The sequence below is a fragment of the Plutella xylostella genome, chromosome 7 (assembly GCF_932276165.1).
Source record: "Plutella xylostella chromosome 7, ilPluXylo3.1, whole genome shotgun sequence".
Classification (NCBI taxonomy): Eukaryota; Metazoa; Arthropoda; class Insecta; order Lepidoptera; family Plutellidae; genus Plutella; species Plutella xylostella.
In genome coordinates, this window is record NC_063987.1 from 6,411,430 (window position 1) to 6,483,518 (window position 72,089).

The 72,089-nt window shown below is 36.4% G+C and overlaps 1 protein-coding gene across 3 annotated transcripts; it reads right to left on the bottom strand.

The window, feature by feature from the left end:
* Positions 1-9,038: 9,038 nt before the first annotated feature.
* Positions 9,039-51,664, bottom strand: LOC105389013 (dopamine receptor 2). 3 transcript variants are annotated; one of them, XR_007266461.1, is made up of 4 exons: positions 50,252-51,664; positions 11,614-11,698; positions 10,717-10,955; positions 9,442-9,516 (listed from the first exon to the last, which is right to left on the bottom strand). XR_007266461.1 is itself a non-coding variant. In XM_048622116.1 (3 exons), the coding sequence occupies exons 1-3, from the start codon at positions 51,484-51,486 to the stop codon at positions 9,457-9,459; spliced, it is 1,341 nt and encodes a 446-aa protein (XP_048478073.1). In that variant the 5' UTR covers positions 51,487-51,664; the 3' UTR covers positions 9,039-9,456. The 3 variants fall into 3 exon arrangements, 2 of the variants coding, with proteins under 2 accessions (XP_048478073.1, XP_048478072.1); XM_048622116.1 differs by lacking the exon at positions 10,717-10,955 and having other exon boundaries at positions 9,039-9,477; XM_048622115.1 differs by lacking the exon at positions 10,717-10,955 and having other exon boundaries at positions 9,039-9,516.
* Positions 51,665-72,089: the final 20,425 nt, after the last annotated feature.

Here is a 72,089-nt window from a genome sequence, read left to right on the forward strand (position 1 = left end):
TAAATGTAATCAAAAGATTGGGTTGGATATGGAAAGCCGACGACAGAGTGTGGTGTGGAGCTCCTGGGGAGAGGCCTATGTTCAGTGTCTTAGAGCGAGCGTCAGTGACAAACAAAGGACAAGAGATTGAGCGTCTAGGTTGTGTCACCGTGATGAAAGTCGCTGACTGCCCATGCCCAGGGTGCGCCGGTCTATATAGCTCAGTTGATAGGTCGGAGAGTCTCCTTTCATGCACCGGCTCCCGGCTGTCTGTATGTTGTGTATCAGTATACATAATACATGATAGAATATAGTTACATACTACACTTCAATACCAACTACCAACATTATAGCTATAATAATGTACATAGTTTACAACACCATTAAAGTGTAATTGCTACCTGGGCACTGCAATTGGATAGCTGATATGAAGTTCTGAGAACTTGTCACGAACTAATTATTATAAAGGTCTATTTACAACAGGAGAGCAGATACTCGGAATATTCCTACTATTCCCTACTAAGTATATCATAAAAATACTGGGCCCACTCGAGGCGAGGGCCCAGTATGTTTGTTCTTAACCTTTAGGTTACACTAAAAGATTACGAAATAATGCTCTAGCTTTGTTCGTCTGATGTAAAAGACCTTAAAGGTACGAGTATGTTTGTTGTAGTGACACAGTTATCAGCTATGGTCATGTTGGGTTGTCTAGCTTAATTGTAGTATCTTTTACCTTTGAACTAAAAACACTGTATCACCATGCATATTTGCATAATCAGAGCCTCTAGGACGGGTTTTTCCATTCACGAAAAAGAAAAAAGTTTGGTTTTCTTCTGTCATCTGCATAAACTATACGTAAACTTCCATAGCTTTTGATGAACAATCAAACCTGTACTAGACGTACAGCCATTGACTTACCTACATATTACTAACGAGGGCCTCTCCCAAGAAGCGCCACATCAAAATACGAAATAACCCGGTCCTCACCTGAGCCTGATAAAAAGACTGAAGTGGCCACCATTCGCTCGTCCCGTGGCTCTCATCAGGCGCCGAGACTCAGGAACATTACAATGCACCGACACGAAAATCCAGTTTCCACAGCGCCCAAGTGCTTGTTAAAATCTGGAGAAGAAAAACAATTGGTGTCGAAAGAAAGCGGAAAAATTGTTCCACTTGAAAGTTCTCCGCGTTTTAAGGATATCATTTTGAGCGAAGGTGATATTTTTTCGGCTGAGAAATAATCCATTGTGATCCGTCAAGTTTCATGGTAAATTGGAGTGTAAACAGGCTGAGGGCGACATAAAAGTGGGCTTTCCGAAGCTTTAAGCTTGAGATACGACGGCGTTACCCATGTAGACATTAATATTTACTTTAGGTATGGAATTTAAAAAAATGTTTTTTATTAATTTTATATTTTCTTCTTTTATGGGGGATCCGTTCTTTTGTTGGTCGCCTTATCTTTGGAACTGTAATGTTGTTTATTTGCTTCATTAGAAATCTACTATAGAAGTTTTTAACTTCTGCAGTTGTGTTTTTTAAAGTACTTACTTTATTATATTAGCTAAGTACCTAGGTAGGTTATTAATAAAATACTAGATACGTAAGTAATCGGTATGTGAAATTTGTATTTACAGATGTACTTACAAAAAAAAGACGTATTTGTTTTCAATATGAGAGCTTTGTACTTATACAATATACATGTATCTCAATTAATATAATTATTATACACACACTTGCAAGGATACTTTTAACACTATAATCTTTAGCCTACGGGTTCTTATTGCTACATCACGTAGGCCAACTATCGAAACACGTTCTAATTACAACCAAAAAGACGAAACGAAGCCCTATGTAAATGTACCGACGGTCCATTGTTAGAAAACCACCAATCATTGAGCCCTGCAATTCCGTATGAATCCCTTGCAGTTCCATTGTCATCAATGGCCGAAGGGGGGGCCGGAGGTCAAGATACACTGGACGACTACCGTCTGGTCTCAAAAGCAATCTAAAGCTGATCTGTCCTGGATAAGTGTCGAGATTAGAGAGAACTGAGTTGTTAGATCGCGCCGAATGGACTTAGTGCAGTTTCATTTGACAGGTTTAGTTTTCGATGGTGCATTGCAGCCTTTTGTCTAGATCTGGATGTAAAACTTATAATAAGTACATATATTATGAAAAAATAAGTTTTTAAGTAAGTATGTGGCTAAAATTATCAGAAAAAAAGTATGCTACCCCAGCAGCATACCTTTTTTTCTGACTGTACATTAATGTTTTGCTGACAATACCTAATATGTACCTACCTATTTTGTTTATCTATTTTGTTATATAGCAGTCCCAGTATCTACTGAATCCAGTACTGAACAGAATTAAATCAATAAAGATCCAAATAGAATTCGCTTCTGTCAGATAAAACATTTTATAACACTTTCATTACTTTCCTTTCTGAGTTTGAAGACTAGAGAACTTGTTGAATTCTTTTCCGACTTTAAAATCATTCGATTTAACCCGTACCGCTGCTGGTGACTTGTGTATTTTAGTTATTTACTTTTGTGAAGTCGGTAAATGAAAATGTAATCTATGCTTGGACACAAGGTGTCAGTTCTAAAACTCAGTATCTATATGCAGCTATGGTTTACATTTACAATTCTCATAAGCATGGTGAGTTTGTTCCCTACTTGAAGCTATTCACATAAAAACGGAAACTGGAACGAAGCTTGGAGTTGGGGTTATTTTTGAAAATTATAATTAAAAAAAAGATAGATCGCTCAAATACCTCTAGTGTTTGTATCATACTACTTATGTCCTGAGTGAAAATTATGTTAGACTGTGGACTCTACCAAAAAGTATCATTTCATTGACCTAGTACTCATCCATGTAGAACTAAAGGAAATTAAATATAATAATAATAATATAAACTCTCACACCTTGTACTAATGTACTGCCTTGCGTGGTATTAGGCAGAGGTGCATTGCTGCACCCACTTTTCGCCAGTGTTATATTAGTCCCAATGTAATAGGGGGCGGGCCTATTGCCATTTTACGGGCACATCCAAGACCCGAGAACAAATATCTGTGTTTAACAAATATCTGCCCCAGCCGGGAATCGAACCCGGGACCATCGGCTCAGTAGTCAGGGTCACTAACCACTACGCCATCCAGTCGTCTTAAAGGAAATGAAACGGAAAATTTTATCAAAAAAATATTATTTTAGGTATTTATGACACTAACACATTTTGTCTCACTTTACGTAGCTATATTTACTTAAAACAGGCATTTCTCAAGAGCCCGCTCCGAGGGCATCTCATGCTACTTTTATAATTAACCGAGTGACCGCTTTCACCATCTATTTAATCACTATTTAACCCACCCAATTAAAACATTACTTACAGCGAATATTTATTCTTGATCTTTTGTTCTACGCACCGACCGTAATGAATCTAGCTTCGTTCGGATTATCTATGCTCGGAGTGGTTTAGTATGGATCTAGTGTTGTTGGGTTAGCGCCAAGAAATCAGCCTGATTTAATACGCGGTCTAATGGGCGGTTGGCAAAATAATGAATGGTTTAGAGGTCAATGCCTATACCGAATATGTTTAAACAAATAGTCATATAATTTCGCCTGGAAGGCTACTCTAGCTTTCAAAAAAACGAACTTGATAATCTCTATGTTCTAAAATAAAACAATCAATATGCTGGAAAATCATTTTTTATAAATATTATACGACAACCTTTTACAAATTACCAACTAATTTGTTTAATAATAATATCGACTTATCTCCTTATATTTTTATTTATAAATATACAGAATATATATTATGATATATTTAATTGAAGTACATTTAAAGATTTGATACATTATTAATATTATATCACCACATTCTGGGTACTACAGACTTAAAATATATTTTTACAATATTATAATACAATTTAGTAGGTTTAGATATATTAAGATAGGCACACCGGCGTAATGATATCAGAAATTTATTCCATTTAGTATTTATATTTTAACATTGGAAACAATATTAAATGCGTGTTCCTCCAATAACTAGATAAAGTCTATCCTCAATGTCATAGAATGTCACCGACATAACATGCTTTTTATCTCACAGATATTAGTTTATGTAGGAATTGTGAAACAGGCTTTTAGTGTAAATTATTATGTATGACTCTAAAAACGTTATAATATTTAGATAATAATATTATGATGAAAGGTAAAACCTAAGCAATTACAATTAAGGAATTAACTAATGACGTTATAAGTTATAAATTATAAAGTCTATAAAATATAGAGATCATGAGATTCTCACATTAAGTACAATGTGAGGTAAGGTGGGTATTGGTAACTAGTTAAGTCCTAAACTAAGTAAACAATTAACTAACAATAACATAAATAATTATAATACTAATGAACACAATGCTAATATCGACTAGATTACAGTTAATAAAACTAGAAAACATAATACTGATTTATTAAAATAAGTATTAACATTATTATTATACACATAATTACATAACATAACCATTTTCAGGGTGGAACTTTATAATTGAAACACACATTTCGCTAAACAGCCTTTTTTAAATAGGGGGCTCTAGTTAGCGATAGTAACAGCCTTAAGTTTAAGATAAAAAATAAAAACGGACGAAGGATAGAAGCTATATATTTTTAACCGACTTCGAAAAAGGAGGAGGTTCTCAATTCGTCTGTATGTATGTTTTTTTTTTTTTTTTATGTATGTTCATCGATTACTCAGCCATTTATGGACCGATTTTGAAAATTCTTTTTTTGATGTATTGGGTTGAGCTCAGGGGTGGTCCCATTTTTTTTTCAGAATTTTATTCCACCCCCAAGGGTGGGTAAAGGGGTAAAAACAGGGGTATAAATTTCCATTTTGGGCACTTATCAACCGATTCTTATGAAATTTATAACGTAAATATTGTTATTATAACAAAAAGATATGATGGTGACCTTGAGCTGATCTGATGATGGAAACGGAAGGCAGTCAAGGGAACTCCTCAACGGTATATAGCAACTACCTCGTGTTTGGGCTCGAATGATTCGTATTAACGAGTAGGACATATTGGTATCATTTGCATCTTACTTTTGATTGATAATTATTGCAAATAAACTAAAAATAACAAAATAAAATAATAATTTTAAAAAAATTAAAAACCGACTTCAAAAAACCACTAAAACGTAAGAAATAATTTAAGGTTTAGACCAATCCTAGGTCACAGTATAAATATACCTAAGCAGGTACTGTTCTTTTTTGAAGTTGGTGCCATATTTCTTCAGATTAACTGCTTTGTCACTGCACCAACATCAAAAAAGAACAGTACCTGCTTAGGTATATTTATACTGTGACCTAGGATTGGTCTAAACCTTAAATTATTTCTTACGTTTTAGTGGTTTTTTGAAGTCGGTTTTTAATTTTATCATCATCACATCCCCACTGCTGGTGTAGTCCACCACGCTGGCCTAGTGCGGGTTGGTGGACCCCAACACCAGCAAGCTTGTGCTGAGAGGATTGTCGGGCAAGCGGGCAACCCGACTGTCAGATGTTTTCAAGCTATAGATCGCTTAACGAACCCTCCCGTCCGAGGCACTCAATCACACAGAATACAAACACTTGAAATCGGTACCATGTGTGTCTTAACTTCAATGATCAGTGACGATCACTGAAGCAAGCTAGACAACGGACCAATTTTTAATAATGCTTGAAATAATAACATAAAACTGCCGGGCGGAAAATTTGTTTATTGTTTTGACTTAATAATTTCCCAAATGATCCTGAAGCAATATTCGGAGGTATTGTATTATAGCATTTGGATTCTAATATAATGTTTAGAAAGGCTTAAAAGTAGGTAATAACGCGCAAGCAATGAAAAAGTTCCAGGAAAAGGTTGTGTTAAAAAAAAACATGTTTAAAAAATTTGGGTCATTGTTGTTGGCATTTTGTGGGGGGAACTTTTTTATTGCGAGTAGGGGTTGACAGTACTTATACTTCATTAGCAATAAAAATACACTTGACATAGTTTTTTACTATTATATGATTTTCTCAAACATCCAAAAAATACAAAAACTTTTTTTTTGTGGCCTTTAGAGCTAAATCTCGAAATGGTTTTCGATTTATAGCAGCTTTAGTTTTTCGAAATGTTGTCCAATTCTAAATGCTCATGAAAGTAAAATAAGTTTTTGATTGTAATTTTATATTTTTCTGTGTCATAATTTCTATTAAGTGCTATTATGTTTGTAACCTAATGATGTTATATTTTTACGTCTGATACATATATATACATACATAATATGCACTCACGACTGTAATCCCCGAAGGGGTAGTCAGAGGTGGCTCACAAGTGAGCCACCCACTTTTCGCAGCACATTTGTACTTACGTGATAGGTTGCGAACCATATCGCCGTTTTGAATAAGTACAATGCTCTTAGGATACACATCTAGAATCTAGATATGCAGGTTTCCTCACGATGTTTTCCATCACCGTAAGAGCTCGTGGTATTATTGTACTTAAACTCCTTAATTGAAAACACAGTTGAAAGAATTCATTGGTACAGGCCAGGATTTGAACCCACGGCCTCTCGATTGAGAGGACGAGGCCTTATCCATTACGCCACCACCGCTCTGATATACTATACATTTACATCCAAAATTATTAAAATTATTCAATTGGGAAAGAACGTAATAAACAATTTTTTTCACACCTTTCCTATGCTTACTTATAAAATTACGAATTTTGTAACACTAACACAAAACTACATTATATGTTTATTATATTTATCTAACATGATAATAATTTTATATTAAATTCACAGTAAAAAAGCATTAAATGCATTGAAATTTATAGGTACTTACACATATTTACATTTTTTTAAACTAAATATTATTTACAAATCTAATCAGTAAATCACAGCTCCTGATTGAGTGCTATATTTTCTTTATTATTTATATTTTTTATTTAACTGCTAATACTTATAATTAGGAAGAAATCATAATAAAAACACATGGATGTCAAATAAAAATCTTCTATCTGAGCATTTTCAAGTAGTCTAGACTTACAAAATAACTTCACATTATTTTAGGATATTATATATGTTAGAGATAATCAAGATGCACTGTTTGCTATTTAAATAACAAAGGTAAAAAAACGAACCAGTTGATTGGTAGACCACCATAGTTTTATAAACTGTTTAATTAATTTACTGTATCTCGGAAGTGAAACTCCGTGTATTCACTGCGATTGTATTGACACTTCTCGATAGGTTATTCGATAATTAATTCACGGTTCTATGTGAGACCTTGATATAAGCTCTCCTATCATTCAAATTCCGAGTAATCAAAACTGATCAGGATGGCGATGACGCGGCAGGGTAGGAATTTTCATGACAAAATAATTATACTTACTCATTATAATGTTACTATTTAGCGATTGCACGAGCACAGTGTGCTTAGTTCCTTCATAATTTGAGATTCAATTTATAAAATATTGTAATATCCCAACTAACATCGTAGCGTTAAAAAAACTCTCATATAACTTGTATAATGGTTCCATTCGAAAATTAAAGTGTTAAGACATAGCTGTATAAGAGTGTAGGAGAGTGCTCTAACTCACTTATAACCACGAAAGAGGCCCACGATTTTGAGAGTAAAGGCTTTAGAAAGTCTGTAAAACGGTGTCATTGAAGTGTTTAAGTTATAGAAAGCCTGTAGTACGGTGTCATTGAAGTGCTAAAGTTACTATAGAAGAGCGTTTAATCACTCTCAGGTAGAACTTTTACCGGTATAGTTATAGTTGTAGAATGGTTATTTGACTCCCTGACTCTTATTTGTTTGGTAAAAAAGGGTTAAGTGAGTATGTTACCGTTTTTCGAATACACTTTTACCATACAAGTTGTATGTGTTTGAAAATAATAGTGTCAACAGCAATCATACGTATTAAAGTGACAGTATTGATTAATACTAAATAACAGTAAATAAATAAATATTAACTTGACTTAACATGTTTTGTGAATTGAAAATAATATGCCATTGTAATTTTACTGTAATGTATACCATATTTCCCACCTCAATTTTAATGCGCTCCGAATTTATTAAGGATTTCAAATGAAACATAAGTAAATATTAAATAGACGACTCAATTTTGTTTTTTTTGTATCCTTGCTGTATGTCCATTAGTTTTTATAAATCGATTGGCATGACTGGAATGACATAATTCACATAAATAGGTAAGTATTTTAAAGCAAAATATTGTTTATCCCAGCAATTTATAGGTTAGGTCGCCAATGCAAATGGCGAACTTACATTTAAGACATATAGACTCACCTAAGTCATCTATTACACTTTTTGAAATAAAACACCCTTAGCCAAGGGTATTATGCGGTCTTCGTCGATCCGCACAGTCTTGCTTAACACCGTTACTTTTACAGTCTACTTGCCTAACGCAATAAGCGTAAGTTAAGTTAACCTTAAAGATTAAAACTGCATTGTTGAGTTTTCCAACACTGTAAGAATCTTGTCTTACTGCACTCTTGACAAAATCTCTTTTATAACCAATTCCTGCAGTCTAAATTCAATATGACACCTAAAGCTTTATATGAGTATTAAAGGAAACCACTTAACAACCATAAGTGTTAACAGGTGTCAGTGAGCACTCTTGTATAGCTTTAGGTTCTAGAAACAGTTTAAACCTATAACATCTTAATTATAATTGCTTTGACTAATACCATTTTAACACTTAAACCTGCTGTTAACACTAATTTCATTTTTTAACTCATCTTTATCGCTTTATGTTACAACTGAGATAATTATAACACAGTTATACAGGTTAAAGTTATAAAAATAGCTGTAACTGAGGGTAAAATGTTTGTTGGGATCTTAGTCACCAGGTTATTACGTAGTATTTGCCATTCGGGCGGGACGACCTGGACAGATTTTTGCCGGATTGGCGTCAGGTGGTCGACAATAGAGACGTGTGGAGTGAACATGGGGAGGCCTTTGCCCAGCAGTGGGACACTGAAATGGCTACATAAAAAAAAAAAAAAAATTGCCATTCGGAGTTAGACTAAACTTGACAATAAAATTGATAATTTTAGTTATACAAAGATACTCTTAATACCCCAGCCATTCCAGAGGATACCACTAAGCACCTGTTAAACTACAGGACAGTCCCCGACCACAGCCCTACGACACGACTAGAAGCACACACACGTCACACACTAACTATTTACAACATCCGCCTTAGTCTGGTACGTCACTCTCTTCTTATTACTACTCTTGACCGACGGCGGTCTACTGTCCCCCTCTAGGCTCACTACCTCGGACTCAGAGTCGGGGCAGTATGGGGCGGCTTCCTGGTGGGCTTCTTCGAAGCTGTGGGGGCTGCGGCGGGGGCGGCGGGGGCGGCCGGGGGCCTCCCTGCATCAGGAGCAGCAGGCGCGCGGGCGGCACGTCCCCGCGCGCGCCTGACGTCACAACCGGCACATCTCGTGCTGCGACACCGAAGAGTACATCATTGTTGTGACTGGATACTGAAAGGTGAAGTGGGGTTGAGAGCTTGCTGGGGTTGCTACAGTAACACCACCACCACCCTTGTTACAGCTACCGAGTAGAGTGGCGAGACAGTGTACTCGGCCGAGCACTCGGTCAATTGCTACCCGTTCAATGGTAGACGGTCGAGGATACTGTCTCGCCATTCTACTTTATAGGTGTAATGAGGATATTAGCGAGAAAAGGTCATGTCACACATAGTTTGGTATTTTTGTCGCATGTTAGCATCGCTATTTCAATAACTTGCGGCTACAATCATGTTGGTATTAGCTGTGACATACTACAAGTTATGGTGGTACGATTGCTGGTCATATTGGAAAGTGTTGGAGTGGGCGGGATATTGTTACTTGTATTAGTGTTAGTATGGGGAACGAATGTGCAATGTGTATATTCGGACCCATCACTTCAAGCCTTAGCGTAATTCTGTTTCAATATGATAAAGGGAATCAAAACTTCAACCAACACCTCAATAGTAAAAGTTCTTCTTATAAATGGAGCAATCTTGAACTGGGAAATATAGAAAATATTAAACATAAAAATTAAGCTTTGCTCCTTTTAGAATACATTTTAAGGAACGTTAAAAGGCCTATCAAGAAATTTACTTGTATCATCAATAGGTCACAAGGCTGGTGTGTATTGATACACGTTCCTGCCATTATCATATCGATAAGACCGCCTATTGTTCATTATGGCCTTGTCGCTATAAGTGATCTCTTACAGACAACCTTTTCATAACATATGTGTATAAATTGCATACTTTAATTGAAGTAGGAGCTACACTCGCTGACAATACACGTTTTAATTCAATATAAAAAAATGAAGTGATTGATTTGAATGTTAAAAATAAACATGCACACACGGCCTACAAAATACACACATCGTATCATTACAGTAAGTATGTTAGTGAATAAATGCAATCGAAAGAAGAACAATATTGGAGGGACCAACCAACCGACATAATATGGCTCAATAAATACGGAAACAGAGATACAGATACGAATTGTATCATCGACGGAAACATGCGAGAGGCAAGTAAGTTCGGGAATTTCAAAAATACAACGGAGAAATTACGAAATACTATTATGGAAGTGCACACACAAGAAATTTCCGGACAGAACAGGGGCTTACAGGGGAATAGATACGCCAGTGCATAATGGATGATTTCAACAACCACAACATACCTCCAACTTACTCATCCACTCAAATCTTTTAGATTTTGAGCGCATCCATTTTCTTATAACAAACATGGCACAAGAGTTTTGATAAACAGGGCACATTTGGAAATGTAAACTTCTGAAGGACGCTTTGTTTTAAGGGATTGGTTGAGCCGCTATATGTAAGTTTGTTCGCAGGAATTTTGCCTGATCTGCTGAATGCCCTGCAGTTCACTGGACGAGTAATAACGACGTGTTGAACGGAACTGTAAAGTAAAAGATAAAATTCAAAATCAAGCAATAACAAAAGCATGAAAGAAAACGCTGCAAATATAAAAAAAAAAATTGTGTGTGAGGTCAAATAATGTATGAAGTACCAGCAGAAAGAAATGCTTTTTTAATTTAAAGTACATTTAATTTTGTCATTATGTAAATACTATCTAAGAATATAGCAAGAATTGTATGGAGACTTGACTTGAAACACGTTCCTTTCCGATCTCATCGCTTACTTGCGTCGACGACGAAAGAAGTAAAAAGGCGGGGGGATCCTGAGAGAAGCGTGATGCCAGGCTAAGGGTGCCTTTCCACCAGAGATGAGCTATGCAGCTATGCTACGATGACGTGAAAGAAATCCGTTATTACCATTGCTACTCTATGTAGAGTAATTGATATGATTGGTGGATATGAAACGCATCCATAGCAACGTAGCACAGCATACCTCTGGTAGAAAAGCACCCTAAGGCCTACAGAAAAAAAGCTGGCTAAAGCTAAAGATTACCTGCGCCTCGCCTGACTAAATATAAACTGACAGATCGTCACAGACCGTAAGTACCAGATAAAGGCAACCAACTTTAGTCAGCTTTCTTTTTGTATAGGGCCTAATTCTCAAGTGAACTCTTGCGGTATATAAAGCAGGTAACACACCTGCGACTGCTTGGAGCGGAGTTGCGGCTGGTACTTCCGTCGCAGCTTCCTCGGACAGCACACGCAGAGTATCCGGAGAAACGCCCTGTAACAAGAAAAACTATACTGAATAACGTAACTCGTAGGCCTTAACGAATTTTTCATGAAATTTTGTAGGTATTGGTTTGGGTAGGGCAATAAATAGAGGTAGATTATACAGTTTGAGCTAAATACAGAGTAGCTCAATTTTTTCAGTTGGAATACTTTTTTGTGTTTTTATTCTCATGTCGTATAAACCTATAAATAATAAAAAAAATGCGATATTAATCCCGGTCTAATCTAATCTTATCATATAAGTAGTCATTTAATATTATACCTACTTATTTGGTGCTTGTCATTATTTCTAGCTGTTCCCGCGAGCTTCGCTTCGCCTTAAAAAGTTTTCCCGTGGGAATTCCGGGATAAAAAGTAGCCTTTGTACTTTCTCAGGGTCTAGATCGTATGTATACCAAATTTCATTCAAATCCGTACAGTAGTTTTGGTGTGAAAGAGTAACAGTCAGGCAGACAGACAGACAGATAGACACAGTTACTTTCGCATTTATAATATTAGTTATGATTATGATTAATACATAATGATCCTATTTATAACTTGAAAACGTTTAGAAATATAAACCAATCGTTGAACACCGTCAAATAAGTCTTAGAAAGTCACACATTATTTCAGCGAACATGTAATCCAGGGTGATTAGTTCATTAGTCCACTCTCCAGTGATGGCATTATGACGTGGGGCGAAGTGGCGGCTTGCGGTTTGTGGCGAGACTCCCAGCGCTTGTGTAATATACTCTGAATAAGCTCAATTCATACTGTGGCCGTGGTAAGTTAGCGTGGATCTGCTGGTAAGGCATTCGCTTCCCAAAAATAACAGTGAACAAAAATAGGCTTACGGGTTTTCATAAAATATATAAGAGAGTTAAGAATTGTTCATCAGGCGTTTGAAGTGAGTCGTCTCATTAGGCAAGTGGACCAACACATTTAGCACGACTGGCTGTAAAAAAATTTACTCGCCATGGTAAAAAATCACGTACTGACCCAATTTCAAAAGTTGTAGAAAAAAAAGTTCAACAGTCTGGCCCCTAGGCAAGCCCCTTTTCCGCTTAATATACCCATTTTCATTACCCCGTAAAGTGCATTGTGAAAAATTTACTCAGAAGTCGTAAAACCAAGTTGTTTGGCTAGCGGAGAGGCTGCCAATATTTTGAAGTCACTAATTGGCAGACGCAGTGAAGTGTGATGTGAGATCGAATATGAGCAATAGAGAAATATGAGCATTCTACATACGAAATTATACCCCATTACTACCAAACATCTTTCTTATAACTATTGAATATACGCAGTATACGCTAGGCTGCAAAAATAAGTAGCACTAATTAAAATCGCAATAAATAAATACACGATATAGTACCTATCTACCTATGCTTACCAAATATCAAAGTCTTGAAAAGCTCTTTGAAGTTAGAACACAACATTGTAAACGTCACACACCAGTTTAGTTTAGAAAAAAGGGGTTTATTTAGATATTTTTGCAGGCCATTATACAGGTAGATAAATCATAACTTAATCTGAATCTATAAAAGGCGGAAATCTGAATTGTTACGAAAGCTATAATTAAAATTAAATCACGTGAATAAGCATTTAACACTCTCTGTATTAGCAACTAAACTTATTAAACCTCACCTCTGCCGAGCTATTTAAAACACTCAAAATATCTCTGGTTAAATGGAACTAGATTAAACTGTTATGTTTTATATCAAAGGCGCCAGCGAGCGTGCCATTTAGTTCTTGTGCAAAATATTAGCAAAACACCAAACAAAGGAAAGCTATGCTCGCAAAATGGAATAACCCAATTTGAAACTCGCGTTGCAGGATATTTTTATAAAAGTGGCTGTTTGGGGGCTACCACGTATGAGCCAAGTGCGACCAACGCCGATGGCCTTTAATTTTGTAAGCTGCATGCATTGCATTACTGGTACTTTCATGTATGACTTATGACTATAAAGAATTATATCAATACAGTAATACTAAGTTAATTTCCAGTATACCACAAAACACTCAGAGAAGATAACTATATAGTAAGAAATATCAACATTGCAACTTATAAAAAATTTAACTTTTAAAAGCCTGCTAACCAATTCGCAACAATGCGACTTTCGAGTCGAGTGTTAGATTTCACTGCAAAATGGTCTGTATTTTTATAGAGTTATGACGTGCCAGCCCCACTGAAAGGCGATTTTCAAAGCGGATGGTAGAGAATTTCCCCGCAGTATAGCCGGTGACGACGCAAGACCTTAGATTCAATTTACGAAGAAGATGGTGGTCACATACAAAAAAAATGTAAAAAATCTGACGGCATTTTATTTACTGTCACTGTCAAACCGTTTTAAGTTCAACCTAACGTTAACCATTGTACCAACAAATAAAGTCACAAATCATCTAACCGAACTAATTTAAAATAAGAGAGATATTATTATACGGTAGACTTCTACCGTATAAAAAAAATAGGGTGTTATTTGTAAAGACGTTTCTTTTGCAATTACACTCCATCTATTTCGTATGAAAATATCGTTGCGCAAGACAGTAGCTGTGCGAACACTGCGGAATACTGTTAAGCCATTGTTACCTTTAATACAGCGCGGTGTTTTTAATCTTTAGCGAATGGCCTTGGAGCTTGGAGCTTCCATTTCAGCTAAAGTGTGCCCCTAGATACCATTGCGCATTGCCACACAAAGCGTTATTGAATGAGGAACTCTCTAATTTCACTTTCTATGCAACAGAATGTTTCAGTTTGTGAAAGGTTCACGTGTCAAAGTGGATATGAAACGTATGCAAAAACCAGGAATCGATATGTTATTTTTTTCCATATTTTTTGTTTTTGTGAACTTCTTCTCGTGTGAGCTAATAATGCAATTTACACTCACGACCAACAAAAAAGTTCCTCTTGCAAAATGTGGACTCAAAATGACAACGCCAAATGACCTAACTTTTTTCCAAATTCAATTTAGATTTTAATCAAAATATTTACGTTTGTAGTTGCTAATATTCTGATGCCATGTTAAAATGTACTTCAATATTGCAAACGACGTTCTAGTATTTTCGGTTTAAGTGTAATTTGGTGCTATTAATAGTGACATTTGACACTGAAACCTTTTCATTGCTCGCGAGAGTATGATTCTACTTTTTTTTAAGGTGATACTTACTCACTACTATTTAGCTTGTAATATAAAACATAATGATTACTACTGTAGTCATATAGTAGCCGCCTCTGTGCCATTCTGCATTGTGTATACTAAACTGCACGTTGCAATTAAGACGAATGTGTAAATTGTAATGGCGTTCCGAACATTCCCAAGTCTCATTAGTGAGTGTCGCGTGGGGGCACAAATTCGCAAATGCACTTACTTTATGTCTACGACATTTTAAAACGAACTAGATGGAGTGTCTGTGCAAAATAAACCTCTCGAAGAATAACATCCCGCTTCTACCATTCAGCTCTTATTTTAAATTAGTTTGGTTAGAATATTGGTGGCTTTATTTATTACTACCATGGTTGTCATTAGGTTAAACTTAGTGACAATTTCTCCATTGTCGGTTATCTAACCGAGAGGGATTGATTTATAAATTAAACGTTATCTCCATATAAAATTCATGACAGATGTGTCAAAAGTTAATCACTACTCCCTGGTTATGCTCTAACCGAGAATGGAGAAATTGGCACTTAAACTTAAAACCGTTTGACAGAAAAAATAAAATGCGGTCAGTTTTTTGCTTTGTTTTGTATGTGACAAACCATCTTGTCCGTATATCGTTAATCTTAGCCTCAAAGCAAGTCGGAAAATCTTTCCTGCAATAAACTTTGCACAAGATTTTGGCACCTGCTGTATGATAAACTTAGTTACTTTGTTGTTAATAAATTGCACTATAGTGGGTGTCCTACGGGCCATGCCACATGAAGGAGAAGTACCTATTCAATTAATACTGAAGATAGTACATTTTACTGAGAGGATATATATTATATTATTTTTATTTTAAAAACAATAGGTACACACGGAATTAAAGCAGTTGACGTAAAATTTAAACCCGCTAAGCTACGAAAAATAAGTTGTGATTTTACTGTGCCTTTCAAAAGGGTCCAATCATGAGAATTTTTCTCGAAGTAGGTATATCTTTTGAAGTTCAATTTATTAATCTATGTACCTACTTAATAATGATACGTAAAAAACAAGCATATAAACAAACCAGGTTTACTTTTAGTGAACTGTAGCCGTTTTGCGAAGGCGCCTTTAAAAAGACCTCTGTATAGAGATTCGGCTGGAGCGCTGCCAACATGACAAAGTGCGCTCATTACTACCAACATACCAAACTAAAATCTGCCTTTTTGTTGGTAGTGTTCCGTACCGAATTTTGTGAACGGAGCCACTTTAGCTCTTAGCCCGTGGCGTGTGTGACGAAAACTAATGGGTGAGAACTTTTCAAAGCGATGTCGGTAAAACAGAGGAACATAATGTATACTGAGTGACACGGCTTTGGTGAATATTCTTTGGAAAAGAGCTTTCTATGCACCCACTGTTTCATGTCTTAACTTAAATTCATAAATAAAACATTAACGAACGCGTGGAATCTATAATATTCTGTTGACATTAAAATTTACGTGAAAAGTCAGCAAAAGAGACACCGCTTTTATAGTTTTTGACGAACTATCAAACCTGTACCAGACGTATAATAACATTACATAAATTAATATACAGCTCATCTATCAAGAAGAAAGATCATCATAATTATTTGCACTATAAAGTTACTTATATTATGTATAGTTTACTAGCTATTTCCGAGAGCTTCGCTTCGCCTTAAAAAGATTTCCCGTGGGAATTCCGGGATAAAAAGTAGCCTACCTATGTTCTATCTCAAGGTCTAGACCATATCTATACCAAATTTCATTCAAATCCGTTCAGTAGTTTTGGCGTGAAAGAGTAACACACAGACAGACAGACACAGTTACTTTCGCATTTATAATATTAGTTAGGATCCATGATATTGGGGTAAGTTAACTAGTCTGTTTAAATATAGTCGGAGGTACGATTTATATAATGTAATACTGAATACTACTACCGGTTTGTATCAAACAGAGAAAAGTATTTTTGTTCGATGGATTGTATTATAATATAGGTAATAGTATTGAAAGCTTTTCAAATAGTTGTGGGCTGTAGTGAGTGGGCGATCGTCTTGTTTGTAGTTTATTTAATCAATTTGTTGGAGGTTTATTTTCAACAATAACTTATCTGATAAGTGTATGTAATAGAAAAAAAGAACCACTATAAAAAATCAATGCATTCAATACATGTGTGTGTGTGTGTGCATTCAAATCTCTCAAGTCATTCGGGTCGGGAGTTACGATGACAATAAGGCGGTTCACACACCGCCCCGCATTACACTGCGTGTTACGTGAATCTTATACTTACACGCGTAGATTGGTTTTCATTGTATTACACTGTGCGTGTTTTTAATACCAACGCTGATACTGGCAAGTAACGTTCGCACAACATATCAACATGATGCATTCACACAACATTGTAGCGTGACGCGTGGAAGTATAAGAACCGCCTTAATACCAAATACATGATACCAATACGATACGTAGTCACTAATAGTTGTTACTACTCCATAATATGCAAATAAATAAAGCTTATAACACCTTATACTTATGTGGGGTGGGATTAATTTGTAGTCTCAAGTGAAATGTCAATTTCCTATCGTCGCTTTTTTATCTCTTCAGAAATTGCACGTCTGCAGTAGAAGTGAAGCGGAGATTGCTTGGATTAAATAAATTCTTGATGGGGGATATTTAAAAATAAGCTAATTAAGCCAATAAAATGCTGGGAAATTAACATCAACTATGTCAAATGCAGCAGGGGTTAAAGGAAACAGGACTTAACCCAGAGTTTATAAATCTTAATCATATTTTCCGACACTCACGATTGTCCTCAATATGCATAGCTACTATAATCACAAAATCGTAACAACTAAGTAGAATAACCCAGGCAAATGCCAAAAATAAAGCCAACAAAATGCGAACGAACCACTTAGGCTCAAAAACTTGGCGTGGCAATAAAAACAAGAATAGATCTTTTGTCGAAACGGCCCAACTGGCTGCCCTGTTTGTCTTTTACGGCCACATAAGCTCCTTATCCAAGTGGGTACATACTTACACACATACCCATGTAAATATATACTTTGTTTTAAATCTATCTCACTTTTATTTAAGCCGTACAATACAAGTACGCATGAGATTTCTCGTATGAGACTCAGACCCCTTAGCATGAATTTTCATCGTCAACGTGACGTGAAATTACTCGATGATTTTGTAGGGAAATTTTAGTTCTGCTACCAACCGCCAGGGGCGCTGTTCATATTTTCATACAAAATTACTCGATGAATTGTACGTCACGTTCACGATGAAAATTCATGCTAAGGGGTCTGGAAGAAACAGCTAGTGGTATGAAAAAAATGTTTTATATCCTGTACTTACATGATAAGCCAACTTTCTACTGTAGTCTACTTTACTCCTAAACAACAAGCTTAGGACTAAAGTGGAAAGTTGTTCATTATGTATAATCGTAGTACCTACCTATAAGTACCTAATAAGTAGAAACATGGACTCTAACTACATACCTACCTCTATTTATTAAATTACTAACTATAATGTACACGCTCAAAAAAGCATGCATTTGCTTTTTCTTTTTTCATTTATTAAAACAATAAATTTAAATTTCTCTTCTTTCACTCGCTAGGTTGCTAAAAAATATATATAATATTTTCACGTTACCTATAGATAATTTGCCTAAAGTTCTATGATATAATTATAAATGATATAATAATAATAAATTCATTTATTTCAGGTAATTTTTCATAATTACAAAAATAACCCATAGTTGTTGTTAGTAACAATAGCCCTAATTTCTATGTTAGTAGACAGAATACACAACAATATAAATTAATAAAAACACACAAATGAGACTGGTCCTATGCGGGTGGCCTCTGCCAGGTGGGGACGCTAGCATGCAGCAGGGAACAGCGACCCACATAGGGACAGTCGAGCCTGGCCGCAATGGTGGTCAGGAGGGTGTTGGGGCTGGCCTGCACGCGTCGCACCAGCGAGGCGGCTCGCTTTCGCATAGTTGCATAGAAGCAATCTGTAGTAATAAAGTCTAGATAGTAAAATAATCAAAGTCCAAAACGTTCCCCAATAGGGAATATGCACGTATTTTTTTATATTCTTATTCGATAGTTTTACATCGCTTTATTATAGTAAAAAAAAATCAACGCCAAAAAAGTAATTTAAGGTATTTTAAAGAAAGTTAAAAATGTATAACCGACTCGTCCACTAAAACGCCCAAAACTTTGTGTGAAGAGGTGTGACGTCATCACGTTCGTTTCACAGCTCAGAATAATGACTCGTTTGTCGCGCCGACGCTCAGTTCTATGGGCATAGATTATTATGAGATTGACATATCGTCACATGCGCTCTAAGAAAATTCGTCACGTTTCAAAGATTTAAAGTTACCGAAGTTTTTTTTGTACTTTTCAACAATTATTTACCCACTCAAAAATGAATCATAATATTCATAATCAAAAATATTGATACAGGCATAATTCTGAAATAACAAAGTTTATTAAAAATAATATTTAACCTTTATTTGATTCACGAGCATATTCCCTATTTTTGTTTTTTTTTATTAAGAACTTAGGTACTCTACTTTTTTCTTTAGAAAGTACGTAACTGTCAAAGTTTTATAAAACAACTCGATTAAAATGGAGGTGCCCGCTCAGTATTTCTTTGGGTCTTATTCCTCCAACCCACATCTGGCAAGCCCTGATTAGCAGGACAAGTCCACAATTACAGTCGCCAGTGAGACGTAAAATTATCCATAACTCTCTTCTGGAGGGTCACTCTATCTAGGACTCTAGAACTATCGAGAGCTACTGACGTTTAAAACAACGAGATAGAGTTGGTAATTTACGCAGCATACATACAAATACATATACATATGCACTCACGACTGTAATCCCCGATGGGGTAGTCAGAGGTGGGTCACAAGTGACCCACCCACTTTTCGCAGCACATTTGTACTCACGTGATAGGTTGTGAACCATATCGCCGTTTTGGAATAAGTACAATGCACTTAGGATACTCATCTAGAATCTAGATGTGCAGAATTCCTCACGATATTTTCCATCACCGTAAGATCACGTGGTATTATTGTACTTAAACTCCTTAATTGAAAACACAATTGAATGAATTCATTGGTATAGGCCAGGATTTGAACCCACGACCTCTCGATTGAGAGGACGAGGCCTTATCCACCACCACTCTACGCAGCAGTGCTCCGAAACTTCGTATTTCGTTAGCTAGAATGACCTCCCTGGCTTAGTACGGCCGCGATTCTCTTTTGTTTAAGACGTAGTCGGATTTGCCCCGGCCGTGACCGGTTCAATGCAGCTGATGAAATTGAATTATGGCAGTCGCTTATTCCTTGCTATGGACAGTACCGAGTAAAGGTCAGCCTGCGAATGGATATTCAATGTTTTCTTCTATTACATATAAAAGTAAAAGTTCTTTATTTGGGGAAAATTGAAAATATTAAAATTGAGATGAAATTAGGGGTCGTTAAACCTAATAAACGCAATACTGATGTGCAATGTGCGGATGGAGCAACAGTGGATGAATCACGGCAAAACGGAAATTAATGTCAGCGCCTTGCCCGCCTTGACCCGCATTGGCCCGCCTGCGCGTTGAAAGGGCTATCAATTGACATACTGATTTAAATATTAAACTTTCAATACATAGAACAACGCGGACTCGGGTTTTCAATATCATTGAAGTTACTCGGTACCAAATTTCAATCAGATATAAGGAATCCTCTTCTACCAGAAAAAACTGATAATTTTTGATTGCTGTTCAGCAGTTTTTCTGAAAAGATTATCGTAAAACATAGGTCAGAACTCTTTACATAAAATTAACTATAACTCAAAAAAGCTAAAATCGGTTAAGCCGGTTGGGATAGCTCCCACAGATACAGATACGGCTGCTACGACAGACACAGATTCACGAACACGTTTAACTTATAACACCCATCTATTTTCGTTGGCTGTCAATAAAGTTACTAATACCTAAACAGACACACACATCCAGAGAAAGCCACAAAGATTTACTTAAGTATCTGCACTATAAATCAAGTCGGAATACCAACTAGAAACCGGATATAGTGAGCGTCCCCAAAAAGTGTATTAATTTCCCTTACTTATACAATTTCATGCCAAAGTTTATCGCGATGCTCTGGGGCACTGCGGAAATACAAATGTGAATAATGTCTTTGCCATGATGAACTACACTATGTTATGTACAAGTACATAATATATTATTTATTTATTTCATCCTTTATTGCACAAATATAAATTACACTTGAGTTACAGATTTATAGAAGAGTTGAGTTTCGCTTGGTATGTACTGCATTATATGTATATTGAGTTGGTAAATTTTTTTAAAAAAATTGGGGCCCTTTTAATGTCAGCATTTTGTGGGTAGAACTTTCTCATTGCTTGCGACTGTATTATTATCATAAGAGCATAATATCGGTCCACTTCTATCCCACTTTCTGACCGCGACTTGGGCATAAAAGAAAAATGCGTGACTGCTTTCTTAGTGTCAGAGGGCCCTTGTTTCATACAATGGCACTTAGGCCCGTGAGGGTCTGTGGCCTGGTAAGACTATCTCCAGAAACAATGCCTGAAGAGGTAGCAGCGGTTTAGCGCAAAGGACGTATCATCTAGCTTTCCCGAAGGTTAGGAACAAATTTTATTTTAGGATTTACTTTTAGGACCCAAGTTTTAGTTCAGTCATCAAAGCGCTACTGTACAAAGCTTAGTTGTGAAATAATAAGAAAGAGAACGTAACAAAACGAAATTTCCTTTTAATAAATCGGCGTACCCTGCATTAGCTAGTTCTATTGTTAGAGGGTCTACAGTTTTTATGCTGCCCCAATAGCCTCTATTGTTCTTCACATGCGCACTTTACGACACTTCATGGTACGAGCCTCCGTGCAATTGTGGCACCTGAAACGTTTCCGTTTCCGCCCGCGAACTAGGCACGTTATGTTACCGGAATTGGAAACTTTGTGCCAGCAGTGCTGCCAACCTAGCGGCGAGTTCCACCCAGTTTCGTTCTTAATTTGAAACTGGGAGTGCGAGCGTATTGTGCTTTACGTAAATTTTACAACTTATACCCACTCGGCCTCTGACTTTAGTACTTACCTATAGGTATTAAAAAGTTTGCCTTTAAGAGATCGATTTTAGTGATGAACACGTCAGTTTCAACTAGACTTGGTGCCCAAAACAATAAAAAACTATTGCGTATTTGTCCCAGTAATAACATTATATTAGTACATTCACGCAAGTAAGTAGGTAGGTACCTATTTTATTCATTTATTTATACTTTTATTACACATATTACAAAAGTAGATGTACAATCAGGTGGACTTAATCTAAGAGCATTCTCTACCAGTCAACCTGCAGGAGGTTCAGGACCTATAGTTTAGTTTAGAGTGAATGTACCACAAATAAATAAATTTTAACAATAAAGCGCACTGAAATAATAAAAGCACTTTTTAAATTTAATTCTCTATCATATATGTATCATATATGTATGTATATATATTTAGATAGTTATTAAGTGACGTTTTTAGTTCTTTCATTTTTATTATTTTTTTTTGCACATCTTTGTACCAGTTTTCCTGTACCTCCTGTAGGTTGGTTGGTAGAAAATGCTCTTAGTATTAAGCCCACCTTTTGGGCATTTATTATATATTTGTGCAATAAAGAATTAAATAATAATAATAATAATATTATCTAATCAACATAAAATCCTTGACATTTTACTCGTACTAGTGTTTGGCGAGTTCTTGCTTTATAATTGAAATGTGAATGTTATGGTTAATAGCCTTTTTACCAACATAGTCCTACTACTATTAACCCAGATAGATTTTATATAAACCGATTTTACCATCCAATTTAATGACAGATTTATTTGCTGATATAAAATGTAGATTATTCGTTTTATGGAGATTACACTCCCAGTAAGTATTTAGTAGCTTTCTGGAGTGTTTTACAAATATCTGGACTGTTACTAAGAGTCAAACCACAGTCAAACAATAATTTTGGGCTGCCTACACTGACAGGCAATTAAAAAATTTCATCTGCTATAGCCGTTCCATATGGAACTTTTTCATTGCTCGTTATTGTAATTGAATTATTTAAACAATCATCACCCAAGCCACGTTTCTTACGAATCCCATTTTCTCTATTTTTTAACGATTTGTTCCTAACATTCAATCGATTTCACTAACAAATTTACTGGGGAAGAAAAATACCATTCTGGGCAGTTAATTTTAATAAAGTGGTAAAGGAAAGAGCTATTTGGGTCACTTAACTTTCGTGCCGCCTTAATCGAAAATCGGGTGTGTAAAGTGTGTGTGTATGTAACCCATATGCATTTATTATTCAAATATAGAGATTTGTTCGTCGTCACGCGAGGTACAGTCGGACAACGGACAAAGTGAGAATTAAGCTTTTGTATGATGTACAGGGTATTGCAAAAGTGGTATAGTTAGTCGAAAGGGGGTGACTATAGAATATAATAGAATAGAAGAGGGTGACTAAAGAAGTCATTCTGAACAACTATTAAAAAAAATATTAAAAACACGAAAACCGACTAATTTGGAGAAAGACGTAATTTTAAAATTAAACTTATTGATTTATATTGAAATAAGTTTTTTTTCCTTTTTCTTAAGTAACAATACTATACCTTACTACTATAACTGACATACCTAGTTTTATGTACAATTAATCTATTTTTCCCTGTATGTTTATTATTTTTTTTAAGTTGAAAGTTTTGCTTATAAAGTAAGCAAATTAATGAAACACTATATATAATAACTTAAGCCTAATAATAAATGTTTATTCTTAGGACAATAATTAGTCATAACGATGTTTTTCTTCTCTTTGTTATCTAATTATTTTGGTATTGGAGTATTTTAACTCTAATTTAACACTTAGCAGTAATAAAAGTAACAATTCTAGTCCAAAATAAATCTCTCCAAACCACAGCCCAGAATAAATAATCTCAAAGTTGAATGCAGTGAGATGTGTGCTTAAGATACAGAAACCGGTCTTGCCCTCGGGTGGAATATGACAGCTCAAACTGGAAAACTTTGTCGGGAAGAGACGAGTTTCTCTAATGGAATCAGTTATTAGCATGTACTTAAAGTACTTTTACAGTGTACTCGTAGGTTATTACGCGGTTCATTGGAGCCGAGGCTCTGGTGTCACCGAAAATTTGAGTAGAGAAACCTCCGACAAGCTATTGAAATGAAATGTCGTGCTGAAACTAAGTAAAAAGAAAATTATAAGTTGAAAAAATATAACTCGTGTTCAATAAAATGATAAACTTCATTTGTTTTCATAAATTTCGCTTAAAGTGGGTGCAGCAATGCACCTCTGCCTACCCCGCAAGGGAGTACAGTAGTACAAGGCGTGAGTGCGTGTGTGTGTGTGTGTTCTTCCTTACTATGTATCAAACTTTCAACTAATTACAACGCAGGTACAAAACGCCGTAATTCCAGAGTTAAACAACAATATAATTATCGGAAACGTATTCATAAATCACTTGGCGAGCTTTATCCATTCACGCTAACGTCAATTTAACGGCGTTCCGTTAATTTAACGCAGTTCCGTTAATAGTATGACTAATTGGCTGATTGCATGCGCTCCTTCGTAACAGCCACCGCTTGGTTTTAATGTTATTTAATTCTTCATGTTTTTGCGGAAATATGATTTACAATCCAGATTAAAGTAGCTTATAAAGTGACCAAGCAACAGCGTATAAAATGTACATCGTAAACTACTTCAGACTGCCGTCAAAATATTATAGTAGAGATTCATACTGTACCAAAAAGACTGCTAAAATTTTATTGGTAAGTACGTAACTAATTATGAATCAGTTGAACCATAGAACACTAGAAAGGTTGGTTGGAAGAAATTGCTTCTTGGCAATAAGCCCGCCTTAGTAATACTTTTTAAGTCCATTTTTGTATTTAGTGTGTATACAATAAAGTGTTTATAAATAAATAAGCACTAACCACAAATCAACACTAACACGCATTGGTTGGTTGGTGCTACGTCGGCTACGCCGTAGATTGCTACGCCGTAGTCTGCTACGTCGTAGGCTGCTACGACGCGGCGTAGTCTGTCGCTACAATGTAGACAGTGTGTGGATAAGATAATCATAATCATGATATTCATGATCATGAAACGTCCACTCTTGTGCACTGCAATGCATCGAAATATCCAGTAAATAGCACCGATCTGCTTTGAAGCAAAAGACAATACTATTCCATATCCAATACTAAATCATTTATTGCATCCATAAGTAATACACAGTACCTATATTCAAATGTAGTATGTTATAGGGTGCAGTGAAAACTAAATTAAAATATATATTTTTTCACTCTCACTTGCTGTTACCAACACGTTATGTACCAAACATGCCAAAAGTGCATTTCACGTTCTTTTTCAGAACGTGGAAGTGTACTCTTATCTCAAACGTAGGAAGCTTTTTAAATCTCACTGTGCTTTATATTCGGGAACTCAAACAGGCGCCAAAAAGACCACCAAAAAAAAAAAAAAAATACAAAAACGTTTATTCATTTGCCAAAAAGTTTTTCAGTAAACTAAGCTTGACCCCTTCTTTTAAGTACATAAGCACCTGTGCCAGAAGAGGTCACTCTTTCTTAACAAAGTAATTTAGCCAAATTTTGACATAATTTAATTCTTATAAGTATTAAGTACAATGACACGGTTATACTATTTTAGTTTTTAATATTAAATTTAAAGCATAAATTATGTTATGTGAAGTATAATTCAAGTTTAGTTCAAGTATAATGTTTCAAGTCTAACATATTTCAGTAAGTATTGAACCAGTCATACACTGAAGGATAAGTATAAAACCAAAACTGTAATTAAGTATTTAATTGAGATATAAAAGTAAGAATTCAATTTATTTTATTTATCACCCAATACCTTAGTATAGGAAGATTACAAGTTATATTCAAGATTTTCAGTAAACATACTTTAATAAACAGTAATCAATTGACAGTTTGAGTTTCATTTCATTCCATTTAAGTTAAGGTAAGTGCTAGACAATAAAAAGATTTACATACTTAATCAATTCCAGTATCAATCACCTTTATGATCAACAGTATGAGATGTGCAGTGTGGTAGCTTCAAACAAAAATATTATCTACTATATCAGTAAATATCATTTTATTTAAGTTATGGTAAGTGCTAGACAATAAATAGATTTACATAATGAACTTTAGTAAATTACTTTTAATTACACATTCAAGAGTTAGGTACAGTATGAGATTTACAGTGTGGCAGCTTCAAACAAAAGAATATCATTGAAAGAAATTGGATTTAAGCAATTGAGATATACAAGTATTCAACACCTTAGAATAGGAAGATTACAAGTCATTGAAGATTTTTAGTAAGCAAAATTTATTAAATTGTGAGTATCAAGGCAGTCAGATGTTGAGTAGCTAATTGAAAAACTTAAAATGTGAATAATTACAGCTATACAAGCAAAAATCAAACAGTGTTATTGCCTTAGATACCCTTTTGAATGAGTAAGGGTTAAAAGTTCCAAAGATTTACAGTTTGAGTTAAATATTATTATATGTTATTATGCTAAAGTAAGAGATATACAATAAAAAGATTAACATAATTAAGTTTTATTTAGTATATATTACTTTCATTTATACAGTTTGAGATGAACAGTGTGGTAGCTTCAAACAAAAATATCATTTAATCTGAAGGCATTTCAAGGTTAGCAGGTATCTGTATCATGTCATAAAATAACACCAACTAAAATATAGCAAAAATAATAACAAAACAAATACAACACACCAGCAGTTGATCAGTAAAACAACACCCTAAGAGCTTCACAAGTAGACAAGTATTTAAAAGTAGATAACAAAATATTGGTATCGAGATGTTACTTTTCTATATTTATTGATTCTCTAAATCCAAAACCAAAACTACCACTTAAAATTTATTATATTCAAGAAGTTTTTCACATTCACAATATTCCAAGGATTTCAACCATTCAGTTAAAGACTTTTTACATTCATGATACGACATAAAGTATATTTCTAGTTCTTTATTTATAGTATTGAATAGATGAGATGATTGGTGAGGATATTGTATCTGTGCAAACAAAGTTCTAACTGGGAGGGACTTGGCCACAACATCCTTTCTTCTTTTATTTAATATGCTGATGTCAAATTTAAGTGTTGTGTGCTTTTTCAGTATAACATGTAATATATAAAGTTGTCTTATTGATAATAGGTTACTTGTAAGGTACAGCTCGCGAGTACTAAAGGTTCGTTTTTTAAAATACATGACTTTAAGAAGAATTCTTTGTGCACGTTCTACCTCTATGAACTTTGTTTTTAGCGCACCACCCCAGACAGTGATACAATATATTATTAATGATTGCGCGAGGGCTATGTATATTTTGTTGAGAAGATTTTTGTCAGTCACGTGCCGCAGTGTTTTAAATATCCATATTAGTTTCCTTAATCTCCCTGCGAGGGCCTCTATTTGCGAATGCCACGAAAGACGTTGGTCTATGATGACACCCAAATATTTTACGAAGCTAACTTTAGTAATAGCTGGGCAGGTACATTTTGACTGGGCTATGTTGGTACAGTTGTGAATTTTGATATTGTATGAACTATCAGGTTGGTTATTATTATAGATCGAAAAGCACATGAAATTGGTTTTAGCGGTGTTGAGTGTAAGTAAGTTTGATTCTAACCAGTTTGAAATAGAAGCCAATCCTTTTTCTGCTGCTATCTTAATAGTGTCCCAAGACTTACCAGTAAAGACCACTGCTGTGTCATCTGCATATGAGACCTGCACCAGTAATGAAGTACCTGAAAATACAGTGCCAAGCAAAACTAACCCTTATACCCAATAAGATAAGCGTGGGTTTTGTGCCTATTGTACTTACTCGTCTTTGCGTTTTAAGGTTTTAAGGTGTTAAGTAATAGGTGTGTCAAGTTAGTAAGGCATTATTATGTTTGTCAAGCATGAAACGATAGCCTTACAAAAGAAAAATAGTCTATCGTAGTAGAAAAGCTATTGGCAATTTGGTACAGAATAAATAATTTATTTCTTCATTCCTTCTTTTTTAATGTTTTATTTCATACGTTAGCGACGTTTTGTAGCCCAGAATTAAAATCAAGACAAGTCCACCGATATAGTTAAACTCACGGTTGTCGAATATTGTACATTGCTACGCTAGAGATCTTATCTATTCTTGGACCAACAGAGTGCCTATCTCAGCTATTGCAACACCCAGGCTTGCTGCTCCAGTTTACTCGGGAGCTAGGCTGGCTGAGCTGAAAGCTCAAGGGGATATGTACAAAGGTTCCACTCGAGAGAGCCACGTACTGGAACTTCACCCCCTCCCAGAATAGAATAGAATAGCTAGCGAACTTTAGTTTAACGATGGCAAATAACTGCATCAGAATTATTGGCCAGGGTGTTTATATCGCTTAACTGTATGTTTCAGTATTCAGGCGCCATCGTAAATAGGGCACCGGTGTTAACAGACGGACTGCCGAATCGTTTGTTAATTATTGACGGGAACATGCCGACTGCCGCTCTACTTTATTTATAGATACTGCCGAGTGATTGGGTATAAGCTGGTAGTTTTAAAAGAAAACATTGCTTGATACTTAACTGGTAAATATTGTCGCTCAGTTATAAAACTTAAGTGTCTGTTTATAATTACGTGATTATGTGACATTTATTTGTAAAGATTGTTTTAAAAGGCCGAAAGACTCCTTGTAAAAAGGGTATTGTAAAACTGGTGCAGTAAGCAGGTGACTTCTACTTATAGCTTATCATTTTATACAACAAAATACAATTACGTAGATACGACATTGGTTCTTAGTAACGGTTATATGTTATTTCTTCCTTTCTTTTACCTCACCCAAAGCATAGACTATTAATACACCCCAACGGGGAAACGCAGCCAGCATTATGGGTAGACGTACCTTTGGGTGGGGTGCAACAAAGGAGAACAACCTGTTAATATATATAGGTAATTTTTTTATAAATACTCATAAGTTTTTGTTATATTAATTTATTTAATTCAATTCAATTCGTTCCGTGCGCTCGCGCTAATGACCGGACGTATTTACGGTGACTCATGTCAAGAGCAATGGCCTCTAACGTGATAAAGTGTAAATCTTGTAATATAGTGATTTGTGAAGTACTTGCGTTCGTACAAAATCAAGTGCAAGTTATGGACGAGGAGAGCTTAGTGAGAGTGTGCACTACAGGCTTCGAGAAGAAAGACATTCAAGCTGCAAAAAAACTCCTTTTTGACTCCATTGCATCAACGCAGAGGAACATAGTACGAAAAGGAACTGGCAAATCTGAGCGTGAGCTGTATGATATTATATCAGTATTCAAGCGATTACATCATGATCTCGTTCCTATATTTGTAGCAAAAGATCTGTACAAACTTCCGCCGGTAACGTTTGACCATTTGGATGCGACGAGATTACTAAAGGATATCCTGGTACTGCAGAGCGAGATACGAAATATAAAGGATACATATGTGACTCAAGAACAGTTTAATGACGAGGTTAATCATCTGAAACAAGCATCGTATACAAATAATTTTGATCAGAATATAAATAAGAACAAAAGAGGAGGTAGCGGTAAAATGGACAGCTTTTGTTTCGACAGTGGACCGTTTGGTTTACCGCACATCGTAGAAAACACATCACCTACTCCTACAGGCTGTTCTGCATCTAACGACCTTGTAAATAAGAGCGATGTTTTAACCGGAACAGATGAATTATCCTGCTTGCAAAACGAATTATCGCCCAAATTGACTATGACACAACGTCCAGTTTCGCCGGCGCTAGACACAGTCGCGCAGCAAGCATGCGTCAGCGCGGGGAAAGAAATAGTAGCAATATCTAACACGGGTGCGAGTGAGACAGAGCAGCAACAACGAATACCAAATATTGACGTGCGGCCCAAGTCAAAAACGCTAGCGGACATCGTTAGTGACAGTAATACCAGAGAAGGGGACAAGAAAAACAATTCTGAATGGGAGCTAGTGCAGAGAAAGCGGCTGAGAAATCGCATTGAGGGATCCAAGGGCAAGGCTATTCCACAACCTGAAGGAAAATTCAAAGCTGCGGGTATTAAAGTCCCCCTTTATATCTACAATGTGGATAAAGAAACGAAAGATGAAGATATAATTGAATATATACAGGAAAAAACGGGTGTATCTGTGACCATGAAAAAGATTAATATGAAAAAACAGAAACGCTATGACGCTTATAAAGTGTTTGTACCACAAGCTAAGTTACCTCTGTTTCTCGATGACGATTTGTGGCCTGAGGACATACGATTCCGTCGATTTATTTATTTTAACAGGGAAACGTATGAAAATAAGGAGAAAATAAGGTCAAATGACGAGACTTGTAACTAATTCATTAATGGTTAAGATACAAGATAACATTAAATGCATTAGTTTTAATTGTAAGTCAGTGACCCGCTCAGTCGAATGCGTGAGATCCCTTTGTCAAACAGCTGATATCATAGCCCTGCAGGAGACGTGGCTGCTGCCACATGATGTCCCATTTCTAGGCAGCATTGATTCGGAGTTCGAGTACACGGGGAAATCGGCCGTTGATACGGGCGGTGGCATACTTCGTGGGAGACCGTATGGTGGTGTGGCTTTGCTCTGGAGGAAAAGCCTATTTAAATCGGTCTCCGTGATAAAGTGCGAAAGTGCGCGTATATCTGCTATAAAAATAGTGCTATCGAATCGTGTGCTCTTAGTGTTCTCTGTTTACATGCCGACGGACTCGGCCGAGAACCTACCTGTGTTTACGGAGTGTTTAGGTGAGATCGCAGCTATAGTGGATGAGTGTAACATAGACTCGGTAATTATACTCGGTGACTTAAATGCAAACTGTGGGGACCGGTTCGGTAACGAACTAATGGATTTTTGTTCGGAACAAAAGTGGCGCTGTGCAGATATAGAAGTGCTGGGACTCTCGTCAGGCACATATACGTACGTAAGTGACATTCATGGTACTAGAAGTTGGTTGGATCACTGCCTAGTGTCGGAGGCTATGTGGAAAACTGTAACGGACGCTAAGGTACATTATAATGTTTATTGGTCTGACCATTTCCCGTTAGAGATTACATGTAACATCAATGTACTAGTAAATAAGACTGAGTGTGGGAGGGGCTCGAAGTGTAACTCAGTTATTTGGGGTGAAAGAAGCCCGGAGCAAATAGAATTGTTTAAGAATTATTGTCATAACAAATTAAGAGATATAGATTTTCCAGTGGAATTTAGGTGCTGTGCTGGTAAACTTTGTAGTGACGTAAGTCATAAGGTTGTTATAGATAAAATGTATTCTAATATTGTTAGTATATTGTCTGATGCGGCTGTCCATAGTCATGGCAAAGTAGCTCCACATAAAAGGAATCATATAGTTGGGTGGAACAAACATGTGAGGCAGGTTCACTCGGAGGCTCGACTTAGGTTTTTAGACTGGGCTATGCACGGAAAACCTAAAACGGGACCTATCTATTCCGCTATGATAAGTACTAAAAAAGTTTTTAAACAAAAATTGAAATGGTGTCAAGATAATGCTGAACAGATTAAAATGGACATAATAGCTTCCCACCACGACAGCAAAAACTTTGGCCAATTCTGGAAGCAGACTAGTAAACTGAACCCTAGGTCGAGTCTCCCGGTGAGTGTAGGGGGCGTTAGTGAGCCTGAACAAATTACCGAGTTGTTTAAAAACCATTTTAGGGTAAAATCATCTCTGAACACGCCAGGTGACTCATCATTGTCCCGAGTGCCCACCACAGATACTCCCCATATCAGTTTTACCGCTAAAGAAGTGGCTTCGGTTATAAAGAGCATGACGCGTGGTAAATCGCCTGGGCACGACTCGCTCAGCATTGAACACTTGCAACATGCAGGTGTTCACTTGCCCAGAGTGCTCGCCATGCTTCTTTCTTTCTGTGTTGGCCACTCCTACATGCCTGAGGACATGATGAAGACCCTGGTAGTGCCAATAGTTAAAAACAGGACAGGGGATGCCTCAGATGTTAATAACTATAGGCCCATTTCGTTGGCCACCATAGTTGCAAAAGTGATGGACAGTATGCTAGACAAACAGCTAGACAAACACCTGCATCTTCATGATGCCCAGTTCGGATTCAGATCTGGGCTATCTACAGAGACAGCAATACTTTGTCTCAAGCATACTGTCCGTTACTATACGGACAGGAAAACACCCGTATACGCTTGTTTTCTTGACTTGTCCAAGGCCTTCGATCTGGTGTCCTATAGTAAGTTATGGCAAAAGCTGTACGAGGACTCAACGCTGCCTGGAGAGTTCATTGATATACTGAAATATTGGTATGGGCACCAAAATAACATGGTGAGATGGGCAGGCTCGCTATCCGAACCATACAGGCTGGAGTGCGGGGTGAGGCAGGGCGGATTGAGCTCTCCCAAACTTTTTTGCCTGTATGTGAATCGGCTGATCGAGGAGCTCAGCAATGCCATGGTCGGATGCTCAATTGGTGGGAAATTTGTAAATAATATTAGTTATGCAGATGACATGGTATTGCTGTGCCCCTCGATCAGCGCTCTCATGAAACTGCTGAGCATTTGTGAGTCGTATGCGGAGGCTCATGGCCTCAGGTACAACGCGAAAAAGAGTGAGTTGCTTGTTTTCAAGGCTGGTACTAAATATTACCCTGATATACCTGAAGTCACTCTGAGCGGCACTCCTCTTAAAGTCGTACCGCGATTTAAGTACCTGGGGCACTGGGTATCCGAGTCGCAATCAGATGATTGGGACATTGAGAGGGAGCGTAGGGCGTTGGCAGTCAGAAGTAACATGCTGATCCGTAGGTTTGCAAGATGTACACAGAGTGTAAAAGTAACATTATTTAGGGCCTATTGCCAATCCTTTTACACTTGCGCCCTGTGGATCAGCTTTACTCAAAAGGCTTACAACGCCCTACGCGTTCAATATAATAATGCGTTCAGGATGCTGTTGGGGCTGCCGCGGTTCTGCAGCGCGTCAGGGATGTTCGCCGAGGCACACACTGATGGATTTCATGCCATCATGAGGAAGCGAGTAGCCTCCCTGATGCAGCGGGTGCGCGCCAGCACCAACGGCCTCCTGACCACTATAGCAGAGAGAGTAGACAGTCCGCTGCTACGATCTTTGATGTGTGCACATGTTATGCCATGTAAATGGGCGGCTAAATAATTTACCAATTTAATTATTATATTTCATTTTAATTTAATTTAATACCATTACTAACATAATTTTTAAGTTCATTGTTACTAACAAAATATGGATCAATCCGAAATAAATGATTTATTTATATATATATATATATTATTTAAAGTTATTTATTTATTTCATTACCTAAAATATTAATTTATAATTCCCGGCATATAATTCACTAAGTTAAACTTAAAAAGGCCGAATAAATTCAGTCGTTGGAGTCGGAGCCCCGTACGTCGCACAAGTCACTCACATTTACACCGACCTCAAGACAAAAGATGTCATTATCCATCACACGGGCCACTTCGCGGCAATCTGAACCTTGCGCCCACTTACCACAGCCTGTATTCGCCTGTTAAATGCTAAATTGCATGCTATATATCTTCACTTCCAACAATTTCAAACCCGCGGAGTCGTAAGACGTTTTTATTACGCAGATTATGGGATGCAAAGTGATACTTCTTCTTTTAAAATAACAGTTGTAATCCTAAAGAATAGATAAAGAAGCGCATAGCGTTTTTACGTTACTTAGAATTACACAAAACACTGTGGTGCAAACACTGTTTTTGCACACTGCATGAGTTGATGGAAACACAGTTGCCAGTTAGTTAGTTTGGAGGAGAACACGACTACGTTAACCCAAGAACAACGTTGTATGTACGTACGTAAAATCGTTCTGAGCTAACGAAGAGCAGTATGTATGCGGTATTCATATTATAATGGCGGCTCGGGAGGTGCTAGCGGCTCGGTGTTGCGTGCTCATGTCGTAACAATGCATTATAGAAGCAATCTACGGGTTAAGTTTTTAAAAAACAAAGAAAATTTTAAAGTAATTATATAGTAAAATATTTATTGTTCAGCATATAGTTTAAAATAGTTTTTTTTACAGAAAAAAGAAGAGAACGACGATAGACCAATTTCAATGTGTTTTGCAGGAATTCGTTTTTATTTTTTAACTACGCCACATTTTTTATCCAAATGGATTGAACATTTGAATTGTCCACTCTGCAGTGCTTCCAATAGTTTTCATAATTGTTAATCCGATGGTAAGGTATTTTTTTTACCTCCTACGGAAAAGAAGGGGTGATAAGCAGCTCCCAAATGGCTGAACCGATTTAAATTTTTTGGTGTTATGGTTCATGTTTCCTCGAGTGTTCTTAGCCCCATTTTATAAAAATCAGCTAAGCCGTTCAAAAGTTATACAACTTTTTGTGTAGAATGCCGGGGCGGCTTTAGGTTAGAGCTATTTAAAGCGCTTTTCTACATAAAACATCATACCTACGTAAGTACTTTCTACGAAAAACTCCCTTAATTACTTTTGCCCGGACGTCCAGTTATACATCCGTACCGGTCAATTTAACATCAAACGGACCTAATAAGGAAACCGGGATTAAAGTGTAAAGGAGACCTTTTGGGATGAAAAGTAAGTAGGTACCTATGGTATTCAAGGTAGAATTTGGACAGTGCAACAACCATGTGAGTATGCTTACTAATTATTTTATTTTTATTTGCTAGAAGTATAATTTATACTCTACCATATAAACTCATAATATATCATATTTTTATATAAAATACGCTACATAAAAAACGCAAACCGCGCACTGCCTTAGATTTTGTATGAGGCCTAAGTAACAACATTTTATCTATTATTATGTTTTTTCCCTTAAGTATCACAGACACAGACATTTGAAATTGTAGTTAGATGTCCTCCTCATATATTATTATTCCTAGGTATTAATATCGTCAGCGGCCAATAGACTTGACGGTCGAATAATGTAGTGGTTAGTGGCCCTGATTGCTATGCCGAAGGTCCCGGGTTCGATTCCCGGCTGGGGCAGATATTTGTTTAAAAACAGATATTTGCACTCGGTTCTTGGGTGTTGATATTTATATTTAATATGTAGGGTAACGTAACGTACCTAGGGACATTTTCGACTACCCCAACTTTGAATGAAGCTATCGCAGCGTACAACTAAGATATTAATGTGAAATTTTCTTTATTCGGTAGGATATATAATCTATTATCACTAGTATTTGTGCTTAAGCTTTAGTGTGGCCAGATTTTATTAAATTAAGATAAAAGTAAAAATGCTTGTTTTGACCCAAGGTACGTTACACGTTTGTACCTTGGGACACTGTTTCCTATAGCTTTGTACTATGGAAAATGCAAACTTCTAAATAACGCCTTATATCTCTGTTCTTATTTATTTACTATATCTCTCTTCTGTCTAGTTTCACTCTGGCACTAATAAGATCAGAGATATAAGGCGTTATTTAGATGTTTGCATTTTCCATAGTACAAAGCCATAGGAAACAGTGTCCCAAGGTACAAATTTAATCGTGTCCCAAGGTACAAAAAGCAATATTTAACCAAAATTTAAATATCTTTATTTTTAATTAATAGGAATCTTTCAGATTATTGCCATGTCATAATATTAAATAACTGAAAAGTTATACGTGATATCCATGTCTTTATTTTGAGCATGCCTTAATGAGATAAAGCAACACAAAAAACTATACAAAAGCTACTTTTGACTCCAAAAAACTTCATGCTGTCTTCACCACACACTAGATGCTGGTATGATCACGAGACTCACTAGTTTTGCCAAGCGAGTAAGATACTATGCCTAGGGTAGAATTTTAATGTGTTTATTTAGCCGGTTTTTAAAATACAATCAATGTCCCGAGGTACAAGCGTCCCAAGGTACGTTACGTTACCCTATGTATCTATGTATTTGTGTAGATATATCAGCTGTCCGATACAAGCTCTGCCTAGCTTGGGGTCGGATAGCCCTGTGTGAGATCAGTGAGATGTCACCCCACATATTTATAGACTTGCTGCTATTACAAACGCATAGATAAAACTCCGCCCGGGCACAAACGGGATACAATTAGTATGAGGGCGCATTCTATGCAAATCCGATCATTGCCGGGAGCGGGACACTTAATCTTCTCAAACGCTCCAGGCTGTGACGTCATTTCAAAACCCTATTAAGTGTGCCTCGTTTACGTTGAATAATTATAATGTACCACCACCAAACATTAGCTATTAACGACCCATAAGTAGCGTCGCTCGCTTGTTAAATATGACTTTACTTGTATGATTCTGACAGATTTTTGACAGACAAGCGACGCTGCCGCTGCTTACTGCCAGTTTCTATAACTCTATCTACCGATGACATTTGATGGTAGTTACTTTCATACGATTTTGACAGGTTGTAATTTTTATTGTGTCAAAATAGTATATAAGCTACTACCAGTCGTCTGTAGATAGAGTTATAGAAACTGGCAGTTATAGAATCTTAATTGCCAATCTGTCGGTGGTGGTGTCAGTAGCAAATCAGCACAATCAATTACTACTGATTTTTTTCATTCGCGTGTATTTTAAAAACTATCCAACACTGACGCAGTTGCAGTGCAACATGTTGTTTTTAAATGTAGTAACTGAATACTACAATTAAAAAACAACATGAGGTTTTACCGTAGCTCGTTCGTAAATAACCTCTTTGTACCTAGGTATATTTGATGTCACATAAAAATACACATCTAACAACAGTTTCCAGTAGCTTGTTCCATGTGAACGAGGCCTGAAGTGAAGATTTCCTTCCCTTTCCCACTTTCTCAGATATAATATTTTCATATTTTTTTAACAATTTCTTGTCGTTGATTATGTACGATATAAATAAACAGTTTATGGAAAAAATCCTTTGATAGAGAAGTTTATTAATAAAACTAATTAGTTAAAGTAATAATGAATCTTATACGATAAAAATAACATCAACTTACCTATTTTGGTCAAAATCTATAGATAATGGTTCATTTAAGAATTAATGTTTGGTATATTATCTCTAGATTTATAAATCGCTGAAATTATGAGAAAATAAAAGCCATTATCGAGAAATGGTCGTATGCGTTTGGTAAACCCACAAATCTACATGTGACTTTAAGAGCGGCGGTAATACCCGGATTCCTGGGGGGTTCTCTGAATAGACGAACGAACGAACGAGAAGTGTCATGCAATCTGCACGTTTAATACAACGGGATAGAGTCGTGGTTACCACAGTAGTTTTGTATTTCCTAAGCTTCCAAGCTGCGCTAACCACAGCTTTCTGTCGTTGTATTAAGCGTGAAGTTTGCGTGACAATACATATTCGTTCGATCGTAGATTTAGAGAGTGACCCCCTGAATTAAGAAGGCATTATGTTAATAGTGTTCTCCGTTATAGACCACATTTAGATCGAGATGGTATGCTTATGTGAATTCCGTACATATTCAGCCTATCACATATTGCTTAAAATGTTTTATTTGAAGAATAGGTAAGAAAGTTTTTATACAGGAGGTTGCGAAAAGGCTCACAATTAATATCAATTGCTTTCATTCTTAAAATTTGGAAGCCATGCTTTTCTATTTAAGCTTAATTTGCCAATTTCACAATAATTGTCTGTAGTAATGAATTAAATTAATGAATTCACATAAAATATTTACTTAACTGCATAATTTATAGTTTTACAAGGGGTTTTCACATGTATTTCTTTGTATTTTTCTTAAAAAAGGCGTTTGATTATCAGTACAGTGTAGGTACTAGGTAGTGCCTATTTAACTATAAACCTTTAACGCCCATTGATAGGGTATTCTTTTTTATATCGTACCGGTAACAAACATTTAAGAGCTACACTAGGGTTTGTCGCCGTGAAAGGATAAACCAACGATTTTTCTTTTCTATTATAGAAAATTTATCAAACATTTTTTTAAAATAAAATGAATCTAAGATATCGGCTACGTGCTTACTTTTCATTATATTTTTTCAGTAAAGCAAAGTGGGAGTTTATTTGTAATGACTGTGTAGGAGGATGTCTACTGAGCAGCGGCTTACACAAACACCCCTGCGTGGGGAGAGGTGGGCGTGCTATCTCTATTGAAATATGTAAAAACAGTAGATGATGAATCAAACTGACAGAACCGTATGTACGACGTTAACAAAGTTTACATCATAAATGTTTAATGTTTGATAGTAGGCACCTATGTGTGCATTTATATTAAAAGATAGGTAATTATATCAAGTATTATTATTTATTATTATAACAAATAATACAAGATGTTATGCTTCTTCCATGATAAAGTAAATATTTTTTAGCGAATTTTCAAGAGTCCTAGAACAAAGGTTGTTTAGTATGACACCCTATGGCACACACTTTCGCCTCCCTTGCAATATCCTGTTCATGTAAGCTACTTTCAGTACGGGACCAACCCTCGAGAAAGAACATCTGTTTCATAATACATTTTAATACCAACGGAACTTCTCCGTACGTCTGTAAACACGTCAACTCTATTACAGCCAAACTTTTAGGTCGAGTCTAACCCAAATATTCACTCCGACAAAGTAATTTAAAAAAATATAAAGGAATATTATTTTGATAATAATAAAAAGGCGGAAGGCATGAATACCGAGTAGGTATGAGGCGAAATGCGAACTTTTTGTTTGGGACGTTTTTATCTTCATTCTTTCAGGACCGGATCTGTCCGTTGTTTTCTTTGTAATTACAAGTTTGGGGACGCCGTATCAGACGTATTATTTAAATATCAGTTTACATTTGTTTTTTAACACAAATAAGCATATTTTCTTTGGTTTTATTTATATAACCGACATAATATTTATATATTTTGTTTCGTTGTGGTAAATGGTTTTCAAAGTGAAAGATTTTTCCGGAAAGAAAAATAGTTATGCTTCACTTTTTATAATTAAGACAAGTGTAAAGTGTAAGTAAGTGTTAAAATTTCATAATAACGCACTTTAAGTATAAGTTAATAAGTAAACATCCAAATATCAGATCACTATGATGATTAAGATTTCATATTTTGTGCAATGTGTTTAACTTGGTTTCAGGAAAATCAGGAAAATCAGGTAAGCCATTCGCCATTTTGCATTTTCTTCTTTATCATTTTCGGCTAACCTCAAGTATGTAAATTGAATCAACATATCGATTAGTTGTATTTTCAAAAAAATACTAAAACTATACATAAACACAATAGGATATACAATTATACATATATACAAGTGAAATTAAAGGGTTTATAGATAGAAGGTACTTGTTCACTAAAAGGGGTCGGTTTTATACAGGCTTGAGGGACGGATCTTTTAAAGGTAAATTGATGTAGCCCGCACCACCGTTTATTGACCTTACCCTTTTCTCCATCACAAGTGCCCCAATTTGTTGTTAAAAACTTACTATACTTACTGAGAACTTTTACATTATTTTATTAATTATATTATCTGTATATATTATGTTTCTAATTCTTGGGCCTCTTCATGGCATTGATTGATTTATTTGTATACTGTGCTGAATATACTTACGTAATAAAATATTTAAACCAATAATTTTAATTATGTAAGTATTATACAACCAAGTGCGAGTTGGACTCGCTCACTGAGGGTTCCGTACAAGTCTACTTACATGAGATAGTTTTCTTTTTAATTTCGTCATAATAATATGTACCTACTACATACATCCGTGATTTTTTTTAAATATTTTTGGACCAACTATTTAGACAGTAGAGGAGGGGGGGGGCACTTGAGTCTAATAAAAATTTGCACTTTGAAGCTTAATATTTCGTAAACCAATCACTGAATCAAAAAATGGTTTGAGCATACCTATAATATTTTTGAAAGACCTATTCAAAGATATCCTATATCACCACTCCCACATCCAACATTCCTACTTAATTTGTATACGAGAAGTACCACAAAAAGTTTATTTTTCAATATTTTATTTTACTACTTTGTTGGGACCGTAAATTTGTATGTATGTATGTGAAATATCAGCTTGATATTTTTACCCGTTTCTGAGAAAAAGGGACAGACAGACAGAACGACAACAAAGTGATCCTATAAGGGTTTCTATTTTCCTCTTGAGGTATGGAACCCTTAAAACAACAATATCGAATATGCTTTCTTAAATAAGTCCTTACATTGTTTTATTAAACTCTCGCACATATAAAATATGTGTGAAAACATACAAGGCGTGCTCGAAAGAGTATTTTTTTAGAACGTGCCTGGAATATCCGATGCGAGGTGGAAGCGATTCGAAGATAATCTTGGAGAAATCCAATAGACATAAAGTCTGATATAGCTCGCGATCGACAAGGCAAAATCGCATTTTAAACAAGGACATGTATTATTTTGTTACAGCTACATAGTACATTATTGAACGCAATTGAGGTATTCATCTAAAAGCACCAAAGTACATACCTACATGTATTACATGTATACCTTACTCGTACCTTTCCATAAGGACTTTTTACAAATGTTATGTAGGTATTTTATATACAATTATATTCAATTGTTTACAATGGAGCGGAAACGTCATCAATTCATCGCAAAGAAAACAAACGTTTTGTATTTATTCAAAATGTCTGGGTTTATCTTGCCATTCCAAAATTGTAAAGTCAAATACTTAGAATGTTAAAATCATAAATCATTTACTGGTTCGTTAAATCTTCAACAGTTACCTACGTAAATAATTAGTTAGCGTTAGGAAGAAATTAAGTTTGTTTTGAATATATCTGGTTTTCCGAAAATTCAGTCTGAATTTATGAAATTCTTGTATCAAAAAATACTTTAAGCTTCATGCTTCGCTGGTCGAGGCTAAGTACACCCAGGCAATTTAATTTTTTTAAACTGTGCAAACCCTAACCCTTAAAATGTCCCACGTTGCTGAGATTAACGGTTGTATTTCCTGCCCAATAAAGCAATTTTTTCGCGCGGTAACGCCGTAAATGTGGCTTAAAATTACGTAATTTATGTCCGCTTACATTATTAATGTAACGGGTTAAATTAATTGGGCTCTGAGCACCGGGTTTGTTCCTGTGTGACCGCAACATTGGTTAACCACCGATATATGTATCTTGCCGTAAATATAACACTAGCGCTTGCTACTAGATTTTAGGACTTCCCTCACATTTTAAGTACATGTTATGTCACCTAGTCTAACGGTCTGTTGATCTTTTGACCCACAATTACTAAACGGATCAGAGTGAGAGCCCATCCGTTTCACAAACACACAAGTACCTACTAATATATACTAAACTAAATATACAAAATATTACACATATTGATCTTATACAATCTCTCTTTTTCGGCTGGGGTTAGAAATCACAGGATATATTCCAAGAATTTGTCAGTAGAACGATAAATCTAATTGTATAATTTAGGTATGATAAATTCATTAAAACTTCGTTTGTATTCCATGTGAGGATATGGAATTATGCAAATCTACACGTATAATATCTTCCCTTTGTTTTAAAATTTAAATATATTTGTGCACGTTGAATATATTTGGCAAAGTATCTCGCTAGTTTATTTAACTTTAATTGCTTGCTATTTTTGTTCTTTGAACTCATTAAGGAAAATCTATTACCTACAGTCTATTTTATAACTGCCGGGGCTGCAATTGACCTTTTGTGTGCTATTTGGGAAGCAATATGAATAGAATGAACAAAAATAACTCTACATAGTCGCATTAGGTAAGCGTCAATTCACACGTACCACAACCACACCACGTCGCAGCGACATAATGTGGTCAAGCTGTGGTTACGTGTGAATAGTGTGACAGCGACTTTTTGAAATTGCGTTGTGGCAGCGACAAAATGTCGATGTGGTTGCGTTGTCGCTGTCATTGCGATGTGGTAACCACGTCGTCGTGTGCAGCGATGTGATGTGGTCGCGTTGTGGTTGCGATGTGGTTGCGATGTGGTCGTATTACACAGGTGGTCGATAACAACGGCAAAATGTGGCACGTGTGAATTGGATTATTCGTTGTCAATACAAAATATACGCCCGACCACACGGCGTGGTTGTGGTGTGGTTGTGGCTGTGGTGTGGTTGTGGTACGTCTGAATTGACCCTAAATGTTACCGTTTCGTGAAGGGGGCTGACTCTAACATTAGTAAAACGAAGTTGCGGCGCACTGCAGTGCTAACAACAACTCTATATTGTTGCATTAAACGCACCAATAGCATGTCGTCGTTCGTTGTTTATTTTAAGGTAAAGCTAGAATGACCTCACATAGCCCGGCACCCACCACATCGACCTGTGGTTTTTGACGTTGACACCGCATTCTATCTAAATTTTTGCTTTCATTTGGTGTTAATACCCGACTGCCGAAGGAGGAGGGTAATTTTTTTCGATTGTATGTTTGTATGTATGTATGTATGTATGTTTCTTTGTTCCCTCCTGTAGCCTAAACGACTTGATATATTTTGAGGACAAAAAGTGATGATCGAAAAACAATAATTCCAACTATGCCGTATGGTGTATCAAATGAAAGGGCATGATTAGCACATTACAAAAATATGCATATTGTAGGTATTTAAATCACAATACCAAAATTATTGAAATAAAAAATGTTCATAAACTGAAACACGACTACTGACATGAAATTTCATAAAATAAAAACAACTAAAAAGTTACAAATAAAAAATATATTATAAATAAACAAAAAACCCGACTGCACGCTAAAAAGATGAAAACAAGCCCCAATGTTAATGGAAAGTATCGCAGGCGAGGACCAACTTGACCACAACACAAGGTATCAACCTATCTAGGTAACATTCAGCTAAATGGTGAACTCTCTGCTGGTCCCCGCCTGCGATACTTTCCATTAACATTGGGGCTTGTTTTCATCTTTTTAGCGTGCAGTCGGGTTTTTTGTTTATTTATAATAATTTTTCAATCTTATCATATTAAAAGGTGGTCTCGAATGTTCATACTGAATGGGTTTTATGGTACTTAGTACCCGATAATACTGAAGTTGTTGTTATTGTTTATTTATGAAGCTAGGAAAACCCACAGCATGGAATAATAAGTATATATAGTCATCGTGACATGCCAGCTAAAGGTTTTGAATAAGAAACCTTGTTGGTACTTTAGAAATATAATATGTGTGCATATAAGTTAATTTGTTTGTAAGTAATAAAAAAGAATAATTGGCATACTTAATTAGTTCACTAGCAAGTATATTGTAGTATAAGTACATTGTATTTTAGGTCTTTAGGTAGGATACTAATAATTTTCACCTAGATAGGTAGATAAGTAAGTACATTATAATACTTTGTAAACTGATATTTTATACCTCATGCAATGTAGTAAGGGGCTATAAATTAATTATAATGTTGCCCGTAGTTTCTAATTCACAACAATGTCACGACTATGAGCTACTTGTGCCAGTTAATAACAGCTGCAATATTCGAAGCAAATTAGAAATTTTATAGCGACGGTGAAATATGATTATTTATATACAGGTTGTTGCCGGGCTTAGATACAACATGCTGCACACATCGGTTTCGCAACATCCTGTATATTATAGAAAACAAAACGTCGCAATTTCCTGAAAAACACTTAGTTTGGTTTTCATACCATTCCACACAAATGTTTACATGGTAATGGAAATAACACTAATAACAGATGAATTTATTAACAGGACAGATTTATTATAACTATGATGACGCAATCTGAATGTAATATTTCATAATATATTTTTTTCATTATTTTAATATTTAACATTGAACACATAAATTCACAATTCACAGCGAAACCTACGTAAGTCCACCAAACAAAACTGCTAACTAACTGCGAATATTGAATGCAGTTTGAAAACCGTTCGAAGCTGCAACTGTATGACAAATTGTGACGGCGATTGAACTCGATATCGAGGTATTCCGCTGAGCTACACCTGTCAGTCAATGTACAGGGTGGTCCTATAGTCCAATATCGATAGTCTGTCCATAGTTTAAGGAATTTCGATGGTTTGATAGTATGCAATCGGTAAACAGCATCGATACTATCGATAGTATCTTGTTTCATTTTTTTTTATTTACAACAATATATGGATAGTATCGATAAGTACTGTGAATGTTTTGCAGAAAATGAGCTTAAGATGATCGAGAGGCCTTTCGATTGCGTAGGTATATGCTGATGGGATTTAAAAATATATTGTCCGTCGGTCAGTTTTACGAGTGTCACAAGTGGTTCGACTTTCAACAAACAATGTTAACTGAATAAAAAATCAGAGGATGCTACGTTTGACTCGAACTTGACTAATAACCGGATATTCACCTGACAACGGGAATTTTACTCAAACTCCCATCCTGTATAGTTTTGTCCATTAAAAATCGTTCAACACATGAAACTTTATCTATTGTTGGTTCAATACGGCATGACGGTTTGACAGCCCGCTGTTGTTCCATCGCAATCGGCTTATGGGTTTAGCTCGCGGACACTATTTCCTCGTTTAGAACCTAACATTTTTGAGCTTTTTGTGAAATTCAATACAGCATCGGTGCTCGCTACAAAATAGAAACGCGTGGAGGCGTAACGACTCAGTTTTGTAAAAAAATATTGACATACGTTTCTAACGAAGGCAGTAATAAGTTTGTGGTTTGTATCTTGTCTGTGGAAATAGATGTCCGGATTGTCTATTTTACCTCTACTTTAATTTATTAGTAGTAGGTATTTATCAATTGTTCATAAATAATCCTGATACATAATTATGTATGCTAACTAACTGTTATAGACGCCCATGCTGTTGGCTGATCACAATGGGATCGCAATAGTCAATGTAGAACCCAAAGTACATTATAAGTACATACCTATAGTACATACATACTCGAGTTTGTGAGTACCAGACAGTTGACAAAATTAATTAAATAAAAAAGGTGGATACAATAGATATAGGTAGATAAACAACAACCAGACACATAGCATCAGAGAAAAATTAGGTGCAGCTCAACTATGCACTTCTAGTTTATAGCGGAGGTAACACCTACTCCTCAAGGGAACAAAGCATGTTTATTTTATGAGAAGCGTGCGTGTTGTCCGCGTGTCAACGACTCATAATTAAATTCGGTAGCAGAATATTTATGGTTGTTGGGTTATTCCAAATAATGTTTAAATATAACAGTTATTTTATTATTGTTCCAAAAATGCTCCTAGTATTCACACCGAGATCAATTTTAAGTTCAACCTAATGACAACCATTGTATTTATCAATGAATGAAGTCACAAATCTTCTAAAGTAAGAACTCGCTTAAAGTGAGGTGTTATTCGTCGAGACGTATACTTTTTATCATTTGTAGCATTCATTATAAAATATTGTTTATCAAAGTCTACTTCATTATAAAAGTTTAAATAGCAAAAAAATAGTTATTGCCTAGTACGTGCATAATCTATACTGTATACGTAGGTAGTTCAAAGCTAACTCAATTCGATTAATTTTTAGTGTCGTGTGTAAAATTTTTAATTATTTTCAAGCCTAAATTGGTTTCTGCATTTTATACCCCGTAGCTGTATTTATTTTAAGTACGGTAGGCAATTGGTGCGAAATAAAATTAACATTATTCCAACGCGTGCTAGCACATGATTGCACTTGACGTTGCCACAATAATTGTTATAATTGTATGGAAATTTATTTTACAAATGTAATAATAATATAACTTGCGGCCATTTCGCTCGGCTAATAAAATTGTAGGCTAGCCCAGCGGTGGCGTGACCGAATAGCCATTAGCTCATAAAGTGATGAATGAAACACGATTCAATAAAACGATTTATAACTAACACACAATTCGGACCTTCCGTTTGAAAATGTGGAACACAAAATATTGCCACTAACAGAATTCATTTGATTTTAAAAGGACCGACATAAATTGCTCGCAAATTTCACATAACTGAGTTTAATTTTGTACCTGGCCGTCGCGACGGCGCGCTATTCCGAATTTGGGGAGAAGTCTGGAATTCCTTTCGCATTATCATTTTCTTTTATCGACTACGAAAGTCAGTAATAATATTTGAGTACGGAAATTTTAATCTATCAAGTGTTTAATCTTACTTTGCTCAGTGAACCAAGATAGGCTGATGATGATTATTTCTGCTTAGGTTTGCCTAATACCGGACCGTGTGGCCGTTTTCGAGCCAATTTATAATTTTGTGCAGTCAGTTATGTTTTTTTTGTATTCAAGATAAAAGAAACGACCTGTGTGTATTACGTAATAGTTAAAATCTGGTGGATATTTACTATCCTAAAAAGTACTAAAATTGTTTGCTACCAAACATATTTTGGTGAAGAGTTGAAGACGCCTCGCTCAAACTAAGACATCTAAAGCGAATAAAACCAGCATAATAAAGTCTAAATTAGAAACTCGGTGCAAAAGTTTGCCATTTTGCCAACAAAATGGGTTTGTTGTGATGATAAGGGAGTGGACGGACCAACTTCTGAGCTCGTCTTATTACGTTAGTCTGTGGCCCGCTTTCATTATCTATTAGATCTCATTTTAAAATGTTTAAATTGGAGATAAAAATCTTTAGTTCAGATTATTAATTTTGAAATATTGATTACATATAAAGAATACTCTTTATTTGTACACACACAAGAACATAAGTTACACAGCTTATACACAAACTGATTAATTACGTAACTAACACTTGGATTTGAACGTAGGAAGTAGTAGCTTACAAAGCCTAAGTATTTTTTTTTTATTATTTATAAAACTATCTACCTACTTATGTAGTTATTAAATAATTTAGATTGGAGAATATTAGACTATGCAAATAAAAATCGTTTTCAACTCAGCTTTCTTTAATAAAACAGCGAAGAGTGGCTCAGGGAAGGGCTCTCATCAAATCGAAGATTTTCCATTAGGACGGGATTCTGCGTTTTTTGTTCGCAGCAAACTTCTAGTTAAATTCTAAATTATATTGCCGTGGACGCGAACGAATTAATTGATATTGGTTTCTATAATTGAACGATTCCAATATAACGGTCTCTTTTGAAAACTTTTTGTAGTTTTATGATAGTTTTTATTAGGTAGGAAGTTTTTTTTATCTATAATTGAATGTACCAAACGGTTTAAAGTAAATAAGGCTTATTATATTTATATTATACTAGCTGTTTCCGCGCGCTTCGCCTTAAAAAGTTTTCCCGTGGGAATTCCGGCATAAAAAGTAGCCAACCCAGGGTCTAGACCGTATGTATACCAAATATCATTCAAAACCGTTCAGTAGTTTTGGCGTGAAAGCGTAACAAACAGACAGACAGACACAGTTACTTTCGAATTTATAATATTAGTTTAATTTGAGATAATTTTTCGGCGCAATCAGTTTGATGCTAAAAGTCACAGAGTATAAAGATGGGTTGAAGAATATTCTATCGATACTAAAAACAGCATTGTCCGTTCCACCTATCACTCTTCAGTACTTACATGATGCGACGGAGACGAAAGTGGCTTATTTATAAACACTTTATTGTATACTAAAATAAACAGTTACAAAAATCGACTTAAAAGTAGTGTATACAAAGGCGGGCTTATTGCCAAGAATCAATTTCTTCCAACCAACTTTGGCTTACTTATATCTCTTTTGTCGACTGTATCTTAATTAACATTTTAAATCCCCGTCTATCGATAAGCCGGTACAGTAACGAAAGAGGCGAGAAAACGCAATATTCGTGATTATTAATTTACTAACGCAATTTCTGTTACTCGCCCGCCGGAGCTTCGCGGCCGACAAGCGATTTTCTTTATAATTCGTTTATGGCCGCCTTTTAGCACAACTGATCATCGCTTCTTCTTAAGTGATCAGATGGGAAATGATTTGTGAAAGAATCGTTACATTCAAATTAAAAACGTTAGAGTGATTAACCCTAGACAGACAGTGTTTATTGTCGAGAAGACTATTTTATAGCAATTATACCCGAGGCATTTCTAATCGATAAAAACGCGTAATGCATAAAAGATTGGACTTGCAAACAAACAAATATCAGCTAAGTTACTTTCGGTACTTTACTTAAATTTAGAAAATATATGCTTACCTCTTTCAAAACTTTGACTATAGTATGTAAGTGTGTTTCATATGATTATATTAAGACTAGCTGTGCCCGCGAGCTTCACTTCGCCTTAAAAAAATCCCGTGGGAATTCCGGGATAAAAAGTAGCATATGCTCTTTCCCAGGGTCTATGTATAGGTACCAAATTTCATTCAAATCCATTCTGTAGTTTTGGCTTGAAAGAGTAACAGACAGACAGACAGACCGACACAGTTACTTTCGCATTTATAATATTAGTTAGATTGATCAGTTAGGAATGATTCCCCCCCCCCCCCGCTCGCTAGTCCCACGGGAAGGGCGACGCGATATTATTAGATTCCCCACTGAAGAACAATTTGTGCAAAATATTTAATGCAACGGTTTACACTCGCATTTTACGATAGCTCGAATTTAGATGTAATAAATTCGTTCATTGGTCATTCAAGATTGGCAGTATTTTCGTACCATGGTGAGTTTTAAATCTATAATTAGGTAGATTAATATTTTGTAAAATGTTAAATAGTGTGTTTTAAAGTTTGATAAATATGTTGTAAAGTAAGTATTAACCTAATATTATTAAATTTTATTCCAGTTATAAAACATACAAAATAAAAAGTTGTTAGGTATTTACCTTGAAAAGGTTATCTAAGAAATCGTACTACAAAAACAATCACATGATCACCTTCACCTGAGCTAGTGGCCTTATGCCGGGATAGACCTTTATCAAAAAGGATTTGCCGCTCACATTATTTACATAGAGAAAAATATATATTATCGCATGAGAAGAGAAAATTGCTTAAATAAACAAGAACAACTTGATTGATACGTTCGTTGAGAAAATCCACATGTTCCCAAACTTGTCACAAAAACAAACATTGCCCTCCAAAAGTTTTTCCGAATAATTTCCAAGTAGAATTAGGGTAGATATCTACATATTACATACGTTTGTGAATAACTCTAGGTAACACATGTACAGGGTGTTGCAAAAGTGGTATACTAAGCCAAAAGAAAGTGACTCTGGCTGGCAATCAAGTTGAACAAATTATGGAAATTCTTAAAAAAAAAACTCAACAACACTTTTTTTCCGAATTTTGAAAAGAATTAGAAAAGACAAAGCAGCTTAGAGGCATCTCCTCCTCAGTCATATATCTGTTTACAAATTTATAACTAATTACAAACAAAATGTATAATTTGCGTGTATCGTTAACTCAGGTGATAGTTTTTAAGTGTTCATAATATTACGCGTGTTAAATATCTGCGAGATAGATAGATAGACACGTTTTAATTGACACAATCATAATTTTTAATACGTACCAGATCCAGATTATCGGATTTATAATGAAGCATATAAATAAGGACTAAACGGAATTTCCTCGTGAAAACTTTGTACGGTAATTCAAATCGAAGCTTGCAGAGATGAATGTCAATATTGAATTATTGAATCTGCTTTCCCGGAATCGTATATTGTTTTATTTCAGGGACAATAAAACGTCGAAATGTCCAATCATTCATTTAGTGGGCCAACTTTACGTCGCGTCGTCAGCGTGTATCCAGTTATGATTTATAGCATAAATTTGACATTGCCACAGTCAAACAATTCCGGAATGTACGTAATAAAATAACATAATACCTATGAACTTTCCACATACCGCGAATAAGCGCAATTTGTGTGATTTATAACCCTGAAGTGTACGGGATGAGACTGAAAATATTTGGCGTCGTCAAAGTAAAATGATTTAGTGGAGGCTTTTACCAACCGTAACCAACGTAATTTTATTTATGGGGAAGTAAAATCTGGACGCTGGTCACGATTCGATTATGTGCGAATTTAAGCTAGGATCGGAGGTAATTGACGGGCCTAAGCTCTGGTTAGAGCTCAGTACAATAGGTATAAAAATATAAGTTTTCGCATCAGCTTTAGCAATTAGAGGAAAAATATCAAAAGTAAAAACGCATATAAACAGGGTGTTAAAAAAGGTACAGTAAACTGAAAGATCTGACACATGAGGTCATTCTAAACAAGTTCTGTTTTACCATTTTTTTCTTTTTACTATAGAGAGAAGGTATTATTTCACAAATTTTCAGAAGTCGTAGAACGAAATTTGTTCAGAACGACCTCCTGTTTCACGCTTTTGGCCTGTATTTAAACAACATAAATGAAGGTGCTGCGCACAATCCTGCGAGAATTATTGTAGTATCTTTAAGCTTGTTTTTTATGTATTAATTCATACCTATAATTCAATAAATAAAATAAATAAATAACTTGAAGCCACGTACCTCCGAAAGTCCCGGCTCCAGCACGCGTAGATCACCGGATTCATTGAAGAGTTGACCCAGCCGAGCCACGTGACCACCACGTTGACCACCTCCTCGTGCGCGATGCACGCCGAGCAGATGCCCGACAGCAGGTTCACCACAAAGAACGGCAACCAGCACACTATGAACACACCCATCACTATCCCCAACGTCTTTGCCGCCTTCTTCTCCTTCGCGAACTTTGCCAGCTTGCGCGACAGCGAAAAGTTCTTGGGTAAATGCTTTGGATTCGTCACGTTGGTGAGCCTGGTGGAAGAACGCGACATGCCGTTGTTTTGTAAAGCTGTCAGTGGTTCCTGGTCAGCGTCGTCTGGCGTGCAGGCGCCGTGGCAGGCGTCGCTGCGTTGCCGCACCGTGCCCCCGCGGTGGATTCGCAGAGTCAGCTCCAGCTCCCCTCGCGTCGTCATCACCTGCTTCGTCCCCATCTTCAGCGACCGCGTCTGTATGCTCGCCGCCCGGTATATCCGGTAATACGTGAACACCATCACGAACAGCGGCAAGTAAAACGATATCGTCGACGAGAATATTATGTATTCTAAGTTTTCCGTGAACGGGCACTTGTAGTCGGGCACCTCCTCGACTCTGACCGCTCGCCACCACGCGATCGCCGGGAACGATATGGCCCCGGAGCAGACCCACACGGCCGCTATGAGGAACGCGGCCTTCCGACCGCTCATCCTCATCGGATACGTTATCGGGTCCGTTATGGCCCAGTACCGGTCCAGGGATATCACGCACAGGTTCAATATCGACGCAGTGCTAAATAGCACATCGAGCGAGCGCCAGACGTCGCACCAGTCGACGCCGAAGAACCAAGTGTGTTCCAGAACCTCGTATAGGGCGGAGAACGGCATGACGACGAGGCCGACCAGGCAGTCGGCGACCGCCAGTGACGTCACGAAGTAGTTGGTGGAGGTGTGCAGGTACCTCTCCCGGACCACAGCCAGGATCACCAGCATGTTGCCGAAAACCGTGGTCAGAGAGAATAGGAGAAGGAAGCTCACGAGGACCGCGCGGTCCTGGAGTAGCTTGATGTAGTCGTTCCAGTGCTCCACGGAGCCGTCGCTGAAGTTGAACTCTGACGAGTTGTCGAAGGTCAGGTTGAAGTCGAGCACCGAGTTGTAGGCGGCGGTGGGTACGATGACGTCATGCAGCTGGCCCTGTGCCACCACTACGTCCGATGTGGACGCGTTCATATTTTTCTAGTGGCTACACGGTCGCTAGCGGCATGGTAGCTGTTTATGTTTCCCCTGTTTCGCTCGCAGCCATTTCGAGATTAAGTTCTTGGCAGGCATTGGGTTCGCGCATTCGAATTTCGGGCTCATATTTTCTTAGCATTATTTTTCACGCCGGCCCAGTACACATGTGGCTCGCTTTTCTGAAACAATACAAAACACGTTTTAGAGTTATGCAATATTATGCATGCTACTGTTTTTGTTCATAACAATGACAACGAACAGTACGCGCTACGCGGTTTTTTACCCTTTATACAGTTTGCTTATTTTCCTACACAATTTTCGATGATCAATGAAACAACAAATTCACTTTCATCATTGACGCCTGAACCACAACGTAAATAATTGGCCTCTCAATAAAACCACGACAACAAGCCTTTACCACATTCCTCGCCTTTCACTCGAAGCCCAAACAATCAATATTAGTAGACAAACGAAGGCATACCTGTGCGGGCACCCTACAGAGCATACCTGTCCTTGTGCCATAAATAGAGCGGGCGGCGGCGGCGAGATCAAACGAATTGTGCCCCGTGGCCCGTGCTATCCGCATGGCGGCACTAAACCGGCGCTCCTCACGAAAGTATACACAACTCTACATTGCCACCGACGAACTAGATGCGACCTTAATCGACGATGTTTTCACGGGATTCAAGCGATTTTTGCGCGGAGGATTTGGTGGATCAGAAATTTAATATACTTGGTGCTGATTGAGTTATAAAAAATAGATGTTGAACTCTAGGTGCCGTACGCAAATTTGCACTCAGACACGCTGAAATCATGTTACTGAAAGGATGTGCTCTTTTAATTTATAGTCTAATAATTATTACGTTTACCGGGTAAGAGTAAAAACATACATAATATACTCAGGACTGTAATCCCCGAAGGGGTAGTCAGAGTAAAAACATGGTTTAGTTGGCTAAGGGCTGATTTTTCAATGGTCAGGTAAATGCTATCAGAGGAATAAAATTGTTGCTGTCACTGTCTAATACCAAACTTCACATGCGACAGCATCAGAATTATTCCTCAGACTTTTATCTGACTATTGAAAAATCAGCCCTAAGAATGTGTATGTAATGGTGTTTTATGCATGTTGAAATATATTTTTTATGACTGTATTTAAGCACTATGATGAATATAAATGACTTTGGAACGGTGTGATGAAGTACACAAATTCACTTAAATTTAGTTACTCTAATTAATTACTCGTTTTATCGTCACGCACATCCAGCCTAGAGCGTAACCTTAGTAGGCCTAGTACGAGTTTGCCATTTGAGTAAAACGAAAAAGGTTCCATTCCGTTCCCGTCATCTGTGTATAAGTACACTCGCGAGCTATGAAAAAAATTCTTTTTCAAATTACAAAAAAAAAACTATCAAAAGTTTCATTAATGCATCTGCTAGAGGCGCCAATTTGTATGCGACAGAACGGAAACGTTCAAAGTTTACGTTAACTATCAGAACCTGTAGTTATTAAAACGCGTAGTGGTTATACTAAAACTGTGATAGTTACAGTTTCCTCGCCTATAAAGTAGCACCAGTCATTAGTCATTTAACTACCCAAACTTCAGCTAGAATACCTAACATTGATCTTAGATACTCTGGTCTGGAGATACGACGATTTTGGACTACCCCTCCGCACCCCTACAAAAAACTTACTAAGGTTCAGTTTTTTGATGCGTCGTTAACTCAACCGTAGGTCAAAAATTGCAACCATTAGTTAAAAATCAACAAAATTCATTATGTGTCTGTCATGCTTGACACGTGACTTGACTAATGGTTAAAGTTGACTTCGGATCAAAAAACCGGCCCTTAGGAGGAAATGGTTAAAAATTAATCTTTGGTTGCGAAATTCTGCTACGATCGCAGCACAGGTATTATAATATTTCATTCAGTACAGAATATTTAGCACAAGTAAACAATGGAAAATGCTGACGTACATTGTACATCCTTGCATGACCAAAACCTATAACTTTTCCGGTTTTGTTATGTCCCTGAAATACCTTATATAGCACTGACACGAAAGTTGTGCAATCATAAAAATCGCTGACCTTTGATATATAAGGAAGAGTGAGACTATAAAATAAACCATTACGTTAATACTAATATTTTAAGAGCACAACGAAATTGCTGATGCAGTTTGTGGAAGTTTGTCTAAGTATGTACCTACTCATCATAAAGTGACATTATACGAGTACATAATTTACTGTGTGTTTATTTTATATTTTAATAACTAGAATTAAAAATGAACGAAGACTGTTGGATTTTGGTTATGCAAATAATACTAATGCTGTGCCTATATTGTATACTTAATCAAGATTTATTCTTTCTATGAAATCTCGTTGGCTCGGTGCCTTCAAAACAGACAAGTTAAGAAAATACTTCCAAAGTCAAAACTGAAATTAAGAGTCATCGCCATAATAAGAAGAATGAGATATTGTTGACTAATTAAGTTAATTTAAATATCTACATATTGTATCTTTATAGAAAGAGGATAAATGCTTACCCATTTTCCGCCGATTATCATATATTTTTGAAACCATCAATCATAATGACGCAACATTTTACGTAATATAGGATTTCCTGTGCAATAAGGCCCGTGAGGATCAACAGAGTAACGTTATTGTGTACATTTCCTGTAAATTACTACCGTATATACCCTTGAATCCTAAGCCAAGTGAGGGTAGGAAAGAGGATAAATTTAAAGTGTCACTCAAGATCATGCGACCGCACTATCAATCATTCTACGCAGGTTGGGAAGGACTATATGTATAGGTACATACTACAGGAAGCGACTGTAGTCGAGCGGGCTTCAGCTATCGTAACTGATCACAGAGGTTAAGCAACAACTGGCACGGTCAGCTAATGGATGGGTGACCGATTTCAAGTGGTTCTTTTCTGGACGTTAAGCCTAGTCAGAGGCCTTCAGGTATCTTGAAAACATCTGACAGTCGGGTTGCCCACTTACCCGACAACTTGCATTGTACTCATTCAACAACGGTGAGTACAATGTACAGCGAAAAGCGGTGCGAGTCACCTCTGACTACCCCTTTGGGGATTACAGTCGAGAGCATATGGATGGGCATACTACAGTTCGTTCATGTAAAGTTGCTTCTCTGATTTAAACGCTATCAGTAAAAGAGTGGTGTTTGCCTGTGGCTAATTAGTTGGAAAATGTGATTGTTTAAGCCGTTTTTTTCTCTTTTCATAATGTAATTTAAATTTTCTGACTGCTTCTTCTGGATCAAATCCAAAGTTATGGTAATGTTCAGAACTGCTTGTTAGCAGAATCTTATTCTACCCATTTGTGCTCAAGATGTTAAATCTGAAGTAAGGACCCATGGGAGTAAGAGGAAAATAAGGGGTTTCCCAAAATAGAGGTCACAAGAAATGCCTGTGCTCTGACAAAATTGAGCTTACCTACTTAGAAGCGTATTTTCGTATGTAAATATAAAAACATATATATTTCTTAGACGATTTAAGAGAAAAAAATCAATGATAGAATAGAATAGAATAGAATACTACTTTATTGACTAAAAATAACACAAATAACAATTTATACAGTAGAGTTAAAGCAATAGGCGGCCTTATCGCTAAAAGCGATCTCTTCCAGGCAACCTTTGGGTGGAGGAATGACTTAAAGAATAAGGTGGGAAGGTGTACAAATATAGTAGTAAACATTCACAATTTCTATAATAAATACTTAAATACATACATACGAGATATACAAAAAGGCAGAGGAAATAGTTATCTAGATTTATATTATATATACTTAGGTACTATTGCAAGATTGAGGAAAGATAATGTTCTTTTACCTGATTTTTGAATGCTATAATTGTCTTGGCAAAACGGATATTTAGTGGTAATGCATTCCACAGTCTTATAGCAGTAACAGTAAATGAGTTGCTGTAAAACTCAGTAGTAATGATATTTTGGTGTAAATCAAGTGTCTTTCTTTGTTTCGCCATTTCTTTCCTCCTTAATGAAGGGGCCTTTGTGAGATGGTGGTAGATGACTATCGACAAATAATTGTAAAATTTTACGTCCGTCGATTAAACCATTTGACTTTGACTTCTTATTTTACTCACTGGCAGCGTTAGCTAGCGGATTTGCTAGTAGTAGTAGGAGGTTGGCTTGTAGCTGCTAGACTTTGTGGCGGCATTTCAGCCAACAATCTCTTACTACTGAACACAATCAGCACCACAACACTTTGTCCTCAGCCTTCCTCGTCCTCAGAGTTACAGTCGAACTATTAAGTTCTATTAAAATCGCACTCTTTATTGTCAAATAAAGAGTGCGATTTTGCTAATACTTTTTGTCATCGTCAGTTATTTACTTCCGTTTACATAAATTTTTAAAATAAAATACCGGTTAATAGTGGCTTTTCAACGAATTTGTCCTTAAGTAAATATAATAGTTCGATTAAATACGGTCTTTAACAATAAGTTAGGATCCACTTCCGTTTTCAGGATTTATAGTTTTACTGTATCTGTGTTCATGTCTAAGGCGATTCTCACTGCCACACATCACGCTTCGTTTTGCGTGAATTGAACGCACTTAGATGCATGATGAATGTGTGTGATGAAATTACATGTTTTCTACATAAACGGAGATAAGTATATAATACCTGTATGTAGGTACGTGACATCAACATCATAAATACGTGCTGTATAAATAATATGTAGTGCGACTCCTTACCCACAGTCAAACCATATTAACATTTGTTTTTGTGGCATGTATGTAACTATAATAAGTTGTTATCTTTGAATAAAGATTTATTTTATTCTAGTTAGGTACTTAAGTAAAAGTTACGTTCAGACACGCATTCACGCAACATCATGCAGCGTGGTGCGTGGCGGTGTGAGAACCGCCTTATATTGTTAGACCGATCCGGTCTGGAGGGCCTCCCACGGTACGCATGTTGCGGAGTTCTTTTGTCTTTTTATATTAGATCCACAATAAAGAAACAAAAAATGCGAAGGACGTGTTTAGTAAAATACGTCTGCTACAGAACTCGCGTTACTCGTGATTAATGTTCGTGTATGGAGGGCACGAGAGTGAGTACCGGTGTAGTGCAGTATTAAAATAATATATTCATTGTAGGAAGCTAAATTTTTAATAATAAATTAACATAGTGAAAACTGTCTGCAGATTTGGTGCAGAGCCTCTAGTTCAAGTTTTGCAATTTTAGAAAAAGAAAAAAGTTTAGCGTATTGTTTTGTCATCTGCATACATTATCTAAAAGTTGAATAATAGTTTCCGCTAGGTGTGCCATTTGGTATGCGAAAAAACGTAGGTATATTTTTACAGTTTTTATAATTTTGTATGGAAAAAACGTTTATTTTTACAGTGTTTGTTTATAAACTATCAAACCTGTACTATATGTATAGACGTACAGTAATGCACCACAGCCGAAAGAACAAGAAGGAGTAGGTTTTATTATGTTATGGTTATGCTTATGACTTATGTTTGGCAACTTACACATCGCGGCCTTGGGTAAATAAGGTTCTATCTGCAAAATTATTGATTCTGTTTTTTTTTACTTTTGATAGAACGGGTTCTCTATCTGTATTTGTCACGCCATGTCAACCGTATACTATTTTCAGTGGAGGGTAAATAAGGCAATTTCAACGTTAACGTCAACCGAGATCACTACAGATATTTCCGAACGGTTATTTCCTCATGTCTTGTGGTCACCCTAGTCGGTCATGGCCTGGGGGGTCACTCTACACGACGAAAAACTAAGTTTCGGAGCCGACTCCCGACGAGTAACGACTCTATCTCGTTGTATTACACGTACATATTGCACGGTAGCTCTCGTTCGTTAATTTTTCGTCAGTATAGAGTAACCCTCATGGGACGAGCGTGACCCCCATTTGCGCTCTTGACAGTGACGTCACATCCCAAAGCTTGTAAATGGGATACCAAGAGTGAAAATGTAAGGGATTTTTATAGTTTTGCTCTTTGCCCGCTTTGTGTTATTTTCCAATCACGCGTTGTGGGGCTCAGGCGAATGGCCTTCGACAATGGAGAATGTAGTTTATAAAGTGTGGTAGATTTATCTCGCATTTTGTATTATTGTAATCGTTATTTTATAGTTCAAATTAAAATTGGGTGAGCATGAGCACGACTAAAAATCATCGAAAAATTAGATAAATTTGGTTTTTATCTATTTCCGGGATGCATGAAAGGAGCTCCTAGAGTGAGGTGTTATGTATGAGGGTTATTAAGACCGAAACAATCCTTAAGCAGCGTCGTATGAATGTTAATTGCTATAATGTGACTAATTTCCAGCAAAGGATCTTTAATATTATTATTCTCAAATGAGGGTTTACCATCGCTCTTACGGTGAAGGAAAACATCGTGAGGAAACCTGCATATCTAGATTTAGCACATCTATATAGATATGTGAACCCACAACCCACAGTGGACCAGCGTGGTGGGAAATGGTCCAAGCTTAGGAATGCAGTTTAGACCTTGGGAATATGCACAAAGGTTCCATTCGAGAGGGCCAGGTGCAGGTACTTACACCCCCACAGAGAATATAATTGAATAGAGGGGTTCCATTCTAAAGTGAAGTAGGGTATTTGTTTTACTTCCCATTACGCTTAGTCAATATCTATCGGGATATTGGAAAAGCATTCGCAGTATTCAACAAAGTTTTAATAGTCAAGGCTACACTCAGAGAATCATAATGTACCTTAAGTTATAAGTACTTTTTACTTACGAGTAGCTTCCTTTAATAAGTACCTACATTGAAAATATACTTTAATAGAATATACGTAAGTAATATTATTATCACAGATGATGAACTACTTACATCAATAATTTATGGATATACATATAACAAAGGTGTATTGAACAAATAAAACAAAAAATAATAGATATGTATATACTTATCCAGATTTAAGTAATCGACGTTCATATTGTATTCACCTCATAGCCACTGTATTAATGTTGATGAGGTGAACAATATAACTTTTGAAAATCTTTAACAATTTATGTTGCAGTAGCTTTCCGAAGCAAATATTTATGTACATATTATTTCGTTCGATCATTATTTATTCGAAAACCTATACAAAGTGTCACAAAATACAAATAAATCACAACTCAATACAGATGCTTCATTCAAAATAACAAATGGCTATTCGAAATAACAAAAGCAATAAAAAAAGAAGAATATTTTTATTTTTGTGGAAACCTAATACATGTAATAATATATCGACATGATCAAGTAGCTTTTATAATTTATCAAACAACGCAAATATCATTTTCGCCCGCCATTTCAGATCCACCATATAAACGCACAGATACAAAAGTACAAAGTACAACGCCCCTCTTTTTCGGCCGGAGTCTGCAAAGTGTGCGTACAGTAATGGCCACTAATAACTTCCCCGCGGTACTTGTCGTGAGTTATTAACAGCATTATTTTTACCGTCCGCTTCCATCAAAGAATAAGAAATCACGTTTTTCTTCGTGTAGATAGACCGTCTTACTATACTAACCGAAGTAGTAATAAGTAATCTGATGAATTCCAATGATGGTGGTGATAAATTAACACGTTAGGAATCGTGGTGGCGATGGCGTAACGGATAAGGTTTCGGGTCTCATTCGTGAGACCGTGGGTTTGAATCCAGCCGTGCGCCAATAAGACTTTAGAAATAAGAAATTTAAGCACAATTTATACCAAGTCAGAATACTTGGGTGAAGGAAAACATCGTGAGGAAACCTGCTCATTAAGTTTTTAATTGTGTACCCCAAAAGCATTTTACTCATTAAAAACGGCGATACGGCTCGCGACCTATCACGTGAGTACAAAAGTATAGCGAAAAGCAGGTGGCTCGCTTGCTTGTCCTCTTCTGACTCTCAGAGTAACAATAGCCTGTGGTTTTCCCTGACTTCTTAGTCTATGGTTCTCCTTATCTGTCGTTTCATTCCGGCTACCGCTGACAGTGACAAATCTGACAGCGCAGCGAGTTTTGTCAGCTGATTGATAGCCGGGTGTTGCTGTTAATTAATATGTTTGATTAGTTCTTTTGTTACTGTATTTTCTATGAGATAGGAAGGTCATTAACTTGACCTGGAATATTATCAGCGTTTAATATGACTTTCCGTGCCCGAGAAAAATCATACTTGTAGATTTGTAGGTTCCAAAAACTACATTTTTGTGTCACGAGTTTTTGGGACACGCGATTTTTTTATTTGCCCGCGATTTTTTTATCACATAATATATTTCAACGATAAAAATATGGCACTACAAAAAAAAACGCAGTACCCACACAGCCATACGCAAGATACTTTTGATGTTTCTCACGTAACGTAAATTTTAGCGGTGAGAATCGTATGCGGTGTATCTGAAAACTCCTCTCTGCCTGAAACTCCTCTCCGGTTAATCTTAGTTTTACCGGTTAATATTAAGTTTAGCTTCACACCTGACACTAGTCGTAACATAAACATTAACGAAACAAACCAAGGATTATGTACTCCAAAGAAATCTTAATTCATTTAATGTAAGGCCGATAGATTTGCAAGAAGAAAATGAATAGGTATTCGTTATCTTCAAATGATAAGCTATCTTTAAACTATTTGTCTAAAGTTTTAATGCTCCATCAACAGTAGAATTAGATTAAGACAAACTTTGCTGATGAAACTACTTAACTTAATAATTTCAAAGTTCTCAACGAGCTAAAGGTCAATCACTCTACTTTGAAAGAGTCTGAAAAGAATCAGTTATATGGGCGACCGAATGGCGTAGTGGTTAGTGACCCTGACTACTGAGCCGAAGGTCCCGGGTTCGATTCCCGGCTGGGGCAGATATTTGTTTAAAGACAGATATTTGTACTCGGGTCTTGGGTGTTGATATTTATATTTAGTATCTATCTATCTATGTATTTGTGTAGATATATCAGCTGTCCGACACCCATAACACAGGTTCTGCCTAGCTTGGGGTCTGATGGCCGTGTGTGAGATGTCCCCACATATTTATTATTATTTATATTATATTTTTAACTAGCATTTCCCGCGAGCTTCGTAAAGGACTTATATTTTTTCTTTTTCAGTTCTCTAATAGGTAGGTATTCTTTACAAAATCAAAACAGTTGGACGGCGCCGTAGCTTAGGCGGTAAGTGTTGCTGCTTCCGAAACTTGGGGCCGCGGGTTCGAGTCCCGCCCAGAGCAAAAATACGTGTGATAAACACACTTGTGTTTGCCTTGTGCCTGGTTGTCGTTTATCTATTTAATATGTATCTATCTATGTATCTGTGTAGATATATCAGCTGTCCGACACCCATAACACAGGTTCTGCCTAGCTTCGGGTCGGATGGCCGTGTGTGAGATGTCCCGACATATTTATTTATTTAGTTGAAAGTATGAAACATTCCATCACGGATGAACAAGACCTGGTTCACACCTAGCCCCGGCGAAACGACCAGTACCGACCATTATGGCGGCGACACACATGCCCATGGCTGGCACACCTGCATGCCAGATTCTTGCACGTATACACTCAATACTCTCCACGAGCAATGAAAATGTTCTACTTACAAAATGTCAACACCAAGGGACTCCGATTTTTTAAAACCTTTTACTTATTTGAATGGAATATTTACTTTTTTATTAGGTAATATTCTGAATTGATGGATGATAAAGCTAACCTTTTCCGTTTAGGAGTAGGAGTAGGTAATTAGGTGCTTTTGTTACTGAAAATTTTCAGTCTGAGAGTGTATAACGTTATAAGGGAACTGGCATGCCTGTATCCAAGGCAAGCAGCAATAGAAACATGCAAGATACTGCCCCATTTTACGAGCATTATTATGTATGCCGACTTCAGTAACCCAACTTTGTAATGAGGCGAAAAATATTTAAACCAAAATTCTATGAAATCAATAAAAAGAGTCATAAAACTGTAACTACTAAAACTCTTTCGTTTATTCGCGTTCCGGGCTAGACTACCCTTATAAAACCGTCCCGTAAACGAATTTTACATTCTTAGTTGAATAACTTAAGTAGAAAACAATATGATTCAATGATTTATTTCTTCTATTATATGTTGTAATGGGAAAATTTGCGTTGTATCTGTCCGTGGATAGGTAATTGATATTATGTACGATACTTTATAGCTCTTTGGTGGTATTCTGTACCTATTGCAGTAGTCTAATAAAACATCATCGTCATAATCAATACCTACTGTAGTGTTATTGCTACACTACCAAATTATGTGACACAGTCCTTTGAAAACCTTTAAGGCAAAGAGCAGAAGCTGCGGGAAAATTCTATTAGTTGGGTATACTCCGTATACTTATTACAAAGTTAGTAGTTTTATAGTCAATTAATGTAGTCTGCAATCCTTAAATCTACTAACAAACATCAGGTTTACTTCGCCATAACACCATGTCTTACAGTTTACCTCTGTATACTAATCTGAACAACTTGTGTCTGTTTTTGTATATCATCGATCATAGAGTTAATGCCAACTCATCATTTGCTTGGCTAAGGTTCTTTGCGGCATATTTCATATTGTAAGTTGTTTCTTCGAGACCGTTACTGTGTTGAATAATGTTATGTTCTGTTTTTTGGTTGGCAGAACAACTGAAAAGGGTTCTTACGTTCTTACTTACTATTTATGCTGGCCACTATTTACGACGTTGGATAAACATTAAATAGGTCGTTGAGTTGTTGTGTTTATAAAATATTTTATATGATTACTGTCTGGGTCTTTACTTACAATAAAGAGAAGGAGATGGCGTCTTATTGTATACCCAAGCTGTATTCGTATACAGTTGACCATTATGCTATTTTGAAGTTAACATTTAACGGAAATGTTTTTTATTGTATGTATTAACGATTTTACCGAGATCAAAGAGATATTTATGAGTTTTCTAACTACAAAAAATAAAATGTAGTCTAACACGTTCAACGCCATCAAAAATTTAGTGAATTTCCATTGGGGCCATGGCGGACAGTGCTGGGCGACAACAAGCTTTTCCATTCGGGCCGTGTCGGTCAACGGTGACCGCGAGTCAGAGTCTTTTTTGACTTGCTCCCAGAGGCCGACGGGCAGTAATTCTTAGTCGATTGAAATGAAGGTTGACCCGCGCGTGGCTCTCTAGAATGTCCTATACCACTTGGTTTTTTAAAAAGGTTTATGATCAAATTTTTTAAATCAAATGTCTAGGATCGCCCGTCATGTTTTTTTTTATTTGAAAGGGAACTATGCGGATAAAATCAAGTGGTGGTTCGTTAGTAATTGATATATGTGCATGACTTAACGGATTTTTTTAAAAACTAACGGTGTTTTAAGTTTGGGGCAAAGTTAGCTACTAGTGGGGGGTGGGCGACACACCGTGGCCGGGGCTGACCCGCGCGGCTCTGTGCAACGAATTTTCGGTTTTCCTTCCTTGGAGGCCGCGTCGGTCATTGCTGGGTGATACCCCATAATTCAGTAAATAATCAATATAAATACACCGCTGTTAAATAGAACACTATTAAAATAGGTTTATCTATTTAAATAACTCAAAAAAAAAGTTGCGAAATTTTGACATTTTACAGATTTGAATTGGCCCGATTGAAATATACCACTGTCGCCCAGCAGTGACCGACATGGCGTGGAACGTGCTAAATAAATATTTTTCATGACAGTTGAGAACAACTCAGAGGTTCAATGTACAGAAGCTATGTTTAATTTATAAGTGGTAATTTTTGATCAATTAAAAAAACTGTGCTTTGTTTAAATTTCGTTTATAGCTAGAAAATGTAATGCCTTAAAACTAGCGCTAATGCACGCCAGAAATTTGTCATCAGAAATTCCCTGTAGGCACAAGCTTTAAATACATAAAATCAGCGTTCGAAAGCCCTCCTGTTGGTTCGTTGCTGACTCTGCAATCGTAACATTTCATTATCGTCATTAGTATTCCGTGTGCGGAGCGTGTGTCACACGTCATCATTTTAAACGGTAACTGACCATTATTGTGAATTGCTCTGCAACGGATTTTTGTTGAGCAGAAAATTAATTTCCATTTAAGGCTGAGTTGCCAGTAGTCAAACTTTTCACTGCTGACAGCGACGTATCGGTTTGAATGACGAAAATTCACAGTTGGTGCCTAGTATCGGGCGAACAGTTGGCATACTGGGAACGTAGCCTAACCCCGAATATTTTTGGGTGGTATACGAATTCTCGAGTGGCGACCACAGACCAACATAGAGTGGGGTACCTTCATCCTTAACAGGAGGCTTATTGAGCCAGGCCTACGACAGAGAGTTGTTAAGGTCCAAAGAATCCATGTTCCATAGCAGATGACTACAGGAGGCTGGTGATTATGAAAATTGCGTGATAAAAGATAAAGGTGGTACTCATTGAAAAATGACAATGTCCAACAAAGAGCTTTTGTTTGCCGATGACAAACATACTTGCAAAAAAAACAAATATTTCATTTATGCAAAAGAGTTCCTCTTTCGCTGTTTTAAATTAAATTGTTTTCTAAGTGGGTGCTTCATCTTGCTGTGTTACAATGTAAATTAGGCTGAGTCAGTGTTTGTGCGTCATTCGTCACGGGCCCCGTGCCGACGTGTCATTAATTAAACCAAAATCCCTCTCAATGATTTATTGTTTCATGAGAAACTAATTTTCAAGCAGCCTTAGAATATTTTTCAATGATTAAAGTAATTGGGTATGATCTAGGGCATGCAATACCGCAATACCGGTATTCGTAATACCGGGATCCCGTACAAAATTCCCGCTTTTTTCAATACCGGTATTGAAAGTTAATACCGGTATTGAAGTAATACCGGAATCGGACTTTTTTAGGCTATAAATAAAGCGATTAAGATTTAGTTAGCCTTGTGTGTGTATATACTGTGAAAGCGCACTTGTTCCCAACCGTTTAATGCAGTTTTCGGCTGCTAGAAATCTACTGTTGACCATGCGTAAACCGGCACCGGATGTAAAAAAATAGTTTATTCTAAAATTTAAACTCTAAAACTGATTTCTCGTAAAAATCTACAACAAAATACAGAATATGATTGCATTTTCTTGTTTTATTTTGATGTATACGACCTTTAAACACAGTATATGCCATTTATTACAAGGAAGTCTAATACCGGTATTAATACCGGGATCCCGGTATTGAGTTGTAATACCGGAACTCAATACCGGTATTGAAAATTGTTCCGGTATTGCATGCCCTAGTATGATCATGATCATGGGAAAATATGTAAAAACAATGTTATTATGCTGATGTTTACCTACAACTAAAGCTTGTGTGAAAGTTTGTGAAGTATAAGCGCTATACGCTTTATTTTAATCAGTTAGCTTGTTGTCGTTTGCACAAACGAAATAACAATCCGCACAATGAAATTAAATTCCGAAAATCAGAGCAACAGGAAAGCTCCACAGTGGACGCTGAAACTAACAAAATCCCAGCTATTTAAAATTATATCAGAGGGAAGTTTTAAAGAGATTTGTACCGCATTAAAATACGCAAATTTTAAGACCAGCCGGCGGCGAGCCCGAATCAAAATGTTTTGTAAATTAATCTAATTAAAATGTAAATTTAAGAGCACCGAGAGACAAATCTGGTAGCTACGAAATTAGTTGCTTCCTGAAAAAACTCTCATGTTATTTAAAAGTGAGAAGATTATTAAACCATACTGTATATTACTTAATTCTATTAAACTCTTCAAGTGGTCCTTAATATCTATAAATAATAATTATATGTTCAAAATTATATACCTACTAATATATTTTTTTCGATTTTTTCCTAATTCTAACAAATGCAAGGTCTCAAGGCCTCCTATTTAAAGTGATAATGCAGAGAAGATTTACTCCTGGCCTTGCTAGCTTGGCTTAAAACTAGTTCAAAATAGCGAATTAGGTTATTACTGTTCAGTTTCGTATAAGTAGGTACTTACCTATAAAATTTAACATGGACTCCATTTCCTAGTAAATATCTATTTCAGTTATCCGATTTGTAGCTATCAATGTCATTACAAATTGTTTCCAAGAAACTGTTACGTTTGCCAGCACTTTTCACTGAATCAATTATGTAGTTACTGCAAGATTTATACCTATGGACATCGCTTATCATCACTATCGGTCTTGCTTTCTGTGTAGTAAATTGCAAATTTTTTAAAACATGACTTTTCTAGTTATCCCAACAGAACCTTTTAATTAAGCCATTGACTATAGTTTCTACTCCTGAGTTAAAATACCAATATTACATAATAATCATAAGTACAGAGCGGTGGTAGCTCAGTCGGGTAAGCGCCCGCTTCTCACACCAGATATACGGGTTCTCACACCAGAATCTGGGCGCTCACATGTACCAATGAGTTCTTTGAATTTAAGCACAATGTATGCCATCGCTCTTACGGTGAAGGAAAACATTGTGAGAAAACCTGCATCTAGATAAGCAAATCTAGATCTGTGAACCCAGCAACCCGCAGTGGACCAGCGTGGTAGGAAATGGCCCGAGCTTAGGAAGGCAGTTTAGACTTTGGGGAAATGCACAAAGGTTCCACTCGAGAGAGCCAGCCAGTCATAAAATAAAATCATAAGTACTTAGTCTATTTATGTTTAATTGTTTGAATATCTATCATAAAGTTTTACAGTATTGGGTTTTGCACTTATTTGCATAAAAACGGGTCCAATTAATTAACTTACGTTTTATCGCCAAAGTTGAGAGTTTTATGCCATTAACATCAAAGTTCGAATGTGAAAGCTTGGCAAGTGTGAGTGAAGCCTTAAATATACTTGAAGGTCTTAACAAGTTTAAGATATTGGCGAGTTACCAAAATTAACGACGTGATTTTGTTCTTCTTCATTCGAAACTTAAGACGTAGTTGGGTATGAATAAAAAAAATGTTTATCACAAAGTAAAAGTATTATACCTATTTCAATTTTATGACAGCGTGGTGTAGACATAGGACACCTTAAGGTCATAGCTCATTAGAGCCACCCACCCCGTACCGCCTCGTCCCACGTCGTCCACTCGTTGTCGGCAGGTGGTCCACGGGTGGTCAACCAGTGAATCCCGCGGTCGCCGCTGGTGGACGCCGCATGATCTACGACTGGAGGCCGGTCAGTCCATGAATTTTCGTGTATTATGTTAACAATTGACGTACCGTCCTCACGTGAACCGCAAGCGTGCGACCAGCATGTTTACACCGAGCGGACCACCGGCCGTCCACGCGTAGAGGGTATGCGACTGAGACGATGCAGTGATGCTACGTAGTTGATGTAGTGAGCGCATACCCATACAATTTCATATAAAGAATACTAACCGCACGAGGCGAGGCGGTGCGGAGTTGGAGTTGGCTGGCTCTAATGAGCTATCACTATTTTAATTCAAAAAACTTTGAGAAAGACAGAAGATGTATTCTAATAATTGCAATAGATTTTTGTTGAAATTTCTTATGCACTCGCTTGCTAGCTTTATTAATTATTCGGAGTGCAATTCAACATAAATGCTCTTTAAGCGAAGACGTCTCTCTTGATTCAAAAGTAAAACATTTTGTTTGCTCTAAACTCTAAATATATCCACTAAACAATGTAAAAGTTAAACTTTTCGCTTGAGATAAAATTTCTTCATTTTATTAAACTAACTTATGAGAAAGACAAAAGCAGTTCCATTCGTTTTGAACTTTCTCTCAGTTTAATTAGAATCATTTAATGGAATAAAAAAAGATCGGAGTCACGAGTATAATGCACTTTAAGGTACAAATCTAGCGATTTAAAAGTGCAGGTTTCCTCACAATATAATAGCGCGGGGGATTTGAACACTCGGCCTCTTGATTGAGAGGATGATTTATATGATATTGTACTAGCTGTTCCCGTGAGCTTCGCTTCGCCTTAAAAAGTTTCCCGTGGGAATTCCGGGATAAAAAGTAGCCTATGTTCTTTCACGGTCTAGACCATTATGTATACCAAATTAAATTTAAATCCGTTCAGTAGTTTTGTCGTGAAAGAGTAACAGACAGACAGACAGACAGAAAGACACAGTTACTTTCGCATTTATAATATTAGTAAGGATAAGGATGACAACGCCACCGCGGTTTTAACAAATTATTTATTTTGTTCGATTTAAAATCGAGTGTTCATATAAACCCGTCAACACACAATGCCGGTTTTTATGAGTCGAAAGCGCAATATGTTCAGCTTTTATTTATTGTCAGCGATAAATTTACTTTAACGACGCATCTTATTTTTACAAGAAAAGCTGATGATATATACTGGGATCTTTTTTATTTCCTCGCAAGTGTAGCAGGGGGATAACATGTATTTACTACATAATACAGTGCAATACACTTCATTATAAACAAAAGGGACATGGACATTGGGCGTTTTGTATGTAAAATTTGACCACGGCGATTAGAAATAAAATTAGCTTTAATGAATAATAGGTGATTAAATCTAGATTACAATGGTATAGGTACTTATGTACTTTATCTGTGAGTCGCAGTGCTATTTTGACTTCCTGAGCAGTGATGTTGAGTAATTACGAAAAAGTCACCTTAAAATATATTTTTTCTTATTGTTTTCGTTATTCCATTGTTTCAAATTAAAATATTAACTACACATTATAAAATCTGGTGGGTATTATTAATTAAATGATTTTTGATAAAAGTATTTTGGTTAATGTTCGTGACTTTTAAAAAAGTGGGGCAAAAACGCCCGATGTCCTTTGTATCAATTCAAATTTAAAATTACTAGCATTGACTAAAACATAATATGTCAATTTTACTTGCATTTATTATAACAATTAAGTGAGAATAAATGATTTGTTGCCCACTTACCCGACAACTCTCTCAGCACAAGCTTGCTTGTGTTGAGGTCCACCAACCCGCACTAGGCCAGCGTGGTGGACTAGGGCTAAACCCTTCCTTCATTGGAAGGAGACCCGTGCCCAGCAATGGGGACGTGATGGGTAGTGATGATGATGATGAATGATTTGTCATCTGCGAGTTTAATTAAGGTGACACCCTCAATATTATTCACGTTTTATATAACAGCTTAGCGATGTTTCATTCCGGGGAATTTGCATTTTATTGAAATTTATTTCAAAGGTCGTCTATATTGGACAGAATTTACATAACAAACAACAAAGTGTACAATATTAACAATATTGGGGAAGAGTTTGGGCCTTTTTAATTTGTCGATATTAACAGTGGAAGTTGCCAATAAAATAACATTGAATTATTTCATGGATAGCTGCGATATCTTTATATTATAAAGTAGTAAAGCCACCTATTTATGACCATCATATCAGACACTTATAGCTCCAATTTCTCCAAAGTCGGTTAAATTGTAACCAGGGTAAGGTTGATCAATTACACGTCATCTCCATATTAAATTCTTGACAGATGTGTCAAAAGTCAAGCAATAATCCCAGGTTATGCTCTAACCCATTATGAAGATATTGTCACTTACTCTATTGTACACTCGAGTTTACGTTATTTAATGTAATTATGCACCAACGACCTATTACTATTAACGTCAGATAGTTGTAGTCATGTAGTTGTTAAATTATAATTAGTACAATAACATTGAGCATTATTATGCTAATGGTGTTAAGATTAATGGCGTTAAGATATGTAGTTACAACCGAACGGTGCACATATATTATATTCCATAACAAAACATTATTTAACTGCATATAGCACTACTAAAATTGTATAATTAAGAAAAAATTAAAATGGCAGTGCGCGCGAATATACCAATGTGCTACGACTACGACTAAATTCGTAGCTCACTACGACAAATTCGTAGCCAGCTACGACACGCTACGATAAAGTCGTAGCATGCTGCTATATCCTAACTAATATTATAAATGCGAAAGTAACTGTGTCTGTTTGTCTGTCTGTCTGTTACTCTTTCACGCCAAAGCTACTGAACGGATTTGTATGAAATTTGGTATACATACGGTCTAGACCCTAGGAAAGAACATAGGATACTTTTTATTCCGGAATTCCCACGGGAAAACTTTTTACGGCGAAGCGAAGCGCGCGGGAACAGCTAGTACTATATAATTGTAGTATTTGACTTTGGCATGCTACCATATATAATGACATATAAAAATATAGATCTCGCACCTGTTACTCTCCATCCATGATTGTATAGGGCTTGCTGCCTGGGCCGATAGGGGATGACTCTATAAGCAAGTTTTACGACTTATGGAAATACATTTTGCAAACACCCTGTTAATTACTTAGTAAAAAAGGTGTAGCTAGGGTATTGTGTTCTCAATCATCGTGGGATTCCTACAAGAAAATATATGGAAATAATAATATTAACACCATGCGCTATAGGAGAGGATTATTTAAGTATTATTATGTTATTTATTATTTTTGTAATTTAAAAATGTATTGTGTTTAGTTTATAATATGATGCTTCAAATAAATAAGTATTATTCTTATTAAGTATTATTAACATAACTCACAAAAAAAACCTATACGGACAGGATTTTCTTAATATAAAAAAAAGGATATTTCTCATAAACCTATCACGTGAGTTCACCTCTGACTACCCCTTCGGGGATTACAGTCGTGAGCATAATGTATGTATGTATGTATATTTCTCATGTTATCCCATTGTTAAAGCTCTTTTCACAAAAGCATCGGTAATAGCCCCCAAGACCTTGACCTTGAAGGTTCAAGGTCAAGGTCTAACGTAAACTTGTACCTTGATCTTGTTATTTCATGGCCCCAAGCGTGTGCTTTAGACCCTAGCAATCTACAAGATAGTTGGGAGGTTTTTTCAAATCTACTATAGCCTACATACAGGGTGTTTGTGTGTTCACACATGTGTTGGGGAAAAGGGTAATGTAATTCGAAAGGGTTTTGTTTGGACGGAAGTTGCCGTTATAAATGTGTAAGCTTGACTGCCAATATGTGATTCACGTAAGTATTTATACCATTCAGATATTTTTTTCTAAATACTTTAAAACATAACACACAAAGTATAAGGAATATATTATATAAGTTTAATCATAATGCGAAATGTGTGATGTAGCAGCCTAAAATGGTGAAGTAATAGTATGTTACTCATATAGAATAGAAGAAGGCAGTCTTATCGCTAAAAGCGATCTCTTCCAGTCAATTTTTGGGTGGAGGAATATAAGAATAAACTTCATTTAGAACCAGTATTTGTTATATAACGTATAAATTACTTCTATTTCTATTAAACCAGTAGCTTCTTAACAAAAAAATATCCGTTTCCTCCATACCCAATATATTTACAGTTAGATTAACCCAATCCTGGTTATCGTGCTGTGGGGATCAATGCAAGCCGAAAAAGGGACCCGAATTAATTACAAGAAATAGACCTTAAATAAGAGATGGTAAAGATGTGTATTGTGTAACCCTCCGTTTAGGGTTTTAATAAGAATGGTAATGGCATGTAAAAGGACAAACAAATTGAGGTAATAAGGAGTTTAATTAAGGAAATGTAAAGTAAAACGACAATCCCAATTTTCCAGCCAAAATGCAAAATGTGTTGGAGGAAAACATGAATACACCTTGCTAAAATAAACATCATTCACAAAAGAACTTTTATCTATAAGATAAAGGTATAAAGATATAAATGTTTGAAGATAATATCAATCCTAAAAAAACATCTACCAGCAGTACCTAAATTTCCCTATCTATCGAGCATTATCATTCTCAGTCCAGCGAATTCTGTTTCATCGCAGCTTCTGGGGGATCACTCTATATGCCGACAAACGAAGTTCAGAGCGCTTCTGCGGTAGCCATGACTCTATCTCGTTGTATTAAACGTGCCGATTGCACGACAGCTGTCGTTCGTTTGTTTTTCGTCAGTATAGAGTTACCCTCCTGGCTGGCTCGCTATCCTTGGGAGGCCCATTCGTTCACTCCCAGCTTAGCCAAATGGCCAGAACTTGTGATAACTACCCCCCCGAGACTCTATTGTAATGGATATACTGTATTATTCGCTACTCCTGACTGAGCTTTCGGATTTATACTACTCGTAGTCTAATCATACTACTCGTAATGTTATGAAGAGTAAAGCTTTTGGAATAAAGTCAAAAACTACTGAAACGATATTGTCGTTACTGTTATGTACGTATCGGAACAAATGGATTGTTATAAACGTAGGGAAAAACATTACCCTCCTCCTTCGGCAGTCGGGTAAGCGTGTTTTGAAACTATACAAGGCCAGAACGCACCCATAGTGTACTAGCACTGTACAGTTTCAAGTGAAAAAAAATAAATATTTTACTTGAAAATATACACGATTTGTGCGTACTAATCGCGTATACTTTCAAGTTGGGATTTACTGAATCGTACTTGAAAATATACATTGCTATTACGCATATTGCTTGATTGGCGTACTTGTCGCATATAATTTATACCTACATGCTGATTCTAATTTACTTAACTATTTCGGTAAATGTAAATGACTACAATTGACTTGTTCTGCCTGTCATACCTATAAAATGATAATAAATGAAGATGAACAAGCTCTAATTTGATTGATAAATTGATATTTATAGCAATCATACTTGCAAGTAAGCATACCTATTAATATCTTATTATTTAAATGAATTAAGAGTAAT

Coding starts and splice junctions, on each gene's coding strand:
- LOC105389013 (XM_048622115.1), bottom strand. CDS start 51,486: ATGAACGCGTCCACATCGGACGTAGTGGTGGCACAGGGCCAGCTGCAT. Junction 11,699..50,251: donor TGGAGCCGGGACTTTCGGAG/GTACGTGGCTTC, acceptor TTCTTGTTACAG/GGCGTTTCTCCGGATACTCT. Junction 9,517..11,613: donor TCCGCTCCAAGCAGTCGCAG/GTGTGTTACCTG, acceptor TTCACCTTTCAG/TATCCAGTCACAACAATGAT.